At 49.8% G+C, this 70,009-nt stretch overlaps 1 protein-coding gene across 1 annotated transcript; it reads left to right on the top strand.

The window, feature by feature from the left end:
• Window positions 1-10,799: 10,799 nt before the first annotated feature.
• On the top strand, window positions 10,800-65,076 carry CADM1 (cell adhesion molecule 1). Its single transcript, XM_059829547.1, has 13 exons — window positions 10,800-10,830; window positions 11,385-11,531; window positions 12,590-12,742; window positions 16,457-16,594; window positions 18,444-18,599; window positions 29,557-29,656; window positions 32,639-32,811; window positions 36,820-36,891; window positions 48,268-48,300; window positions 54,323-54,376; window positions 56,464-56,544; window positions 63,638-63,769; window positions 64,958-65,076. Exons 1-13 carry the CDS (start codon window positions 10,800-10,802, stop codon window positions 65,074-65,076), a joined length of 1,389 nt encoding a protein of 462 aa, XP_059685530.1.
• Window positions 65,077-70,009: the final 4,933 nt, after the last annotated feature.

The raw sequence follows: 70,009 nt of genomic DNA, 5'->3' as shown, positions 1-70,009 counted from the left end.
GATCGTGCCTCTAATGTCTAAAAAAAAACTAAAGGGAGGGCGGCTTAAAAAAAAACCAGAAAGAGAAGGAAATAGACCCCTAAAGACAGTGCCCCCGCCTCCTCCAGCGGAGTGGGTGCAGATGATGCGCGGGTACTTGGGTGACCTGCCTGGTCCTGCCAGCTGGCTTTCCCCAGCGCTGCACGGCAGCACAATAACTTCAGCAAGGACGTGAAGCGGGAACTTTCTCGGCTCTTTCATGGGAATACACGAGCATTGAGAGCAGGCGAAGGGAACCGGCACTGCTCGAGGATCTTGTTGCCAAGGATCGTTCCCCCTGCGAACGCAAGCGTTGCAGCAGAAAAGCCAAATCTGCACGGGCCTGAGGATTCCTGATGCGCGGGAAGACGCGTGGTTATCAAAATGACTAATTGGAAGCGTCAACTCGCTCTGCCCTTGAACCGCTGGGCGCGGGCTGCCGCTTCGCGTGGCCCTGGGGTGTGCTGGTAGCGCTCTTCATTGGCTCCCTCGGGTTAAGCTCCCGGTGGTCCTTGGACAGGCACATCAGAGGGTGGTTTGGGTTTCCAGAATGAGGTGGAGCGTTTTATAATTGTTGGGTTGACGCTTGGACTTGATGATCTTACAGGTCTTTCCCGACCTTAGTGATTTTGTGATTGTATTTTGCTATTTGCGCTGATGCTCTTTCTATCTTGCCATGGCATTTTCAGTTTCGTTTTACTGAGCCTCGTTATATTTTTGTTTTGGTGAAGCCCCCAGCAACTGGAATCACTAGCCTCCCCTAGAAAGCCAGCTCTCGCTGTAACCGACAGTAGCAGCATTTTTGGCCCTATCATGGGGAAAAAAGGCCTAGAAAAGACTGAACACCTGAATTCTAGAGGCTGGCAGAGCAGGAGGCACGTTGCATCTTAATCTTTAGCGGTACGCTAAGCCCCGAAAGGTTTGGTTTCTGTGCAGCGTGGGCATCGCCCCCTCGCAGACGTAAAGCAAGGCATGCAGACGGCTTGCGCGAGGATGTTGCTCCTTTTGGGTTTGGATGCAGCTCTGCTGCCCAGCGAAGGTTCTCGGAAGGGACGGACCCCCGGCGCTGTGCGGGGCGGGTTTCAGCCGGGGATCTGGCCGAGAGCAGCGGTGCCGTGCACATCCTCGGGCGTGATGGGGGACCGAAAGCCAGGGGCGTGACACGTACGTCTGCGCTCTCATCCGAAAAGGTGAAGAGCGGGCAGATAACGCGTGTGAGCAGAGCGACTCAGAAAGCAGGTATTTCAGCGGGAATCGGGGTCGGCTTTTCTCCCGTGACCGCAAACTGGGAATTAACTTCAAAAGGCAAAATGCAAACTCTGCTTCGTCCGTGGAGGAGAACTCGTCCTGTGCCTGCGGTGTTCGACGGGTTCGTACGCAGAGGGGTAGTTTAGATGTACAGGCTCTCAGTTGCTCGAGCTGGTGAATGTTTTGCCTTCTCCTTTCATGTAACGGTGAGCGCTTTGGATAAAAGTTCTGGGGGTGTTTCATTGAAGGCTCACAAAATAACTTCTGTGTATAATACAGCAAGGAAAGTGTTGTAATTTAAAGCTGACTGCATGCTGTCTTAGCCAGAGAATGGGAATTGGCCAGAACTCCCCAAGAAAAATATTGTATTCCAATTTATTCTCTATTATCCCGTTCGGCTTCAGGACATTTTCTACAGGTTTGCACATCCGTTATTAATTTTGTCATTTACTTCTTGCCTATTGCGGTGGCGGAACTAAAGATTTCAGAATGGCTTTATAGCTTACACGTGCAGGCAGTTAAGGGAGGTCCTTTCTTTAGGAAAGAGATCGGGCTGATGTTGATCAAAATTCATCTTGGGTGCTTTGTGGAAATAAAGATTTCTTGGGTTTAAAAGAGATTATTAAGCTGCGCATTGTGACAGATGCTACTGACAGTAAAAAAGAAAAGGATGTTAAAAAATCTGCAAGAAACGGGTTACAGGTATGGATAGAAGACATATCTGCTCATTAGAGTAAAATGAAACCCATCATCTGCCTTGAAACAGGTTTCCTCTCTATTGGAAAATCCCGTCATTCTGACTAATCCGTATTGGCGTTCTCTGGGGGCTGTGGGCGTTGTGCCTCGAGCGGATGCTGCGGTAGCCCAGAATCGAGTGCCCACCAAAAGGGACTTCAGTAGTAGTGGCACCTTCACAACGGCTTGGCAATCACAAAGAGCATCTTGGAGATGAAGGGCCGGGTGGTTTGTGTCCCTCAAGTGCTCTCCACGGGCGGCTGTGTGCGGGGGATGCCGAGGGAAGGCCCCCCCACCATATCCGCTGCCCAGCCACGGGACCTGATTTATGCCCGTGGTCGCGTAGGTTTGACGGCCGCAGGGAACGGTGGAGAGAGAGCAGATGGGTGAGTTTCCTCCGAAGATGCGCTTGCCACTTCAGTGCGTGACCGGTGCCATGCTAAATCTGAAGCGTGGGGCTGCCGCCAGCCTCTGCAGTACAAAACCAGAGGTGACGGTGCAGGCGACAAACCTGCAGACACGTAAATTCTCTCCTTCCGTGCTCAGGGTTTCGGCAGAGGCTGCCGCGGCTGTAGCCCCCCATGGCAGAGACAGAACGAAGGTAAGGCTGCAGGTGCCGTTAAATAATGTCGTTCTGATCATGTGAATGTACCGAAGGCACTCGTTGTGTGTGAAAACGGACTATCTCATCGATGCTCCCTCCTCTTACCTGCAGCAGCAACCTGCTGCACAGCAGGCTTCAGCTCCTAATGGAACAAGGCACGACAGAGAGGGCAAGTTTTAAACTCCCGATTAATCAAGGTCTCCTTCCTTAGATCTAGGCTGCGTGTGTCCTTCGTAGCGATGTAGCTGGAAGACTAAATGCAGATAAGGAATTCTGTGTTAGGGCGGCATTAATAATAAAGGAGTGTTGATCCTAAGTGAGTATTATTTAAACATACTGAATGGAGGCAGCAGTCTGCTGGGACCATCTCACATTGTCAGACTACTTCTCCCTGGCTGATGCTGCTTCCGAGCAGCGGTAGGGAGACCGCAACGTTGCATTTTAGGTGCCATCCTTGGCAGATGATGGCTTGCAGTGAAGGCCAAGTGTGAGGAGGAACACCGGTGAAAGGTACCCGCCTTGTATTTCTTCTGCGGCTGCGCACAGCTGTGCCCTTCACTGCGCTTTTGCTCACTCCTCCACGCTCTTCCTCGCCTCTCCCTTTCAGCGTCCCCCCGACAGCCCTCTTTCGAGCCCGCAGGCATCCCTCGGTGGGCGACTGCCGCGTCCTGCCTCCCTTTCCCAAACCCTTCCGCCAAAAGGTCTGCTGTGAGCCGCGGCCAAGGATAGTGCTCTGGATAGTGCTCTGATAAACCTCTGACCTCACGAGAGCAAGACAGCCTTTTTGTAAGTGACCTTTTAGTGTCTTGCAATGGACTGTCCACTCCCAGAATAAAAGCAAGGGAATCAGCTGCTTCTGTTTCTGGAAAGCTGTTCTTCTGGACAGTTAGTTGGAACTGTTGGAGCATCCCTACATAGATATATGCATATATGTAAATAAAATGAAAAGCTGTAGCAGCAACATCTTTTATTTAAGAATTGTCAAATGGGTTAAGAAATCAGTTCTAGAACGAGGAAAACGTAGCGCACAGCTTTCCAACTTTGCCATGGCAGCAGAACATGGAAATTGTGCTCTTAGACATCCGAAGCTCCATTGTGGCAAGCATGACTTGCAGGATTCCTCCTTCAAATGGTCCAAAGCCGTTAACTTGAAATATGGTCGTACGCTGAAAGACTAAATTTCTGCCAATTGGTATAAATTGCTTTCTGTCTCAAGATTTGGTTGGAAATGTGGAAGAAGAACCTGAGGCTTGCAGAACAAGAGGCTTTGTTGCAGAAAGCGGTACTGACGCTGTGAGCCGGGGCAAAGTCTTCCCCGCCTGGATCCCAGGAGCCTCGTTTGCCGTGCCCCCCGCCCTGGTCACTGACAGATAAGATCCATATTGATCCTCAGCATCTGCCGACGGTAACCTTTGAGGGACAGGCGATATATGGCTGTGGAATTCTATCTATCGATATCTGGGTAATAGAAAGACAAGCATGACATCTAATCCCAGCACAGGTGACAGATCATAAATCTGCGCCGATGTGGTTACCGGTAGCGGCAGGAACGTGACGGGAGGGGGGTAACGCAGCATTGACGGACACCGGGAAGTCAGGAAACACTCTAGCCTGAAAAACCTTTTGGCCAAAAGCACGTAGGTTTTTATCCTTGAGATCAAAAGAAATATTCCAGCTCGGCCGCAAGACGGGGTGCGGGCTAACCAGTTTGTTCTTGCCAAGCGACGTACCACGCGCACGCGGAGCCCCCGCCAGTGCTCTCCTCTTGGTTAGTGGATTTGGAGGGCTGCGTCTCCGGAGGGGTCCACTGGAAGTGGGGTGCTCCCAGCTCCCGGCAGCCTCCGGAGTCAACAGCGCCGAGCGTTTTCATCATTCGGGGGAGCAAGATTCAGCAGAGGAGCTGCTCTGCCTCGGACTACCCGCCCCTGGCTGGCTGCGCCGCTGTAGCAGCATCGCACCGCGGTTTTCTATCTCTCTACCATTTTGGTTATGAACCAGTAGAAAGAATTCCCCAGTGCCATTTCATCACGCAGCAATTCACAAATGTTTAAAGTAAATACAGCCTCTGGTGTCAGGTCGGAGCCATTGTCATCTTTTATTCGTGCTCCTTAAGCAAGAGAAGCTGTAAAGGTGGCTATATAGCATTTTTTTCTCCACAAATTTAATGGCTGCGCACATACTGCTCAAAGTTGCAGTATATTTTTCTGAAGTGTGTTTCGGAACGTAAACGTGCTCCCCACAATAAGTAATTTTTAGCACGATCTTGCGTGTCCTCTCTGAAACGAGGGGAGTAATTTGGCAGGGAAGTGTGAGCTGTAGCTTGGTGAGAGCTGGGGAGAGGAGTCGGCTGCCTGGCCGGGTGCGTCGCTGCCGAAAGGTGCTGAAAGCGTTCACACGTGCGTGTGCTTGCTAAAATATGTACTGAGAAAGAGGGGAAATAGGTCCCTGCGATTACAGAGGTTGAGTAAAGCATGTGACAAGGAGCTGAACTAGCGGGCACAGAGGATGCTGAGCGGCAGGAGTGGTTTTGTCCCTGCAGACGACGTCAGGGAAACTCGCAGAAATTCGCTGTACAGAGCAGAAGCCTCGTGGGAGCCAGTCCCGGTTACGGGCTCACCGGTAGGGATCCGCTGGGGTTGCGTGGCTGGTCGTCCAAAAACGCGTACGAGCCCTTCACCTTTGGTTGGACGGTTCTGGGGACACGAGGCCAGGTCAGCGTCGATCTCGGCTCTGATGGTAACGGTATGAAGCTGCTTTAATCTGGTGCCTCCACCTCTTCTTCTTTTCCCTCTTCTGAGAAATGATAAACCTTTGCGCAGAATTATTCTCTACGTGGAAAGCAGAAGGCGTTGCACCTCGCCAAGGAGTAGTTCCTCCCTTGGCAAAGCGCTTCATTAATGATAGCTGATACCTGTATTTTTGCCCATCCACAGTACTGACGCTTTGTAATAGTTTTTGTGAATGTTAATTCCACCCACCCTTTTTTTTGTTTCCTTCCCCAAACGGGAACCGATGGTTTTAGCATCATCAGGTGATGCCAAAACTGGTAGCAAGAGAATCAGCAGTGTCCTTTCTCAAAGCAATTCTTCTAAACCTAGCTGTAGCGCTAAAGGAAGAATAACACGCATTAAATTTGGAAGTAAAAAATATTAGCACGAGGCGAGCATTCCAACATCACTTTGCTGTGGTCTCTGCTTGAGAGAGCGAAGTGGAGCTGCGATATACCCTTCCCTCCATGTCATTTCAGTACGGTCCATTCAGTTTGGTTCCGAGGCCGGAGCCCAATGCCTTGCTGGAAAGTCGCTGTGGCTGCTCAGTAAATAGGGGTTTCCCCAGGGCACAGCTTAACAGCGGCGTATTGGGGATGACGGACCGGCACAGCAGAGCAAACCTGAACATGAGATTTTTCGAGAATTCTCTTGGTTTGCCGCTGCTGCTTTTTCTGAAGAGCTTTTTGCCGTGGGACACGGAGTTGCATTTTGGCCACGCCGAGTCGGTGGCTGGCCACGGAGAAGATGTTGAAGAGGGAGTAAGAGCTACTTGAATGCAGGAAAATCTCAGAGATACTTGACTCGGGGTCACAAAACTGGTAATTAGGTTTTACTAGAGGAGAAAGTTGCCGTTTCAAAACGTTAGTTGTAAATCTTGGTGGAAAACAAAGTTTTCCTCCGAGGGTGAGGATCAAATTTAAAGAAGAATTGTTCAGAGCCGGCCACGGTGGCTGCAGACTCCGTGGCCCCGGGGGGTTTCCATTCGGGATTATGCATGGGTGCAAGCAGCAGCAGGCTGCCTTTGCTCCTGCCTTCCCTTCACCCTGAAGTTTTCACAGTAAGCTTTTTTACACAAGTCCCTGTCTCTGTGTACTTCAGATAGACGCTGAGGAATACAGACTGGGTTTTATGGTGTGTGTTTTAAGCATTGCTATCCAGTCCCAATCCTTTTCATCCCTGGTGCAGGACCTCTTCAGCTGCAGCAGCGTTCGCATGGGATGAAAGCCATGTCGTGCGCTCATGTGCGTACGTATATTTTGCAGGCAGCCGGAGCTAAAATTGTTACCATTCTTTCGCCCGTGAAAAGATGTCATGAAATTAACTCCCTAAAAAGCAATTGCCTTTTCTTGCCAACGCAATCACAGTGGATTGTCCATTCTTCTCAAAAGTTCAAGTGTGACGACTGTAGCTTTTTAAAACGGCCTCTCAAGACTCTGAGACCAGATGTGCTGAGCTCCAGCAACTTCTTCCAGCACAGCACTGTCAGTTCTCTTCTCTCTCCTTGAAGCAAACCTGCAGAGAAATGAAATGGCAATTTGATTTCCTTCTTTCTCCTGCTCCATAAGGTTCCCGTATCCGAGCGCCACAAAGTCTCTTTGGTTGCTGCAGTCTTCCCGAAAAGACGGTTCGTGATGCCTGTTTTAAAGGGACGCTGTCTCTGTGGTGCCTGGAGAGAGCATAGAAGCTGCTCAGCCAAGTAACAACAAGGAGACAAAGTTTTTGGAGTAGGTGTTTATAAAACCTGCTCGGTGGTTGTCTCAACTTTGGCTGGTTGTTTAAGCGCCGCGTTCCTTTCAGCTAGCCGAAACTGATAGATGAGTTTTGACATCCAAATCACATTACTTCCGTGGATTGATCATGGTGTTATTTTTTTCCCCGAGCACATGAACAAATAGTTTGTGTGTCTGTGTGGGTTGTTTCACTTGACTCAATTTAGTAAGAGGAATTTTGTTTAAGTTTCTGGGCTTGCATAGTTCAGGTATGGTGAAAACCACTCTCCCTTGGCAAGTATTCGCGTCAGTACCCTCTACACTGAATCAGCAGTGCCGCTGCTCATGATGGAGTACCTGCGGCTCGTGTTTGGTTAGAAATTGAAGAACCGTGCTCACAAGGACGCGTTTTTAATCTTTCCCTCTTTTCTCCCTGGTGCTTCACTCTATCCTGGTGTGCTACCAGTGGAGAAAGAGCTGATTTTAAATGTGACCGCTGCAGATGAGCCAAGGTCCCTGGGCTGTGTCCAGCTATGAGGAGCTTGCCTGAAGCACAATTTACTCGTCTGTGTCTCTCTTGGCAGTCTTAAAAGCCAAGACTGCAGTGGTCTAAGGCAGAAAGACCAGTGCAAAAATTAATTGTATAGGTTCCAGCTGAAGCCGTTCCTCAAGCATTGCATCCCTCCACCTTACTCCCCCTTCCAGTAAGCGTAAAAGACAGTGTCGTTTTTTGCGTTGCACAGAGAGGTGCAGTAAATGAGGCCAGGGACTTGCTTTGGGTAAGAAAGGAAACACGCGTGGCAGGTTTTTTTCCTTCCCCTTGCATTGCAGGTACCTGTTGCAGCTATCACACTTGCTCATTACTGTTGTATCCGTCTGTTGCGTATGTAGGGCAGTTCACCCTGAAGCCCTCCTCAGAGGCTGCCTTCTCTCACCTTCCTGTTTCCCTCCCTCAATAGCAATGCCTTACGCTCGAGACCGAGATGATCCAGGCTCCAAGTCAGGTCTTGGGGTCTCTCTGGTACGCGCATCGAACACCGGGAAGAGGATTTGTACTTTGTGTCGGCCTTACCAACAAGCAACTGTTGTCGAATACAGACAGGGACGATGCACGGGGGCTCTTACAGTCCGTCCACATGTAATGAGTGAAAATCTGTCCCGTATAATTCTGTTGGGTTTTTTCCCATTGGCCCCACTCATCCCCTGCCCCCCCCAGGTATTGCTAATCGGCAGCTGATTGGAAGTTGGTTTTCAGCATCAGCTTTCCTCCGCTTCTCTCGACTTCTGTGATTCTATGCCGGGTTCATAAACTTCATTCCCCCTCCCCCTCGCGCCCATCTTTCCTTTTCTGTTACAACATACTGTCATGCTGTAAACATGTCTACTTTAACGCTCCTCAAAATACTGTTACACTGCCAGTAAATATTTACCAGGAGACTTCCTGAAATGTTGGCATGAAGATGGGTCTGAAGAGTTCTCACTTCACGTTGCATTTCCATTTAATTTAGAGTTTGTAATTGGTGCTGTTCACGGAAATAACTTTCTTGTCTTGGTAAGCGGGAGCAGATATGAAGACAGATACCCGAAAGTGTTAACGTGTAGGGTCTGGTGCTTTCAGGGAGGCAAGCAAACGTAGGTCGGCGGAGCAAGGGGGGCTGTGCAGACAGCAGCCGGATTAGACACCCTCTGAGTCGGAGTAAGTATGCAAAGTCAGCGAGGCTGGAGATGGTGGCTGCTTGGGACCGTGCCTTCAGCGTGTCCTTACGTGCACCCTGCCTGTCGTTAACCCCAGGCCCTCGGGGAGAAGAAACGCCTTCTTGAGAGTGCTCGTCATGCCGGCCTGGACCGAGATGCTGGACTTCTAAAGCCATCAGTCAGCGGGCTTAATGTAGCAGCATCCCGGCATGAAAAGCTTCAGTGGCTTGAACTTCAAATAATTTATTTCTAAATTACTTCTACTGTAATTCTTATTAATTCAGATAGGCTTCTAAGCTGATGTAAAATTCAGTAAATGCAGGGAACAGTTTAATGAATTGAAAATAGGATTGAGTCTTTTAAAGTAAATGTAAAAAAATATGCTAGCAATAATTGCTTAGATGGAAATCGAATCTTAATAGCTTTGTTAATGATTTGTAGTGAATATTGCGTTTATGAGAACATATCAAGCTGATCCTTGTGCAAGAACCTTGTTTTGAATGCGTTTGATAAAATGATTCCCTAGAAGCAGTTAGTAACGTTTAATATTTTTGCTTGCGCTGCTTTTGAGATACTTGAATGTCGTTAACGCTGGAGCCTGACTGTGGCTGTTCGGGATGGGTTCTGCGCTGCTGCGACACGTCTGTGGTTTTTCTTCAGCGGGGCCGGATGCTGCGCAGGCGGTTGGCGCGGCTCTTCCGTGGACAGCCTTTGGGGTCTGCGCGGTCGGGACGTGGGCGATGGGTCTGGGGACCTGTCCCCGAGCGCCGAAGGGCAGATGCGTGCCTGCGGTCCCGGCGCTGCGGGGGACGTTGGGCGAGGCTCAAGCCGCTGGGTCTGGTGCCAAGTAATGGGTACAGCGACATGCAGTAATCTTTTAACGGGTCGTCCTGCCCGCAGTTGTCTTTAATCAGCTTTAAACCCCCTGGACTGGGTGTGAAGTCCTATGCCACAGAGGCAGTAAGCGTGTTTTGGTGAGTAACATGGTTCCGTCCCCTACCTTGGATCAGGTAGGTTCTATTACTTTCCAAACTCGCATATTACAGCGGTTAGAAATGTTCAAGAACGCTGTGTTAAGGGTAGTGATAGTGTGGCGGGATGCCTGGACGCTCACCTCCTGATCTGGGGGACATGAGCGTCATCAGCTTGCAGAAAGTGGAGTAGGAGCCGGGCAGGTGTCCGTGATGGGCTCTTTGCACCTCTTGCAGTGGGCCTGGGGGACTCTTCGCTGCTACAGGTGTTGTTCCGTTTGATAACGGCTTTTCATGTTGCTGCTCAAAGTGCGTCAATCTGCAGAAACGAAGTTTATACCAAGAGGACGGAGAAATGTGCCCAGGCTTTAGCTCAGTGCCGTCAGGCATGGCAAGGTGTCTGACGATGTATCCAGCCCTTTCTTTCCAAACGACGCAAACTGTTTGTCAAACGTTCATTTCCAAGGCGCATCAAATAAAAAATGCAAGTTGGAAAGAAAGAAGGAAAAACGGAGAGAACACAGGGCGAGAGGACTTTTTTCAACTTCCCGTCCCTGGCATTCTGTAACACGTGAAGCAAATTTCTCAGTGTGCGTGTGATGTGCTGATTCGATTCATTAGGAGGAGAGTTCTCGAGGTGATGACCTGTAAATGATTACAAGGCTCCCACAGCATAATTGCATCGAATTCTTTTTTTCCTGCCTCTGGACATTAATAGCGCCTACTGATTACACAGAGTGAGTAAAACCGGGTTCCCTAAAGTCTGCCTGCTCAAGTCAAAGGATAAATGCCTCTTACAGCGAATTGTTCTTTGAAGGTAATTTAACAAAATTCATCTGTTGAGAGGGGAAGCGGATTTCTGCCATTGCCGTGCATGTGGCGCAGAGCTGGCTCCCCTGAGGCCGGTACCAGTATTAAAGCGTGGCGTGGGGTGCGGCGGCCAGTGGGATCTTTCCCTCGTCCTCTGCCTTTGGTCATGCTTTAAAATACAGCAGAGAGAATGCGCCGGGATAAAATGGCCTCTTTGCAATGAAAAGCATGCTCCGCGATGAGGCCCTACGGCGGTCGTTTTACAAATGGTTAGCCATAGCGTCGTCCTTTTTCCTCTGTTCCCATCGTAGGGCTTCCTTCCCATTACTCCTCTTTAATTTAGTGGTGGCCGGTAGAGTCCGGGGGGGGAAGATACGTGTTTGGATTCCCTGGCGTTGCTGGTTTGAGTGTTTGTCGAGCGGGTACTTGTGTCTCGGCAGCGACGTTGGCACCAGCCCCGGCAAACCCCAACCTTGGCTGTGCGAGTTGTGTGCGCTTAGTCGCTGGCGGGGGGGTAAGAGGGTGAGGGTCCCGGCTCCTTCTAACCCCAGCCGGCCGGAGGCCCCGGGGCGAACGGCTGGCCGTCTGGTATCCCTCCATTGCCTGCCCGAGGTTTCCCCTGCAGAAGATACAGCTTCTTCCTTGCTTAGGCTGCTCGGTTAAAAATCCAAGATCGTTTCGGCAGAGTGGCCCGTGGGTTGTGCCGCCGGGCATGTGTTGCGAGAGCGCTGGGCGTGCGGCAGTGGTGGAGCTTGTCGTTTCCGAAGGAGACTCGCTGACGTCCTTTCTGACTTTGCGATTTCATCTTTACTCTCTCTTTAAGGTGATGGTCAGAATTTGGTTACCGAAGACGTGACGGTGGTGGAGGGAGACGTCGCCACCATCAGCTGCCGAGTCAAGAACAGCGACGACTCGGTGATTCAGCTCCTGAATCCCAACAGGCAAACCATTTATTTCAGAGATTTCAGACGTAAGTTTCATCTTCCCTTGTTTGAGAACAACTTTTCCTGCGCCTCGCCTGCACTCGGGAGAAGGCATTTGCGGAGGTCTCTTCTTTTAATGTAATGCCAGACACTTAAAGTTTAGTCAATTCTTTAGAGGGTAGATGAGACAGGCAATCATAATCTTTCTCCTTAATGGAAACCTTGATGGTCCCCTTTAAAAGTCAGACCGTCTTACTTTGCAGTAGGAATTGATTGTAGTAATTCTGGGGGAATTGCAATTGAGTGCCAAATATTTAGCTGACACAAACAAACCGAATAGGGCAACGCCGAGACAGCGCAGTGCTCTCAGAGGTAATCTGTTTGGTTCGAAGACTGAAAATTTCAAGACAATCTAGGCTTCTTTGTAACCAAAACAAAATCTCCCGTCACTGCCGTGTCTGGTGAATGACTCTGGCTTTGTTTCCTGTTGTGACAATGCCGTGGAGCATGGTAGCTGCAGCGCAGTGCTATAAATTGTCTGCATTAATGTCACTGTGGGGACGGGACACAGCGGTACCTTGTCCCCAGCATTGTGGAAGAACGCACGGCGAACCACGTTCTCTTCCGAGGCGTTGTGTGATCTCACGATGTACGCTTGCGGGGGCAATTCCTAAAAGTGTTTCGACAGCCATTACTGGTCAGGAAACAAATTTGGAACTATGCTTTTCCCTAGTCTTCTATCTTCCACGCTGCGCCTAGTCCGCTGACTGCGTACAGTCAGAAACGGGTCCGCGTAGAAGAGGAGTTTCACAATAAGCGATTTACCTATGTGTCCCTAAGCCATTTGATAATGAAACGGTGTCCAAAGATTTGATACTGTGCCCGGTGATTTGCTTGTGTTGACTCTTTGTTAACGATCTGAGAACAGAAGTATTTTGTAGGTCCAGAGGCAGAGGTAAGAAGCAGGATGGAAGCTGCGGTCAGGAACCCACGGGGTGCTTCTCTAGATGCCACGGCCATTTTTCTAGAGCTTTGACTTTGCTGTGTGGTGAGAGGGGACGCTGCACCTCTCATCGCAGTCACTAAGGGTGTGCTTGCTCCACAGCGCTGAAGGACAGCAGGTTCCAGCTGGTGAACTTCTCCAACAGCGAGCTCCGAGTGTCCTTGACAAACGTCTCCATTTCTGACGAAGGAAGGTACTTCTGCCAGCTCTACACTGATCCCCCCCAGGAAATCTATACCACCATTACAGTGCTGGGTAAGGACTGAGAATGTGCTTGCGGTGAGCTTCGTAATCCCTGGACACACGGGGTCAGCGGGATGGGGCTCGGCACGGCATTTGGAGAGCTAGAGCTGCAGCTCTCCGGTGATAAAACACAGCAAGGGCTTGAACGCTGAGTGCTCTCCCACTCCCACTGGAGACCGGCTCGGCTCTTCAATAGCTCAGCGCAGCTTAGGGCTTGAACCTGCAGACACAAGATTTTCAAGTGTCGCCAGCAAATACCAGGCAGGTTGTCCGGTGGCATGTCATAGCCCTCACGTCACCTTGCTGTCTTGCAAGGCGTCCCTGCTTGCACCCTGAACCTCTCTTTGTAGGTTACGTCGTATTCAGTGTGATGCTCGGGTCTTCCCCTTTTGTTCACGGGCTTTTTTTGGCTGCAGAGAATAAGCAGAGCTGTAAGTGGGATGCGCTCTCCACTTCCAAGCCTCTCTTTTACCTGGGCAGGTCACTTGGGAAGGCTGTGAGGTTTTCCTGCCCTTTAGGGAGTGGGGTTTAATACCAGCCTTCGTTTGCAGAGAGTCTGCAGGGATTACTTGCGGGTGCTGTCGCTGCTCTGTAAGAGTGTCTGAGTGAATCGTTTGCTTTTCGGGCACGTCTGGACCGGCCAACGTCCTGGAAGGAGTGTCTGTCCAGCCCAAGGCTCGGCAGAGCGGCAGGCGCTGTGCAAGACTAGCCTGCCTCCATCCCGTATCCGTTTTCTTTAGGGTGAGAGAAGGCGCGTTTCTCAGGAAGAAGGGAAGATAAGTCGCGCTGGTTGCGTCTCATTCGGTGAAGCAAGAAAGAAGTCGGCCAGAAAGTAAAAGCTGTAGAAAATGTATTTCGATAATTATCTGATACGCAGAGGGACAATAAATGAACGCGAATGCTTGGTAGCATGGCAGAGCTGTTCTGTTTATGAATGTTGTGTTTTCAGTAATCAGACTGCTCTGATCACATACTGAATCTTTTCTTCCAAAACTTGGGGATTTGAGAGATTACATTTTAATGACGAATGACAGCATCTTTGCCCATCGATGATATTCCTTAAGGGCAAATATTACTAACAGCATCGCTGGCGAGCCTCCTGCCGTTGTGGAGATGCGGAAGTTTTTGCATGGCTGTCAGTTGACTTACGTGTTCAGCAAAATCGTGAGTTCAGCTAATGGGAAGTGATAGCTTCCTATTAATTTCAGCAAAATTTGTTTCCCATGTAAGAGAGTGTAAGATCTCTCGTTTGACATCCTAAGTTGGCTCGTTTGCGTAGGAACGGCTCTTTGCAGGGCTGGAGTTAATTCTGCCCCCTCGCCTCCGTCCCCCCGACCGAAACAGGCCCAGGCGCAGCCCTGCCAAGCTCTTGCCTCTCCTCCGCTCCCTCGGGCTTTGCGAGGCTGCGGTGCTCATGCAGCCGCGAGACCGATGCGGTTACCAGTAATAGCAGCTCGTGCTATTAGAGCTGTTTCTGGAGATTAGCAGCGCCTTTTAAGGCTATTAATAGCAGAACCTGAATCACAGAGGGCGACTTAATGTAAGATCTCGCTGGCTGATTAGTTTAAATCTTCCTTCTTTTATTTAATGAGATTTGGTTCTTAGGTTTTTATACGTTGTTTAAGTAATGTTTATAAGCAGTTCTACTATAGCTATTACGTTTATCAACATCTTCAAAGTTTTAGTACGCTTTCCAGTGTTCATAGGAATAGGAAGCTCTCTTCCAGCTCTTCTCTGTAATCACACACGTGCAAAAATAGTTCCTTGGATTTCATTTCACTGCTAAGAAGGTGTTTGAAAGAACAGCACTTACTCTATCGCCTGTAAGCCAGCACTGCGTGTCTTTCAAGTGGGAGGCAAAATAAAATGCAGGGGTTTGGCTTTTTTTTTTTAAACGTGAATCGTGCTTCAGAATTCCGGGGAAAATCTGTTTTCTTGCCTTGTACTTCAGTCCTTTTTGAGATGGCTTTGCAGCGTGGCCGGCGTGCGCCTGCTTTTCCCCGACATCCGTAAAGCAGCGGCTGTTTTCTCTTCACCTTCATCGCATACTGGGGCCGAACCGTAGGTCACAGAGCAGGCAGGGAAGGTGGATCTTTATTATCAGAAGACTAAGGAGGGGACTGCTCATCTTAGCTAGCATCTCTACGGAGAGATGGCGTATCCATCGCCAAGGATGACTGGAGGATGACAGGACTGATTTCCTGTCTTCTGTATTATTGACTCTCTAACTACTAGGCAAAATGAGCCAGGGCAGGGGAGTGCTGCTCAGTGTGGGTGCGTGGCTGGTCCTGCTAGGAGTGCATCCCCACCAAAGGTCTCGTGGTTGTCTCTCAGACGTCGATATATCTTAAATTCGATCAAAGAGTAGTTCTGCTGATCTGCTTCCAGTGTTGCTCGCTTGGGAGAGCGGAGCAAAGTTTTGAGGCAGCATTCGGCGAGAACTTCGCGTTTGCTGTGGCAGCGTGCTTCCCCCTGCTCTCCCGTGTACTTTAATGTCTTCTGTGACACGATATGTAGATTTATTCATGCTTAATTGGAGCATGTGAAAATCTCAAATATGTAGCCCGTTCTGTTCTTTCTAGAGAAAAGCCACGAGTGACTAATTAGTCCATTTGATCATCTGGATGGTATTTATACATATTTGTTCTTCATTAGCTCAAAAACATGTTAGTCACATTTGAACTATGCAGTTGCTTAATCACATTGATCAGAGCAAAGTTGGGTTTCCTTTGGACGTTCTGGGTTTTTTCTGAAACTGCAGCTCTGTGCTGTACGAACTCTTGATGTTCATTTTTTTCTGTTTTTTGCCTCACCGGCTCCGGGTGCCTTCATGGGGAAGAGATTCCTTGTTCCCTGTGTCGTCATTTTTAAGCCCATTTGTTGTGTTTCTGGGTTGTGCTGCAGTGATGCTTATCCCCCTGAAGTTCTAGCCTGTTTCTCAATATTACTGGATTATTTTTCATTGAGTATAGTCTTCTGGCTTGGTGTTTTACGAGAGTCGTGACCTATAGAAGATGCGTCTCTGGGGAGAACGGCAAATTACTGTCCTGAAGGAATCGCCATGTGATGCGGGCGTCTGGCGCAGGGTGCGGAGCTGGCTCCCTCCTCCCTCCGGGACGGTTTTCTGTTTGCTTCATGGTGGAGTGATGGGGGGGACAGTGGTGTTCCCAAGGGGATGGCGTTCCGCTCCGGGCTCGTGCTCGGTGGCTTTTTGAGCGTCTTAAACGCGCTTGATGTTTGCTGGCCTGCTTCCACTCCTTACGGCTGAGGCTTGAAGCTGAACAGCAGGAGAGAAAAATTGCCTTGCGAGGTTCGAGGCACGGTAAGTAATGCACTTCCAAATGTCAGCTTTTGTGTTTCCTCTCCTTGTCAGGGAGTCGGAGTCAAGCTGTATTTTTAAATGGCAACATACACAACTCAGTAGCGCAGAAGACTAAAGCTCTTCCCTGGAACAGGGCCCGCCTGGGAGAGAGAACAGAAAGTTACAAATTTGATAAGTAATAATTTGCAAAACTACGATGATTATGGGGCGGAGAGTGAAAGCCTTACTCTGATTAGTGTGAAACCCCCTATCAAAGGGCTGGATCGATGGAAAGATCAAATAAATGCTGGTGGCTAGTCTCCTCTGGTAGATTTTACGGGTTTTCATGAAGGTTTTGTCTTGTGTTAGTGATCAAAAAATGTGTCTTTCATCAAGCGTGTGTTGTGTTGTCTTTTCCATTGTAGTCCCGCCACGCAATTTGGTAATTGATATCCAGAAAGAAATCGCCACTGAGGGAGAAGAGATTGAGCTGAACTGCACTGCCATGGCCAGCAGACCAGCCACCACCATCAGATGGTTCAAAGGAAACAAGGAGCTAACCGGTAGATGTATCCTCTCAGCCACTTGCTTTTCTCAGATAGCTGAAAGCATTTCGGTCATGCTGGATATTTGTGCTCTGTTGCCAGTTTCAGCGGGGGGCGGGGGGGGGAGAAAGAAAACCAAGTAGAGCGAGCTGCTTAAAACGCCAGCTGGGGAACAAAGGAATATGTGGGTCGACAGATTATTCTCTAACACAGAGGGCTGAACTCTACTTGGTCCTCTACCTACCTGCCGGACGCGAGGGCAGGGTTCTGGAGTCTTTCCGTAACAGCCGGTGACCTGGAGGAGCCCCAAAGCTGCGCGCTGCATTTACTCCCACCGCGCTTTATGTAGCTTTCTGCCCTGTTTTGGGTACAGGTAGGATCATCTGCGCTTTGGGCTGTAAAGACTTTCAATTCACCTGCACGTCTAGCTCTCTTGTTGATAGAGCGTTTTCTCTGTGTTCAGCTGAATATTCATACAAGATGGGTTGCTCCGACTCCCTGAAGTCTGGTCGCTCCCGGTATTTGCACACTCGAGTCACTGACTCTGATTGCATGTGACGTGCTGTTAGCTGAAGTCTGCATGTAGATGTGAGCTTGGTTGACAGCACCTTTGTGCTTTACCCGCTCTGAGACACCGAAGGGCTCTCTGCAGAAGTCCAGACTCGTTACCTCAGTCCGCTCCCTACAAGGGCAAGAGAAAACGCTCTCTTTAAGTACAACAGCTAGGAGCATCCAAGTAGGACACATGCTGAGAGCGTGCTGATAAAGGTGGAACGCAGACCTGCTGCCACGCCAAGCAGTGCCCCACGGATTCCCCTCATCGAAGTGGTGTACAGATCTTCCAGCGATCCCTTTCTGGGGTCCCTTCCCCATGCCGGTGGGCAGCAGTGCGATAGTATTTGACCCTTTGTGCTTGACCTGTCCCACTTCTGGGTGGAATTTTCTTGTGTTGGCAATTGAATCCCAGCTTTCCTTTCTCTTTGAAGACTGCTGAGCCGAGTACTAGCTCCTTGCAGTACCAGCTCACCCTGCTGATTCTTTGGGGTTTGTTTTTTACACAGAAGTAGAGAAACCAAAATACTTGGTTGCGGGCTGTGAATAGCAGGAAAGTGGAGCTTCTCTGATCGGAAAGCCTTTCCTCTAAATATCAAGAGGTGTCGCTTTCTGCAGCTACCCTCTGTACCGCTGTAATATATTATACAGAAATATTTTGTGTTTGAAAGATTTCTGCTACAAGAATTACTCCTAACGTTTTGACTGTGAGTTCGTAAATGAAAAGCCCCAGATAAGAGTATCTGAAAACGAAGTGGAGGTGCGTTGTCAGCAGGCGCTTGCTGAGTTGCTGGGAAAATCCTTTTTCTCCCGTCTCGTCTTTTCTTGCTCCTCGTTTCCGTGCCGTGCGTCATGGCATCCTTCAGGCAGCCAGTCCCAAACCGTGCTTTGCTCCAACTGCCGTTGCTGTTCTCTCCTTCCAACGGAGCACTGCTGAAACGCTTCAGCTTATCAATACTACTTCTAATTAAGTTAATCTGTTTAATCACTTTGCTAGCTAATTGTTAATTCAAGAGTGGGAGGGGATTTGTAGCTCATTGATTGAAGAGTTTGGGGATTTGGGGACGGCGTAAGGGGCTTGTTAATCATTGCGGTAACGTAGTGTGGACTTCAGTGGGCGGCAGCCCCACGGAGAGGTGTGTTACTCCGCGCACGCCTGCCCCCCTCCCCTAAAGCCCAGTGGCTGCGGTGGGGGACCCGGGTATCCAAAAGGGGGGCGTCACCCGGGCATGGAAGGGAGGGAGGTGACCTGGGTGCGGTAGGTACTCCCTCCCATGCTCACTCTCCGCTCACTCTCCGCTCCTCTCCCCGGCAGGCAAGTCGGAGGTGGAGCAGTGGTCCGACATGTACACGGTGACCAGTCAGCTGGTGCTGAAGGTGGGACGGGAGGATGACGGGGTCCCTGTCATCTGCTTGGTGGATCACCCTGCTGTCAAAGACTTGCAGACACAGCGTTACCTAGAAGTCATGTGTGAGTAGCAGCACTTTTAATTCTTTTAACGTATTAAATTGCTCACTTAAGAGTTCAGGAACTATTTGCTAGATGAGGTTTATATCCTGTTATTGAAAAACTGAAATAAAAACGTTGGGTACCCCTCCATGGGTTAAGCCACGACTTTTCCTAGCCCGTCTACGATACTATAAATACGTACCTTCCCTCTCGTAAGAAACGACTTTCTGTACGTACAACTTGCAGCGTCCAGGGTTCCTGGCTGGGCTTTATAATTGTCAGAACAGATTAAATCTGAGTATTTTTCTTTTGGCAACCTACTTATCTCTTTGAAAAGTGCTTCTGTTCTAGCACATCAAAGCGACTGGCCACTGCTGGAGTTCGCTGGCAAAAGCTTGGTACTGTGCAAGAGAAACTCAGTATTGTGCGTTGTGAACGTACAGCACCAACTGGTTTTCTAAATCGGAGTAACCCGAGTTACGTGGAATCTGCAGTAGCACCGCTGATTGAGGGCAACCTGTTTTCTGTAATCCTCCCAACACGTTCAGTGTTAATAATGCATTTCACTTTGTTTAGGAACTGCTGTACTGTATATGATGTTAACAGGGTTCATGAGCAGGTACCTGCAAATACCTGGGCTCCCAAATGCAGCCACGCCTGACCGTCAGCTGCTGGAGATAACGGAGCTGCTGCAGACGCACACCTCGACGCAGAAAATGGCTCCCAAAAGCGAAGTCAGACGGTCCTCGCAGCAAGGCTGGGCTGCCTCCGAAAACGGGGTGGTTTTCTGGGGGTGATTCACAGCGCTTGTTTTTGTAGGTTTGCTTCAACTGTGACATTACATTGAAAGGGGAAGAGGAAGTTTTGTGTTAATTTATTTCATCTGCTTCATTATGTAGTTTCATTATGAACGTCTTGGTTACAGTTCTCATATCTCTGAAACTAGCGGGAAGTAATGTTCCTGTAATGAGGAAAACAGAAATGATCAGATACTACCTAAATTGGCAGATACTAGATTTCCTGCAACTGTGCTAATGTGTAATTCATTTATGCAAACTTAATGTCCATTAACATTTCTTGTAGAGCTCCATTAGCTTTAATAATACATTAGCACCTTTGTGAGGCTTGATCAAATACTTAACGGGGAGAAAAAAAATCCCATCTCCCCTATTATGCGGAGGTATTGAAGGCTTGCAGGGTTTCTTCCCCGTAGTGTAAGGGGCATCACATTACCTTTCGGCTTCCTTTCTGAAATCCTGATAGTGTGATGGGATCAGAGAGGGCCACTGTTTCTGCAAAAAAGTTAACATTTTTTCCATTCTTCCTCAGCTAAATCCCATCTTGATCACTTCCGCCTGCAGCCTTTGCGGGGTTCCCCGTGCAACGAGGGCAGAGCACACGTGGACTGCCGTGATTTGGATGTCCTACGGGACGCGTGCAGTCTTCGGCTAATGTGCTGGAGGCTCCTGTTGCAGCCGTTGCACGGGTTTCCGCCCTTAGCACTGACTTTAGCATCCCCTTGGGTTGTTCTGGAGCTGTTTGCCGGAATGGCGCTAGCGCAGAGCCTCCTTGGAAGGGAATGGGGATGAGTAGGAAAAGGACTTTCGGGCTGGTTTGGTTTTATGTTCTGGTCTGAATTAAACTCAGCTTGTTAGAAGTAATTACGTTTATAGATGGGGATTTGACCCATGTTAGTCCAGCGAGTTCTTTCAGCGGGCTGCAGCAGATGGCCTGAGAGAAGAGTACCAGCAGAAGAACACGTCGTGCGTCATAACCTTGCGGCTCCCAGCAATTAGCGGCTTCGGGACTTGATGTGCTGGAGTGTGTCCAGACATCTGCATTTAATACCTGCTGTTGGACCTGAACTTGGGGTAGAAAAGGCAGATAGAGAGCTAACTTGTACCCTTGAGCTTTCCTGCTTCAAGCTGATGACTTGTTGGCCAACGGGGGAGCGCGAGCAGGAGGAAGATCCTCTTGTCTTCACGGGCGGCCATCTCGATCAGAGCTCCTGTGGGCACGGGCTTGGCCTCTTGGGGAACTCAGGCTCCTACAATCAGACCTAATTGATACTTTCTTGATTGCTTTTTAGAGACGGGATTTGCAGTCAGAGCAAGGGACTCCTCCCGACTGCTGTTTGTGCACTGACCACGTTGTTGCCTTGCAGGCACGCCAACTGCTGCATCTCCAAGGCGGCGGCAGTCGGCCTTCGTTGCTCATCCTCTGCTCGCGCGCACGGGCGTTGCTGCTTTTGTTGCAGCCGGAGAGGCGTCGCTCCAGATCGGTTAGCTGCACTCCTTGCTCAAGTCTTTGCTCGTAGTTCTCTCCCCGTAAGTCCTGCCCGTTCCCACCGAGGGCACGGCAGATCCGCCTCTTCGGAACATCAGCAGGGCGCAGGAAAATATTTTTCTCAGCAGATGTATTTCTCTGCACTTAATGTATCCAACTCGAGCATGAAATGCATTGGGGAAGGACAGGAGGATGATGGATGGAGCCTTCTCAGATAATGAGGTATTTTTTGTCTGACTAAGTTTCAGAGCATGGAGAGATTTTTTTCTAAGATGCAACTCAAAAGTTGTGGGTTTCTCAGCAGAAAACAAAAAGCCTGCATGGTTTGCCAAGTGGGGAAGGGAGGGGTGGGACATTTGTCATCCCAGGAAACTGTTCAAAGTGCAACCTGCAAAAGGGAACAGACCCTGAGCCGCGTGCAGTTTGTGCCCTTCAGAGGCGAGCGAGCTCGAAACCAAAACAGGCATTTTCCCAGGTTACTCTCCCACACGGTCCAGCCGTTTTCCAAGAAGAATACACAGCTGCTGTTCCTCACACGCTGCCTCGGCGCTGCGGCGGTGGCTTCTTAATGCCCCCCCGGGAGAGCCGGGGCGCCGGCAGGGCGCAGCTTTGGGCTGGCTGGTGGCGGGGGGGGGGAAGGCATTTCCTCCCCCAGGGTTCCTTTGTTCTCCCTTCAGAACATTTACCGTTTCTCTTTTTAGGGTGAATTTCTGAATGCTAGGTATGTCGAATGTCTTTTGGGAAATGAGGACCCTAAGCGTCATTGACGATCTGGAGCGTTTGTACTTGAGCTTATTTGGAGTGTTGCCCAAAATGGGTATTTATTTCATTGAAATGTTCTCCTCTGCTGAAAAAAGAAAGGAAGGTGCACAAATTTAAGTCTGCAAAGTGACCTACTTCACTCTGCTTTAAAACCAATTCATTTGAACATTTCCTTCTGTGTTGTAGTTCAAAGAAAATTGCAGACTTCGGGGTTTTGGGTTGTTTAAGTTTCTCCGTAGCCTTGGGAAGATATTTCGAAGTGGTTGTTGGCCTCCTCACCCCAGGCTGGGGTTGTTCCAGACTTCCTGCGCCAGGAGGGAGGAAGCAGGCAATGCTCTTGGAGGGGGACAGGCAGAGCAACTGCAGACTCTTCACAGGGCGAAACTGCGGGGTTCTTCATAACGGTGAGGCTTGGCGTACCCTGTGCGCGTGCAGCACCGAACCCTCTGTCGCCTCGGCCAAGATTTAACGTGGCGATCGTTCCCTCTGCTACACCTGATTTGTCTTGCTGCTGCTCTGGTCCCTCCCTGGTTATTGCCAAGCGTCTTCCCGGGTGCTGAGACTGTCGTGGCTCTGGGACATGGTTTTGTGGGCATGGTGGTGTTGGGTTGATGGTTGGACTTGATGATCTTACAGGGCTTTTCCAACCTTAGTGATTCTGTCATCTCTGATGGAGAGGAGGGAGGACTGGGTCTCTTGCTCCTCCTCTTGTGCGTGGGGGCGGCTTCTGCTATGGGAAAATAATCGAAATTCTGCAGTACCTGATAAGCTGTCCTAATGCCTACCCATTACTTGTTACTGTACCCTGAACTCAAAAAATGAAAAGCAAGTTCACAGCGCATGTACCGGGGGGAAAGACTGTTTTGCTGTGGTCAGCAAAACTGCCAGGGAGACTGGGTCGTGCCGAGTATTAACTTGTCCTGCTCAGGGAGTAAGCTACTTGTTGCATATGTAACGTGGCACAACCTGGCCCCTTGTGAAGTTTTGAGGTAAATGCTTCCACGTGAACGTAGGGTATATTATTAAAAAGAAACCTCTGCAAACGAGCACAGTGTAATATGTATGGAACCCCCCCGGTAACGCTTCTCACAAGCAGACAGAGTTTGACAAATGGTGCCACGTGCTCACAGCAACGATAACACTTCCGTGCTCGATTAATAGCCACGCCAGCAAACGCGTAACCCTGTGCAACGGGCGGCCGCAATCTGCCGCGTGGTGGTGGTTTGAAAATGTCCCGTTTCTGGCTGGGGTTACTTTCTTTTTGTGAGTCAGATCCGTCAGCGAGGGCTGGAAGACCAGTGTGTTGAGTGTAATTTCAGAAAGGAAATGAAGCAACAAAATGCATTAAAATACCATTGAGGAATTGAATGGAACCAGATATTCTCGGAGACATTTCAGTTCAGCCTTTCTGGTACTTTTCCTTATCTCATTACGTGATACTGGAAGTGAAAGTGTCCGAGTCTTGATCTGGCGTTTTCTCTGGGTTGGTTTGTTTTTTTGCTTTTCTGAAGTTGTAATTAATTGCACGTTCATTTTTATAATATCTACACGTGTACTTTTAAAATAGGCACCAATGGAATCTGTTATGGCCTCTGCTGTTACGATGGGAGAAATATTTGCATCCAATTATGTTAAAAATTGGCCGTATATGTATGCTGTCGCATCTCCAGTAATCCTTACGTTTCTATTGAGTACAAATATTAATTGCATAGTATGCAGTGAAGTGATTAACATCAATGTAATTTATCATCAGAAGATTTCTAAAAAACGAATAAATGAGTTGTTTTGTTCAGCAAGGTGTTGACCCCTTCAGAAACTTTGATTTAAAGCTTTTTTTTTCCTTTTAGGAAATACGAAAAGCACCACAATCAGCCAAGTGTTCAGTTATTTGATTTTCTGGGGCATTAGCCACTCTTGTTTGTGACATTTCCCAGTTGGGTGCTCGTTTGCAAGCTCATTAAGAAGGTTTTCTCGGAGGAATGTTGTTGGGAGCGAGGAGCACACAGTACGGCATGGACCCTGCCTTTCCCAAGCATGAAGCAGCAGCGTGCACTGAGCTGTTTAACAGGGAGGTGTTTGTACCCACCATCCCTGGCGGGCTCTGGCTTTCCTTTTCCCGCTGCGACCTAAGTGGTTACCTTCCTTTAGTCAAGGACGAATTTTGCAAAGTCCTCTTTGAGGTCGAAAGGCTCTTCCAGACCAGTTCTGAACTGCCAGTCAGACACGTATTCGTTATTTTAAACGCGGGATCTCTTTATTTAATAGAGTAGTCCGGTGAAAATCGGCGAAGCAGACTCTTGTCCTTGCGAGGGTGAGGAGAAGGTGCGGGATTGCCGGGTTGGGGCTGTCTCTGACGCAGACTTCGCTTCCTGATAAGCAAACCCGCTTGGTTTTAGGATGAAGGTGACAGTTGTATTTGTACCTGTGTGTAAGTGTTACCTTCACTGAATTCCTTCAGGATGGAAAAGCGTGGTCCTGCTGCCCCTCCCCTGGCGTGCTGAGGTGGGTGAGGTACAGGAACTGCCAGAAGTCAGGTTTTTTGAGTAGTTTGGGCTACAGAACAAAGCAGAGAGGAGGAGCTGGATGAAATAGCGCCCGCCTGAAGAACCACGTAGGAAGTATCATCTGGGTGATTTTGCGGCTGGAATTGCCGCCAGCGGGCGGGAGCTCTGCTTGGCCCGCCGGATCCTTCTCCTGAGGGTGCCATCTGTCGTCACTCTTGCCAGGAGGTGCACATCAGGAACTAATACAGTGATCATGAAATGGATTTGAAAACTTGGATTCGGTACCTAATTTCACAGTGCAGGCAAGAGCAGTTTCAGCTGCGTCACTGAAAGAACCCATTTTGCATTTTCTCTGTTGGCAAGCAGTCCGGCGTTGCGGAAGACGCCGAGCCACGTGCTGCAGTACCCCCGTCCCAGAACCCAGACCCGCTGCAGGAGCGTGTCTTTGGCTGCTCGCGTCTGCTGGAAAGAAACCGGCCATCTAGAGTCATGGGCCGTTTGCTTAATGCATGTGTTTAGCTGTAATTTAGAGCAGAGAGAGAGACATCCTGTGCTGAAAACGTACCGAGGTCCTGGATAGCCCTCTTGCTGTGTTGAGTGTCTGTGAGCAATTGAGCCACCGAGGAGGACCTCAGCACCGTTGGACGGTGCCCATTCCTGCTCTGTGGTGGAGCTCTGTGAGCCCCAGCCTGCTCTCAATATAGAGCTTGTCTTCTTCCTTTGTGTTTTTGTATGTTGTCCACCCAAAGCAGCGCGTGGGAAGAAGGCGTTCGGCTGCCTTCCAACCTCAGCTGGGAGCGTGGCAGCTGGTAAGGGTTGACTGGTTTGTTGCTGGTGATGGTTGGCGAGGGTTAGGAGTCACCTGGCCTTCGGAAAAGAAGTGGTGTTTTCCAGAATGTTTTTACTGTGTTGTTAATGACCGTTGCCGTGCAGGTTTTGTGTTCAGAGAGGACAGATTGCTGCATTGTAGGAGCCGTATCACTTGCACGGAGATTGCTGGAGGACCAGGAGCTGCTGGGGTGTGATGATTCAACGCTGCTATGATTGGCATGGCCCCAAAGAACACGTATGTCGAGTGCAACACAGGTTTTCTAGAGCGGCTTCTAGTAGCTCTTGTGCACAGTGGCATTACTGGGTACAACCGCGGAGTTCGATTTATTGCGCATAGTTTCCTCGTTATGCACATTCTGGTTGTATTTCAGGGGAGAGGCACGAGGGCGAGAACGTAACCACCTTTCACGTGCCTTCTTGCCTTTCGCAAGAAAACCAGCCTTGCATTGAAGTACGTGGTCATACTCCCAGCTAACAGTCACGCCTGCTGTGTGTTAGCATCCTTGCTGGCTGCAGCGTCTGAGAACTTAGCCAGTGGCTGGGTGGGTGGGTGGAGAAGTGTGTGCAGCGACCACCTTCGGAGCACTTGCCGCGCACCTCCAGCAGCTCCACAGGTTACGGCAGCCGTTTGGAAAGAGGCACTTAGGGGGAGGCTGTCAGTTTGCCCTCGGCTTGGTTTTGGGTGCAGCCCCGTGGAGGAGCGGCGGGGTGGGAAGGGGGTGTGCAGCGGAGGGTCCCGAGGCTGACCCGCCCGGAGCATCGTGGTGCCCTGGGCGCACAAGGAGGTCAGGCTTGCCAAATCCATCCGCTGACGGGCTTTGAGACGGTGAGCTTGCCTGTCTTTGAGGTCGTAGGTTGGCGTGATGAAAGGAGACGGGTAGAAATAACAGGCTTAGGCTTTTGTAAGGCACCGATCTCAGTATAAGGGGATATCATGGCTGATTAATGAGATCTAAGCGTTATCGATGGAGCGCACATTTAAATGGATTAAGAAATCACTAACTGGCAGGTCTCAAAGGGTAGTCATTAGGGAGTAGTCAGCAAGCGGTGGTGTTTTTAGAGTGAACGCACTGGCCTGGGTGCTTGGCCCGATGCTATTCAGCGCTCCCACGAAGCATTTGAAGTTCTTTAAAAGTCTCTGTTAATAATCTTTGCCGATGGCTCAAGAACTGGGCAAGCAGCTAATAAGAGGAAGAACCGGGACAAATGCGGAATAAACTTGTAAGCCATGGAGATTTAAGCCAAGGAGCGGTCAGTGGGTGCAGCCTGGGTGTCCGGTGAGATCCAGAGGGGAGATGCACTCTCCCACCACATCGTCGGCTGGGCTTCCTCTGAGCCGCCGAGCGCCTGCCGCTTCGACACGACCTGTCCGCTGGAGGAGCCTTCCAGGTTGTTCGCCGGGGAGGGGGGGACGGGGCATTTTCCGGCGCGGGGTCGGGCTGGCACGCACCGTAACTGACCAGCGGGGCGTGCTGGCCCCTCCGGGAAGGCTGCGGTCCCCGCGCTTGCAGGCACATAGCGCGCCTGTTGTGAAAGAAATCTCATCAAACGCAGAATGGGTTTGTAATAAGTTTTTCAAATTGGTTGCTGCTACAGCATAACCTTTAGACTGTCAGTATTTAACCTTGTATATCACTCTTAGCTTTTGAATGAATTTAGCTTAATAAAGGTGCCTTATTAAATTACAAGGCTGTTTTTTTAAGCTGCTAGAAATAGGCGTACTAGGAAATAGCTTTGGGTTGTTAGATCTAATTGGCTGCCAGTGGAGTATGTAGTGGCTTAGATGCATAGATGCAAGCGTTTATTTTTGTGTAGTAATCCAGCGGTATGATATTACCAAGTTCCAAGTCAAGGATTTTGGGCTGCTGGAATGCACTTCGTGGTAAAAACTCTGCTGCTGCTTGCCTTAGGCCCTGGTCACCATCCGAGATAGTCATTGGCCCGGATTATACAGCCACAGGCGTTGCCACTAGAACGTGCCCTTGGCAAACTGCTAGTCCAGGTTTTGAAAACATCGCAACTTTACCAGGGTAGGCTACTAAAAGCCACGATCCTGTGGAGGAGCCAAGCTCGGGTTCCCACGGCGCTTGGCGCTTCAGGAAGCTTTGCCAACAGGGTCCATAATCTGAAGAAGATGGATACTGACTTTGTCTGAGCTGGGACGCTTAGCAGTAGAACTAGAACTGAAGATTGTCTACACGCATGTTCTTAAAAAAAAGGAAAAGAGACACCACCCCCCGCTCCCCTCCAGATTCTTGGCTGAAGCAAGTGAAATTTTTTTCGTATTCCGTGAGCCTAATTAAAATGTCGGTTCTCCTGAGTGCCTAGCCATCCTTCCGAATCCTTCAGTCTCATGAAGCGTTTTCATAAGTGCCCACTGTAATTACTGGTGTGCTGGTGAGTCCTGCTTAGGAGAGGCGTTCACTGCGATAACTCTATTGGGAATGCTCTTGTCTTCACGAGTGCGTGCGCGTGTGCTAATAAAGCCCAGATTTCTATCGCAGGTGACATCTCTACGGTGTCCAGATGAAAACGCTACGGGTTCACTTGGCTGCCTTCATCTGTTAATGGAGGCTGTGGGGCGGGTAAGCTGAAATGGAAGGGCTCGCCTCCTGTAGTTCTGGGAGAGCTCGCTTAGTTTGCGGTTCACCCTCAGTACAGCAAGCCTTCAGCGTATTCCTCTTGATTTCCATAAGTAATTGCCAGCTGGTAAACAGCTCATTAGAAATACTAAAATTTAGCTAATGAAAACGGGCTGGGAGCAACAGGAGAGGCAAGCTGCAGAAGTTGTTGCGCAGAGCTTTCTCAGCACAGGGTGCTGTAGTCTTCGTGTTCCCATATAGATCGGGCTGGAAAGGTTTTCTAATCTTTCTACGGCACGGAGTATAATAGCATCCGTGTTTCTGGCATGGGCTCGTAGGTACTGCCGCAAAGCAAATAATAAACAGCGAGCAGATGGCTGGGGGGGTGGGAATCGTGAATGAGAGTGGTGAGCACGGGCACAGCGTTTAAGGCGCTGCTCGTGATTTACTTGCTGCGTAATACTTGGTTTAACTCGTCTTCCCGTGTTTATGCATTGTGTAAGAGCTCGTGGCGCAGACCCGAGCATTGCAGACCGAGCTTAGCACAGCATTTCAGCACCGCTTTTTGCCTTCCCGCGCTTTTCTCGTGGCTGCTTGTGCCATGTCCCTCCCAGGGCTGGCTTGTACCTCCGAGACCTGGACCACCTTGGCCGTACCCGCACCTCGCTGCCACGGGGGAGCCCGGGTACGCCGGGGACAGGTCCCTTCTCCGGGCTCTGGCTCAAGGGCACGCTCAGAGGCTCTTCCGCCCTCCTAGGAAGGACCTGTCTTAGCTCAGCTCGCGCCTGGAACGTACCGGTCTCTTCCACGTCTTTGTTTTGCATGTGCAAAGCGTTAAGCCTCTTCTCAGGCGTGCCAAAGCCGCCCGCGTTTGCAGTGGAATCGGGACTCCACACCTGGGGCGCGTGACACCCCCAAAGCACCGCAGTCCCCGCACGGCTGCCGCCGCCTGCGGCCCCCAGAGATGCCCGAGTTTCATAGCTGCGAGAAGCATCTGTAATGGGGATTAGTTTATAAAATGTTTGTGGTATAGTCATCTCAGGAGAGGATTTACTCGTGTAGCTTATTCCATTACTGAAAATTATGAGAGTTTAAATTGGTTAAATCCTGACACGGAATTTTTTTTTTTCTCATCTCTATTATTCCATAGGAAGCATGTTAATGAGTTAAACACAGTTAATAAAATGCAGCAAGCCAATATTTTTGGTAGCAGTTACTCTCAAAGGAAATAGAAACATTTAAATGGTTTCAACCTTTATGCATACTGATTTTTTTGCCTTCCTTTGTTCCTTACAGTTGAGTAAATTCCTGAAAAATATATCTGGCTTAATGGCATTCGTAGCATTGAATTGATTTCTTGCACAGATAACGTTTTAGCTACAGCTTAGATTGTGTTTTTAATCTGTGTTTCGGTTGTAGGAGGAAATGAATTTTTTAATTGTGGACTCCAGGTTAGTGGCTTGGCTTTTTTTTTTTCTGCAGGGTCTTACTGAAGCGTTTCTGAGCTGGGTCCCCAACGATAACTGCTTTAATTCTCTGTGTTTATTTTAGGATGCAGAAGAGCTTCGTTTGGATGACATAAAACCTTCTGTTGTTTAACCAAAAGCAGCGGTGGCTGCGACTTCTTTTTGCATTTCTCACAAGCATCTCTCGTAAAGCCCGACATACTAAGATGCGTGGACGCCAAGCATAGTCGTACAGTAATATATGAGCCACGATAAAACGTATCAATTCCGAGCACCACAGATATCTCTGGTTTCCCCTCGGCGCGAAGGCAGACGAGTTCCTTTTAGCTTAAGCGAGTTCTGAGATAAACTCCAGCTCGGCAAAACGCATTTCCCGGGGAGGCGCGGCGCTCCGGTCGGAGCGCACAGTGCTGTCTGCTCCACCTTTCCCCGCTGCCGGCCGCTTCGGCGGGGGGCCCGTGCCGAGCTCACCCGCTGGTGCGGCAGACGGCACGGAGGGGGCCGAGGGGAGAGCGGCCGTTCACGAAACGATGTTTTTGTCCTGCAGATAAGCCTCAAGTGCGGGTTTCGCAGAATTACCCGGTGCAAGGCCTCACGAGAGAAGGGGAGCCGCTTGAACTGACGTGCGCAGCTTTTGGAAAGCCACAGTAAGTTGGACACTTCCCCAGGATGGAGCAGGTCGTCCGGTGGTGGGGGGGTCGTGCCGCAGGAGCGGGCGGGTGTTGTTTGGCCTCTGTTGCTATTGCAGACACTCGCTATGCCATCCTCTGCAGCGAAGACGATGTAACAGTGTGAAAGAGAGGGATGCTTTCTGCACCTGAGCATCCGCTACGCAATTAAGAAGTCTGTTTTGATTTGCCTTTATTCCGATGTAACGCATGGCCAAGGGGTTTCCACTCGAAGACCTCCCAGGAGAGCTCTTCGGGGCCGCCGCGCAGCAAGCCCTCGGGTGCAGAAGGGAAAGGTGTCCCAGCAGTACGCCTCTTCCCCCAGGGAATGGCTCGGGTGGCAACCGGTTGCAATTAATCTGCAAAAGTGAGGGCAGGGGCCTGCAGGTCGAATCCCGGTGAGAGGCCAGTAGGCAGAAGTAAGGCTGGCACCAAAGGGCTGAGAACTTGTAAAAGTGGAGTGGATCCCTAAGGTAAGGCAGTCTGTCTTTCTGCTCGTATTGACCATGCGATGATTTTCTTCCCGTTTTGGTGCCCTATGTGGTTGTTACGAAATGCAAGTTGGATTCCTTCTCCTCTTCTTGCCATGCCCTTGAGGCTTTCTCATATAGTCAAAGAAGTTTATGCGTCAGGAAAATCCTGGCAAGGGAGGGTAGATTTCCTTCCGCACTTCCATTGTTGTTCTCATTTAAGTTTTGTTGACCTTTTTTATTTTTTTTTAAATACTTCCTCTTCCACTTGGATTTATGGCTGTCAGGTATTTACTACCCCTTTTTTATTTTCGTCATGTTCATAAGATCTCTGCAAACATCCCTGAAATCTGTCAGCGTCTCCTTGGTAGCGTGCCCAGAGCTGAGGAGTTACTGCAGGTGGAGTCGAACTGGAATCCGTCTGGTTTGACGGTTCTGCTGCTGCGGGCAGCGGTGGGCAGGGTGTCGGCACTCGGCAGCCAGGATGCTTGGGGTACTGTCACCCCCCACGGCAGCGCACCTCCGCTCCCAGAGTATTTTGTTGATTCCTGCTTCCCAGTTCCTTCTGTTCGGCACGAGGCTGATTCCTTCCCGTAGGTTAGAGATTGGCACGTCCCCCGCTGAGATCCATTTTAATATCTAGTCCCTGCTCAGAGGCTGTCAAAGCCCCTTTGCATTCCTCCTCTCATGGGTAACTGCCGTTCCTCCCATTTGCCATCATCTGGGAATTTAATGAATAGGCTTCTTTACCTTTTTTTCCTTCCAGGCTATGAATAAGACATACGCATGTTAAATAAGACAGACCCATCTCCCCGGCAGCATGCCACTTAACGTTACAGTGATGCCGGTAATGTGCTAGGAATTGGCTTATGTAGGTCACTTCACCTGTGTCTCTCAAAGTGTAAGAAAATACACCCTCAAATAATGGGCTCTGTTTAGCTCTACGGTTTTGAGACAAAGAGATTTCATAAAATCCTTTACAGAGGTTTGAGATGTTTCTCCAGTTAAACAAAATCATTTCTCTGCGAAATTTGGCAACATAAACGTCGGGGGAGGGAAGCTCAGAGGAAAACAAAAGACCAGAGAGTAGAGACTTCTATTTTGGTATTAATACAGCTATTTTGTTAGGTTAGACACAACCCCCCCACCCCAGGCTATGACAGAAGTGGGAAGATACTGAAACGGTCGCTTTTAGGACGTCCAGGGTGAGACACGTCTCCGAGAGGGAGGCTGCCGCATAGTGCACGCAGCGTGGGAAACCTTGGGACTCCCGAAGCACGAACCGCCTTTTGAAAACCGTAGCCATCAAAACCCTTTCCACCCAGATTGAGGTCGAACGGCAGTCCTCCGGTCTCGAGAGGTTCCGCTGCCCGTGCCATGGCTCGTGGGCGGACGGCTCGGAAGCAAGGAGGAGAGCGCCCGGCCCTTGTCCAAAAGCAGATGTCGGCTCTGTAGCAGGCAGCCGATACCCAGCTGGTTTCACTCGGTGTTGTGTCCGTCCCACTAGCATGGCTGGGATGTTGAAACCTCGGGAGCTTCGACGTCATGACAGTAGTCAGCCGTTGGGACACTAGGAAAAGCCCGAGCTATGAGATGCCTCCGGCAGCATGAGCTCCCAGCAAAGTCCGACTTGCAACCTTTGGAACTAGAGGGGCCGGAGAACGTTTTACTGCCTAAACCTCCACTTTGAGAGCTCACTGTTGAGTCGCCCTGAGAGACGCTGTCTTTTTTCTTGCTGGGGAAGGCTGTCTCAGGCGTAGCTGACCTGTCCTTACTGCTGCTTAAAGACATTAATAATAACAACAATAACAATAGTAAATAATTTATTAAAAAAGAAGACACCCCCCCCCAAGCCCCGCAGCACTCACTGTCTTTACTAGCTCTAAGACAAGACACTAATTTCCTTCCCTGAATGAGGCAAGCACGACACTCGTTTTGGTTCCGTTAGCAGAGGGGAGCAGGAGAGAGGCTGCCCCTTGGCCGGGCGGGACTGGGGGAGAGGAGAAAGGTGTTCTTCCTCTCTTCTAGCAGCTCTAATGTTCTTAGTGAGCGGCACAGCCACCCCTGAGGCGAACAGGTCCATCGCATCGCTTTGTGGAAGGGTTCAGACTTGACAAAAACGTACTTGTTCTGCCACATGCTGTCCAGATCTGCACCCCGAGCGCCCTGTGGATGCACGTCTGCTCCATAGACTCAAAGATTTCAGGTTCCCTGAATAAGCGAACGATTAACCACTAATGAACTTTCTTCCCGCTTGCATTAGAGTTTTCAGAAAATTTAAGGTCTGGCTACAGTTTCCTGTTGGGTTAAAATAAATGTAAATTGAGGAAGCCCGACAGCATCCGGGCTTGAGTAGTGCAAAAAAGTATGTGTTGTTTCTTTACAGTTTTTCTTGGTTTGGGCTTTCTGTCTGTGGATGAACTATTGAAGATGCCATCTTTACCATAGGAAAATAGTAATGTGATTGTTTCTTTTTCTCCCTCCTCTGTAGGCCTACGGACATGAGGTGGTTAAGAGTAGATGATGAGATGCCTCAACACGTTGTAGTGTCTGGTTCAAACCTTCTCATTAGTAACCTAAACAAAACAGATAATGGTACATACCGCTGTGAGGCTTCAAACGCGGTGGGGAAATCACATGCGGATTACATGCTGTTTGTATACGGTACGTGAGAAAAACCACCGTTCTTCTAGACTCGTTTACACATAATTGCAACATACCGCGCTCTGAAAGCTTTGACAGAAGTTAACGTTTTGCTTAATGCAAGATTTGCAGCTAGCTCCCAACACGTCTGCGTTCTGCCGGGCTGGGGTAGGGGCTGGAACACCATTTCTTTTGCTTCTGTAAGTCTCGGTGTCGTGCATTGGGCGCAGAACCCGTTCCAGCGTCCGGTGAGCTCCTTCCTCTGGAGCCATCCTCGTGGGTTTGCCACAGCACTAGTCTGCTTTCGGGGGAAGCCGAAGGGAAAGCCAGGGCAGGGGCACAGGGAGAACTGTGAAGTCCTCTGGCCTGACAGTTCTCCTAGGACTTCTCCGAGAATGCCTTTTCCTTTTTGTAATACCTTCTCCAGTGTCTTCAGCAATGGTCCGGGAGGGGGGTTCCAAGCCGTTCATTAGCAAGTTAAATTACCGAAGAATCAGCCCGCATCCCCAGATAATTACAAACCAGTAAATAAACTAGAGGAATGAGATGTCTCTAAGCCTATCTGTGGCTGCTGAGCAGACACTAAAATGTATCTCAGCATCTTTTTAACGTGCTATTAAGTACCCACTTTAATTCTTCAGTTCCTCTGCATTGTTTTGCCATTGCTTTAAACCTTGTGCTCCTGTCACGAGGCGCTGCATACAATAAAGACTCAGCAGGCACTTGAAAACTGATCCCCTGGTTTAATTACGAGCACTTCCCTTGGGCTGCATGTTTAAACTATCTGCTACGAGTGGTTATCGTGTAGCTGGGCTGAGCTCGTGGTGGGTATTGCCCGTTATTCGGATGGGACGGTGACTCGCTTTGGTTTGAAGTTCGTTCCGTTAAGCAGCCGCTTGAAGCTCTGCAGTCCAGGTTCTCTTGGACTGGCTCTGATCCAGATAAATAGTTGACGTCGCCTAGCCAAGTGCCGCTTGCACGTGAGCCATTTTAAGCCCGGTCTTAGAAACCTGCCCAAAGATTGAAGATAATACCAAAACTGTAGCGTTGAGCTGCAGCTGAACTCATCTGCCACATCATATGGGTAGTTTTCGAGTGCCTGTAGCTCCAAGAGACTCCAGTTTACACAATGAAGCCAGATATGCCTTTATGATGGAGTAATTTGTATGCTCATGGTATAAAAAAACACCTCGTTTACGTCGGTGTTTAAAGAAACAACTACTGTTGTGGAGAAGCAATAAAGAAGACACAGGCAGTTCCCCGTGAGATCAAAGCTGTGGGGAGCTACTGCCCTAAAGCGGTTGTAGACCGCTTTGAGTGGTGTCATTCCTTCTGTAGTTCGATGTACCTGTTTTGGCCCAAGTGAGTGCTAGCCCAGCCTCAGCAGTGTTAGTCACCTGGGATTTACGGCTCGCAGTAACGCTCGCGCTTGTTAATTACTCTGCATTTTGGAGGTGGGCGAGAACTAGACTGGACGGGACTTCGTCAGCGCTGCTCCCCCCCAGGATTAAATCCACAGGAGGAGACCCCAGAGGGTATTATTTTAAAGGTGATGCAGGTTACCGGGGGTGTGAGCCTGCGGGCTCCAGTCATCTGCCATCGTGGCCTCCCCATGCAGGGGGGTCTTTCCGTGGTCTGTCAGGAGCTTGCAGTCAGATAATGGCTTTACATCCCATCACGTCCAGTTGCACGACTGGGAGTGTCCCGCTAGGATCCGGCACTCTGGCCAGCATAAAGAACCCTTCTAACCCTGGATTTAAAAGGGAGGAATCCAGAGGTGTTGCTGTGGAGGAGGCGGTTGGGCTGTGGCCGTCATCTGAAGCCCTCTGGTACAGAACCTACCTCAGGTTGTCACTGAAGGAAACTTCTGCTGCTTGCGTAGAGCGTGCCGGTCTCGGGCCGCTCGTCAAGGGAAAGCATTTACACCTCCAGCCCTTGGCACCTTTCCCCACTACAAGACAGCAAATGATGTATCAGCGCTGGAATCTGTGTCCTTGCAGGCACGTCTCGGGGGGCATAGCGCGAAGGTCGGCGGGAGGATGTCCCCTCACTGCGTGCCCTCTGCCTCGCCGCAGGGGGGCTGGCTCTCGCCGCTTGTCGGTGCAGAGCTCCCCCGGATCACCTTGACTTGGGAAGGAGGGAATTCTGCACGCGGGCCCTCCCTTCCCAAGGTGTCGCAGAGGAGTAGCGATAGCCGCAGCAGAGCCATGGTCCGGTGCACCTCCAGGAGAGGCAGGGTTGACGTAGCCTCCGTACCAAAGGGATGCATCTCCAGTTAAATGGTTTTACGTGCAAATGGTTTCCAGCAGCCGGGGCGTGCGAAGTAACTGCTGCCGAGCTGTGCTTAACACACCTTCCTCTGCTGCCCACGTGGCATAAGGGTGTCTAACCACATTGACACATACCGAAAACATGTTTATTTTTAAAATTTGTTTCATGCTTTTCCTCCCTGTGGGAGCGGGCAGACGCATTTGCTAGAACCTTCTGGCGCAGTCAGCACAGAGGCGGGGTTTTTTGCTTTTCTCAAGGAAGAGTCTGCCACGCAGCATCGTCCCCGTGCAGTTTGGTGAAGGGCCAGGGCCGCCTTCCCCTGGTTCTGCTGTGCTTCAGCTGGGGCGGCTCCGCTGCTCCTAGGGGGATGTCTGGGTTTACGAGCGAGGAAGAAGCGCCCTGGTGTAAGCGTAGGGACGGGGATGCTTCGGATGTCGGGGAAGGACAATAACTGCTTAGACTAGAACCATCAATAAGCACTCCCCAGCAAAGCGAACTCCGAGGTAAAGTTTCTTAGCTTTCGGGAAGTTGTATGGAATATAATGAAGGTGCAGCATATAATTAAAGTTCAGGTGTATTAATTAGGGAATCTGAGAGAGCTCGCTTGGAGATAAAAGAGCAGCAGATGTGTTAGTGATGAAAAGTTGACATGCTGTAGAGGAAACCTAAAATCAAAAGCCCGTGAAATGTTTCATGCTCTATTATTGCCGAATGAATCCGTAGTTCAAAGTCTTCCCGACTACTTAGCGCATGCAGTTTGATCATCTGGGCATTGATACGTATTTTTTCTTTTACATCTTCTCATATCTACCTTCTCCTGCCCAGTAATTTTGATGGGGACGTGCCCCTGTACGTAACATAAATACCGTGAAGAGTGGCAGTGTTCGAGTCTCAACAGGACAAGTACGTCTGAGAAACGGTTGTCAGTCACCAAGAGAAACGGCCCCGTATCGGTGTTTCTCGTTAACGATGCCCCGGTAGCAAAACCAAGAGCGCTCAGCTGAAATTGTCAGAAAAATACTGACTTTTTTTAATTACAAGATCTTGGTGAAATTCCTCGTACCTTGAAATTGGTATTTGGTGGATGATGTTCTCATTTTTTGTATTTATGACCATCTTTGAAGTAGCCTTTAACATCCTGCTGATGTGCATTCGTAGAGGAAGAACAGCGAAGGTAACGGCCCTGGGAAGAAAGCGGGGTCTGTTCCCGTGCTGTTGGTATTTAGCCTGTTAAGCGCAGCAGGGCCCCTCGCACAAACCTCCCACCCGGATTTTCAAATGCATACCTGGAAAACCAAGAAAGCACCGCTGTGTCTCTCTCTGTACGTGTAAACTGTTCTTTTTGTTGTGGAAAGCGTGCAGTTTATTTTTCTTATGCCTCTCCCATTCCATTTCTCTCTCTCTCATTGACTAATTTATGCTGGGTTTTATTTGTTTGTTTATTTTTTTTTAGCATTGTAGAAGGCAAAAAGGGGGGGGAGAGTTTCGGGGCCAGATTCTCCAGCTGGAGCAAGCCCGCACGCAGCTCCCGAGAGGCGGGTCGAGCTCGAAGCCGTGCCCAGCTGCTGAGGATCTGGCCCGCTGCCCCTAAAGCCAGCTGGGCGGTCACCACCTGGTTTTAGAGGAGGAACGGCGCCCAACAGCCGTGCTGCTTCTTAGCGTCCTTGTTTTTCTCTGATCACGATTGATCGCTGTTGTGTTCTGCTTGTTTTTTCTTGATTTGCTTTTTTATTATTTTCCTTTTTATATTTTATCCAGATCCCCCCACAACTATCCCTCCTCCCACAACAACCACCACCACTACCACCACCATCCCTACCACCATCACAGGTACGGTACCTTCATAACCATTGGAAATGTCCTGAATGTTTATTGTCTTTTATGTATATAAGCAGAGCATGAAGCCTGGGGAAAAACAGCAAACAAATCGCTTGCACTTTTGTATTTTTTTCCCAAACACACCCACTGTACAGCATGAGTCCTGGTCCGGCAGTTCGACGAGTGGACAGTCCTTACTGCAGGTGTTTCTGAAACGCGGGAATTGCCGTGGCGGCAGAAGCTGTGAATTCGGTTACTGGGGGCCAATACTGGGTGCTTGCAAAGGAAGGATGCAAACAGCCTTAGAGCTTGTTGGATACGGGCAGTTGTTTCAGCCTCAGCCCCATCAGCGTCCGTTTCTGAGCAATTTGTACTCAGAAGCAGAAAGTTTGGTCGCTGGTAATTTCACTCGCCTCCTGCGACTCGAGATGCTTTTTCTCACACCTAGGTGTTTGGTCTGTCTCTGTGAGAAGCCCTCTGCCTCACTCTCCTGGAAAAGCGAACTCCACCGGTCATTTGTCGTTGGGTCAAACACCATCTGTAGGGCCCTTTTTGAGGAGCTGGCTTTTAGCGTTTTGAGTTTTTGCCTGTCTTGTGAGAAAAGGTGACTAAAACCAACCAGCCGATCCCGAGACACCTCTCTCTCTTACACGCATCCGTCATGTTTCCTCACTAGACCTGACTCTCTCCACTCATGGGGAAGGCCTTTCTGATTTCTTCGTCATCATTTGCATTGTCATTTTTCTGATCTTTTCTATTTCAACTGCTGCTTTTGCTTTTGCTTGCCTTTTTTTTTTTTTTTTTTTGAGGTAGTAGGGGTGGCAAACCAAAGGTGAGAATGGACCGTTGGATAGCTCATGGCATCGTGTTTATTGTCGCTGTAAACCATCCCCTTTGTACGTGCCTTCACATTTTATTTGCTTGTATGACGTTGCTCAGCTGACTCTAACTGTCCTGCTTGGGCTGTTCTGTGGCTTCTTTCCTTCTGAGGTTTTTGCAACCAAGTCAGACTCCACTGGCGTGGACGAGCAGTCGAAGCCTTTCTCCCAGCGTGCCTTAACGACGCGCAGCGCGTGCGTGCCGGCTGCCATTCGCCATCGTGTCGTCCAGCCCTTGCCACTCTCTGTCTTCCTCCTTCCAGGTGGTTATCGGTAATGCCAAGCTCCAGGCCCCCGAGTTTGGCTGCTTGAGACACTCCACAGCGCACGCTTTCCCGTTTTGCGATTTTGTCGCTTTGTTGACAGTCTGTTTTTAATTTCTTAACTTAACCAGCTTTCGTTTCAGAGTAGGTTTGAAACTTACTTTGAAGTCTCCTTAAGAGCTGTTCGCAGAGAAGCTCGGTCCCGCGTGTCTCGGTGCGAATGGACACGCATCCAGTTTTCTTTTGTTTGATGGTAATTTGCTAACGCTTTCAGTGAATTGTGGAAGGCCAAAAGGAAGATTTTGTCACGGTGCTTGATTGACCCCGTTATGTTTACGTCGGTGCCTGCTAACGTTAATGACAGTCCCTTTCCCGGGAGCTGGATTATTATCAGCCGATCGTAGGGATCGCCCTAGGACTGGCTTCCAGAGCGGGCGCTCTCCTCGCCTGCCGTTTCAGGCGCTGAAGCAGAGGCTGTTCGTAATAGCGGTTTTGTTGTTTGCTTTTCCACTGCAAGTGTTGCAATTTGTTTGTGAACTTTCGGTAGCCAGTAGGTTTCTAGGCTCTCCTCCGCAGCAGTTTTCCAGCTTTTTCCTATTAAAAAGAAGAAGGGGAGGTGGGTGGTTCTTGGAGTCAGAAACAGCTAGCACACGGACTCCAGTCTGAGCTGATTTCAGGGGTAGCCACGGTCTAGCTGCCGCTGGTGTGCGGCCCAGGTTTGGTAGCAGCCCCAGCAGGGTTCCTGCCTCGCTGGTGAGTCGGTGACGCCCGGGAGCGGCTCAGCACCCTCACAGCTGCAGCGGGGGGATGCTTCTTCGGTCCGTGTCTCTAGCTGTGAGAAGTCGCTCTTGAAGTCCTCCTATGGCTTGGCTTTGAGCATGGAGATGAAGGGATGACGGTCTTCCAGGAAGGGAGGACCTTCTGGTGTGATGCTTTCCCAGCCCTTTCTCCTCAGTGACTTCCCAGCGGAGCAAACGGTTGCCCTGAGGATCAGCACTGCCCTTTGTGAGGCTGCTGCTCGGGGCGGGGGGGCACAGCTGCATGGGAAAATGATAAGACGCGCACAAAGGCGCATCGACCGGCAGCTCTTAATTTCCTGCACGAGCAGATTTGCAGGTTGCTTTGTTCTCAGCCTAGCAGAAAGACCTTGGGATCAGGAGCGTGTGGCTGCCCTACGTTTTTCTCGCACCTTTGTTTGCCATGCTGTGGAGGATCTAGAACTTGGAGCTCACTGACATCCTGTTGGCAAAAGCCGGGTGGGTCTCCATCGCCTCCTTGACGCCTTTCTGTATGGGCTTTGAACTGCTGAAGAGGCTAGAAGAAATGTAGTGAAAGTGTAATGTCGTTCACCAGCAGTTACTGCTCACAGTATGTGGGAAGAAGATTGATTAATGCTGATAAGAGAAATCTTTCTGTTCTTACCTGACAGCGATCTAACGCTGAATCTTCTTGACGTGCATCTTCACGTCTTCTGCCCACAAGTTCAGCGTGCTTTTCCCCCAAAGAACAGCTGAGGCTTCGCCTCCCTTCTTTGGGCACGAGCGTGCATGTGGAGGCTTTCCAGCCACCAACCAGGCAGTACGAAGCTGAGGAAACTTCTGCTCTTCAACAGTTAAGAGACTTTGTAGCTGGAAAAAATCAGGTCAAATTAACATAATCTCTAGAATTACATAGCATAGTAGTGTTGAAACACTTTTTAAAGCCTCCAGAGACGATACCTTAATTCCCATCATCGCCACCAAAACGCTGAAATACTCTTCTACTGTGATGTAAGTGCTTTGGTAGCAGACGGGGTGTTTCTTCTCTCCTGGCAGGCTGGGTGCGAGTCGTCTGCCAGCCAGCTGGGTTGAAACCCGTTCCTTAGGATGAGGGGGGCTTGAAACCTATTTTATTTTGCCTTTTTCCCCCTGTTTCTTGTATAATACTGGCCTAGTTCGTGTCCCCTGAAACCACAGAGCAGGTCTGAACAACAGTGGTCTTGCTTTAATGAAAAAAAAGAAGAAAAGGGAGAGGGAGACCTGCAGCGACACGGGTTCTGTGTCCAAAGTTGGGATTGTAGGTATGCCACCATCTCCAGCAGCTGCCCTAGCAAATTACATTCTTGGAAGCAGTTCTTTGGCGTTCTTGGAGATAACTTGTTCCGGACTCATTTTCCCCCACTAAAACTGTCCCACAGAACCACCTGAAAGGGCTGCGTTTGCTGCTCCACGTGCATGGTAAGTTACTCCTTTTGGGTAGGTTGCGATGACAGACCTCTTTTTTACTCGCTTACATACAGTATTTCTATTCTAAACCTGTTCAGACACAACACGGAAATGCAATCCTGTCCCAAAGAGTTTATCTTTGAGTGGTGGTAGACGCCGCTCAGCGAACACGAGCCAGAGCAGTAGGTGCGGCAAATGGGAGAGGCCAGCTAACGCGATGTGCAGGCGTGTGATGGAGCACGGTGCTTACTCCCCACGCTTGCGGGGTGTAGTGTGCTCCCAGCCCCTCCCCAAACCCACCCAAGTCCATGTCCAGAGCGAAGGGTCCCTTTATCGGCCCCTCTTGCTTGGCACGGCCAAATCCTGTGTTGCTGCTGCTGTCGGCTTGACCTCCAAAGGCGTGCTGAGCCGATAAAGCGCTTCTACAGCAGGGCGGTTTTGGGGAAGATCCCTGAAAAGCTACCCTGCCGCTTGTTTCCAGCGGGAGGAAAAGCTGGGCAGTGGCAAAGTTTCCAAAACAGCACGACCTTTCAAGCTTTTCCTCTGTCACTCTTGCCCCCCTTCAGTGTAGGTGCTTGAAAAGATTTCCTGCGTGACAGTTTGATCTTTTTCGTATGTCCTCCGACCGCATTGATATTCCAACCATCCTTTGGCGTTTCAGCTGTTATCGCTGGCAAGCCCTTTTCTATCAGTTCAAATTGTCCTCGTGGCTTTGTTCATTAAGATGTACAATACGATACAGCAGAGCAAACTGCATAATTTGAATTACCCCTAGAGCCGTTCCTTGAAATGCTGGTTTTGGACAGCTGTTGTTTCCTGGGAGATAAAGGTTCTTAATAATCGCAAAGCCCTCATCTTTGGGCTCAGTGCAGAGTGGAGCCTGTTAGCCTGCCTTCTCAAGCATCGTTTTGCTGCCTTCTGGTCTTGCTTAGCACATACACCTCCGCACCCCGGGATCGACAGTAGTATTTGTACGTGCAAATTTGCATTTATCGCACTTTCTCTGCAGATGGATCACGCAGGTGTCTTGGCAACAGTTCCGGTGGAGACCTGGGGGTGCGACGCGCATGCACGTTACCGGTATTTCAAGCCTTGCAGTGGATGCTGCCACTTCTGCAAAGCCCCCGCTCTGTCCATTTTGCAACAGTATTGACAGCAAGCTGGCAGATTCCACTGTGGCCTCTCTTTAATGCCGTTTCAGACCGTATTTTAAACCCCACTGACCCCTTAGAGTCTACGGTAGCAGGCGTGTGTGCGTGTTCAGGGGGCTGAGACTTTGCAGGCAGTGGTTTTAGCGGGAGAATTCCCAGGGGTGCTCGAGCCTCCCCGAGGAGCTCGGTCGGAAAGCCCTGAGCCTGTGCTGTGAAGCGCTCTGTATTCCTTCTTGAGACTGGGGGTGTTTCGAAGGAGGAGCAAGCAAGCTCTGTTTGACTTGAAGGCGTTCGCAAGTCGGCGAGCTCCAAAGCAGGAGCTGTTAATGGGTGCCGGCTCTGAATATCGCATCGCGAGCAGGGTCGTGGGGTAGCTGAGCTCTCTCCGCCCTAGGGCCGCGGGCTGCCGCGCTGGCAGAGGGCTTTCTGTCCGCTTGGCAAAGGCTGGCCGGGTGCCAGCTCTGGGCGCTCCGTGAAAACCCACGGGTTTGTGTCACCTGAGCTGCCTAAGCAATAATATCGGGTGGAAGTCTGAAGTCTTGGAGAAGAAAGTGTAGCAGGTTCTCAACGCAGGAATTCGCATGCCAGAAAACTTGCTCAAAATGAGGAAAATGTCGATTTTCTCCTCAGTAGAAGTTTGTTCTTTTCTGATTACAGCTGGTTGTGTGAAAACCTCCCGTTGCACAGGGTTGATTCCAACAGTAAGCCGAAACGGTGGTGGGCGGGAAGAACGCCATGAAAGTCATTCTTTGCTCAAATTACCTTGCAGTAGGTTTGTGGGAGGTGAAGAGGCAGCGTGGGGATTACTGAAGCACATACGCACCCGCAGAATCGCAAGCTTTGCGTCTGATCAGGTAGGGATGCTTGTGTGCGTCACCGCTGGTGGTGGTGTTCGCGCGGCATTGAAGCACGAATGGGAGAGGCGTTTGTTCCCCAGGCCAGTCGAACGGGGACGGCGGTGCTCAGCTCCAGCCCGGCTGCCTGGGCTCGTTCCTCGCTTTCTCTCCCCGCGTTTCCGAGCGGCCCTTTGCAGGTGCCCGCGCAGCAAACAGGGAGCGAGGCAGGTCGGCAAGAGCCGCCGGGCGCTCCTGCTGCGCTGCCAGCTCGCAGCGTGTCCGGGTGCTTGGTGCCACCGTGCAGGGACTTGGCCCAGGGATTTGTTCCCCCACATTATTTATTATTTAACTTCTGCTTTCCGTTGAAGCTTCTGCATGTCCCTGGTAAAATGTCAAGTTAATTTAAAGGTGATACTGCACTCTTCTGACATTTTCATCTGGGATGTGACCGCATTAAAGGGAATAAAGGAAGAGAGAGTAGCTGACAGGCCTGTTACAGAAAATAAAATGAAATAAAATTCAGTCTTTTAGTACCACATCCAGTCAGTAGCAGGTACGCAGTACTGTCACGTCTGGTGGTAGTGGTGGTGATGCAGCCTAAGCGGTGCAGAAACCATCACTTTGCTGGGCGGAAAATGGCGTGTTTAGGAGAGCGAGGGCAGAGGGAGCTGGACAGAGGACCTGTCCCCTCTCGGGCAGCTCGGGCTGGCCGCGGGTGGAGCACCAGAGAGGTCAGGGCTTGCACGGGGTTGTATGCGATGCCTGGCAGCGCGTGAACCCAAGCTCTTCTCCGTTTCAGCAGAGTGGTGGGAGCCAACGCCCCTGCCTGCACAGCGCATGGTCGGCTTCTGCGTGAAACGGGGGGCAGGTAGGGTGCTCCCAAGGTTGGGATTTGGAGAAGAACCGCATCCTCGCAGATCTTTACGGAGAAACATGAAAAGGCGTAGCCGGAGCTGCAGCGCTACTTTTGGAATATTTTTGTTCTTGTGGGCACAGCTGCCATGCAGATTGTGATTATTTTTGTGAAACATCTGCTCCGCAAATCAAACCATCTCTGGGGTGCGCTGCAACGCGCCCATACACAGTGCGTACTTTCAGCACGAGCTGGAGTCGCTTGACGGAGGATCATCCTAGAGTACCGTAACGTGAAGTACGCTTTCCTCCATCCTTCTGAGGAGCATTTAGCGAGGGAGAGGATTGCTGTGCTTTTGCGCTCTGCGGGGTTTTCGAGCTCCTTTGCCCCTCGGACCGCTCTCTCGCAATGTTACTGAAATGTAATGTCTCTGCCAGTGTCCAAGCGGTGTTTGTTCAGTGGGAATGAACAGGGGCTTTTGCGGGGCTTTTTGCCAGCCTTAAGGACCTGAAAGAAGGCAGAAATCCGGTTTGTAACGCTGCACGCTGGTCCCTGAGGCTGCTAGGAAAACAGCAACGTGAAGGAATTTGTGCTCGCCCTCGTCAGTGAACGTGAAGTAGTCTGGAAAATCAGGAAGAATAAGAGCTCCACAAGTCAGTGATGAGATGAATGGCTTTCGTTTCCAGTTCAGAAAGCAATTTAAAAAGCCATGTATTGAATGGATATCTGTACTTACTAATACCTCCTTAAATTTAAAAAAAAAGAAGTGTAGTTTGCCGTTAGTTTGATGACGTGCTGTTGTAATTCTCATTACAATAGCTGTGTGTTTTTAAGCTCCAGTGTATCGTGTGCTTCTGTAAGGCTGCAGCACTGCAGCTCAAGCATTCAAGTTGGTGGATTTAATTTTGCTGCGGGGGTTTTAATATTCCTCCATCGTGCTTGTTCTGTTTGAGGCTGTGGACTAATTATGGACGAGTTTAAAGGGCCCAGTCTGTCACACTCCGCAAACAGTTTGAAGTTGAAGAGAATCCATTTGAAAAAATGAGGAGGCTTAGTGATGGAGCTCGTAACTCAAGTAAATGTTGCCCAGATGCCTTCATGCAGTAATTTTATAAATATGTGTATATATATGTGCGTGTGCACGCTTGTGTAGCTACCTAATGAAGTGGTGAGTGCCTGAAACTTGGGTGTCGTCCGAGTTTTCTTAGCTGGCAGATAACGCCGTCTGTATTGCGAGACCATGTGTGTTAGCATCTTCATTCGAGTGCTGGCCATGCTGAACTCTGTTCTTGCCACTAATGCTAAAAAGAAATCATGATTAAGTGAAACGTGCAGCTTTATAGAGGCTGACGTTCCTTTCTTGGATACCTTCTTTAATAATAAACCAGTCCTCTGGTGAATTTATGTACACGTAGATCTTGAAAGACCGTTGCATTGTTTTACTTCTCCCCATGCAGCAGATTTTGTCATCTTGCCGATTAGAATCGGGAAGAGAAGCCTTTATCTAAAGATGGAAAGTGCCACGTTGAGCCTCTTTGTTTAGGGGCTTTCTACATCCTCTGCTTTGCCGCATCGTGTAAAACAGCCCTTTTTTCAGCACCAACTTATAATTTTAAATGATAGGCATCAGCTTTGTGCGATTGCGTGACTGCTCTTCACACCTGTGGCTCAGGACCAGAATGGTGCGTTTTGGTGATGGCAGAGCCTTTTGTTGGCTTCGTTCAACCTTAGTTAAGTCCGAAACCTATTAGGGACTTTCTCCTTGGACCATATTTGAGGCGAAGAGATGATTTTTCTTCTAGGATGTGGGGCAGAAGCCTAGTCTCTGGGGTGCTGTATGTCTGGTCTGGCATGTAGACAGGGCTGTTCTTGAAAGTGAAGTAGGAGTCAATGGCACGGACCTGAAATTCTGGAAAGCACGTTTAAAGTTAGCCAATCCGTCTGAAAATTATATGTTGCCTCAGCAGCAGCACTGCGGGGCCGGGCACGTTCCCTCCTACGTAAGGCAGAACAGCGGTGGAGTTTGGAATACGCACAGTTTTACATGCATTCATTAATTTCATACCAAAGCGACAGTGACAATTTTTCTCTCCTTTGCTGCGCAACCGCTGTAATAGTGTGCCTGTGTCGGGCGGCATTCTTTGCTTCACTTTAACGTGAGATTATTCCTCTTCGGAGCACTGTGTGTATATAATCCTTCTTCTCAAAGAAGACTCTGGGATTGAAAAGGACTTCCAGAAAACTCATTCTAAACCGTAACTGGTCTGTGTTTCCTATTGCAACCATCCAAACCATTTGCTAATCATAACTTTGTCATTCCAGCTGCAGCCAACATGTTGTTTGACTTGGATAATTATTCGCACTTACAACCGCTTGAGAACTTTATTTTTTGTAACCTGTTGGTCTCTGTCCCCAGACGGGGAAGCGAGATGCACTGTCCAGTTTGCACTGTTTCTTGACTAATATCTCTTCCAGCACGTGAATACAAGTTTGCTTTCAGCAGATTCTCTATTTAGGGTAAAAGCTGACGTAACTTTTTTTATTTCAGGAAGACAGTAAATTGAGACTATTTATAGATGCCAAGATGCTATCTCAGGAATTAATACTCAGTTTTGCAATCCTCTCTAAACAACAACTTTCCCCCCACCTTCACCGCCATTTTCCCCTTCACCATTTGCTTGGTTAAAACGAGGCATCGTTTGGGGATTGCTACCCTAAAACAAAAAGAAAAGCCCCGCTCTTGTTCTCCTTTTTGCTTTGGAAGGCTTCCTTTGCAGCCTCCACCCGAGCTCCCAGCAGGAGAACGAGTGCTAGCGTCTAAGCGTGCGTTAGATTTGATTGCCGAGATGAGAACAGTATATGCTGGCAGTGGAAACAGGCTAATGACGGCTTGATAATCTGTTATGCAAATTTTGGTGCCGTTTGTTAAATTGTGCAGGGTTTATTTGTTTTGCTTTCATAATTAAAGCATGTAGACCTCGTATCTGTAAGTATTGTGTATTCCTTGTATGACTCCTGTCTTCACTGGTGCTTCAGAAATTCAGACCTGGGCTGTCCTCAGCTAAATTGCAAAGGAACAGGTCCTCCTTTTTCCACTGCTGCCTCTGAATGTGCAGGAGGACTGCCTGTCCCAGGGTTCTCTGGACAGCATGCTCAGGAGGGGAGACACCAATGTGAATTGTCTGTTGTTGCTACAAAACTCAAGCTCCGGGCTGCTTTGCAGAAATACGCAGTAGAGCGCTTCTCTACACTTAGTCATAGGATTTTATTCATTTAAACATTGCCTGCATCGAACCGAGGAGAGTTGTGTGAAACCCTGTCTTTGCTGCGAACGCCCGCACCTAGGCTTTGCTGTCGGCTCCAGAGCATCCCTAGGGATTGGCAGAGTTACTGTTAGGAGAATGGATTGAGAGCAGCCCTGAGGAGAAGGGCTTGGCGGTGTTGGTTGACGAGAAGCTCAACATGAGCCGGCAGTACACGCTTGCAGCCCAGAGAGCCAACCGTATCCTGGGCCGCATCAAAAGAAGCGTGACCAGCAGGTCAAGGGAGGGGATTCTCCCCCTCTACTTCGCTCTGGTGACCCCACCTGGATTACGGCGTCCAGCTCTGGGGCCCCCAAAACAAGAAGGACACGGACCTGCTGGAGCGAGTCCAGAGGAGGGCAACAAAGACGATCAGAGGGCTGGAGCAGCTCTCCTGTGAAGACAGGCTGAGAGAGTTGGGGTTGTTCAGCCTGGCGAAGAGGAGGCTCCGGGGAGACCTTAGAGCAGTCTTCCAGTGCCTGAAGGGGCTTCCAAGAAAGCTGGAGAGGGACTTTTTACAAGGGCATGTAGTGATAGGGTAAGGGGCGATGGTTTTAAGCTGAAAGAGGGTCAATTTAGATGAGATAGAAGGAAGAAATTCTTCACCGGGAGGGTGGTGAGGCACCGGCACAGGTTGCCCAGAGAAGTCGTGGATGCCCCAACAGCCCTGGAAGTGTTCAGGGACAGGTTGGATGGGGCTTTGAGCAACCCGGTCTAGCGGAAGGTGTCCCTGCCCGTGGCAGGGGGGCTGGAACTAGGTGATCTTTAAGGTCCCTTCCAACCCAAACCGTTCTATGATTCTGTGATTATGTTGTGAGGAGCCAGCCCACTAAAGCAAGCAGCCAGCGTCGCAGGAACAAGGGGAGGATGTGTAGAGCCAGGTGAAAAGTAAATGAGTTTCAGTAACTGAAGAAGCCAGTACTGTGGATAATGTGAATAAATATGATTTAGACCTATTGGTGTAGAGGAAGGAACATAGGACGCTGTCAGGAAAAGCCTTCAGATTTGGTTCAGTCCTTAAAATTGCCCATTCCGAACACCCGTGAAGAGATGAAACATCTTGCCGTTGGCAAGGCAGCAACTCCCAATGGATTTCCCGTGGCAGGTAATGCATATGGAGTAAAGTCAGCTTCAGACTGAGGACCAAAAAAACTCCAACGTATTTTAATTACCCATAACTGTTAACCAGTTAACTGTTGCAGCAGAGGGACTGGTAATGTCTACCTGCATTTGCCCGTTACAGAACAGTGTTTTTTACACTGAACAGATCGTGCATCTTACAGGTGCGTGGTTCGGTGTAGCCGAGGCAGAGGGCCACTCACGCCTTCAGAACTGGATGCGTGATTTCTAGGAGTCTCTTCATTTCTAGCATTTGCTTGCCACCTCTGGGTTCAGAGGCTGCGCCGGGTGCTGAGGTGCTTGGAGGTTCCCTGCATTGGACGAAGGAGGAGAAGAGGTGGGAGTGGATCAGGCCCTGGACCCTGCAGCTTCGGTGAAGGCAATGTTTGAATGCGTAAAACCTCTTTTCCAAGTGTCGGCTCTGTGACCTTGTCCTGAGCTTCTGTTTTGGTCCTTGCCAACTGAAGCGTTGGTGTTGGTGTTCTCCCCCGTCTCCTGTTCCCCTGACTTTGCAATCGCCAGTGATTGTTCTGGCAAGGTCCTGGAAAAAGAAAAATTTACTGTTTTCCTCAGGCTCATAGCTTTTGAACTGGAGGCATGTCTTCTAAACAGTGCAACTCACTTCAAATGCTTTTTGCCTTTCATTTTATTATTGCTTGTCACGCAATGTTCTTTGAAAGCTTGCTCATATATTATCTGTTCCATTTTTTCCATTTTCCCTTTTTTTGCATGCTGTTCCTCCTGTTTCTTCCCTTCCTCCAATCCTCTGTTCCCGTGTGTAGACACAACGGCGACGACAGAACCGGCAGTTCACGGTTGGTATCACATTCCTGTTTATCTTATTTCTCAGCGCTGCTGAGTGGCAAGACAAGCCTGGGAAGGGGAAGCACAAAAGGGAAACGTAGTCTTCAAGGGAAAACCGGGTCTCAGGTGGACTGAGCTCATAAATATGACATAGTTTTTAAGGCTGGAAAGTCTGTCTGGTCTTGTCATTTCTGTTGTGAGCCTCGCAGCCAGTTGTTCCAGTGCCAGGCAAGCACCGAGCCCCCAAGCCCCGTGGAAATGGCGTGCGTTTACGAGCAGGGCCGAGGCAGCGAGTGGTTCTCCGCTCACCTTGATTACTGGGGTAATTGCTTCACGCGTGAAAAAGAAATCCGGCTTTTGAAAATAGGAATCCAAATTCCATTTTTTTTAAGAGGCACTTGAAATCTTGCACATTTTTCTTTCATTTTGAGTAGATAAGATGGCGCGTCCGGCGGGTCCGCCGGCACGGGATGACGCTTGGCATTCTGGGGACGCTGCGCAGAGGAGCGCTCGCCTCAGAGGTCAGCAGTGGAGCTGGCGTTATTACGCTGCAGAAGGAGGTTTGGAAAACAAATAGCAACACTTTCCTGCCAGCATAGCAGTCTAGCAAACTAACCCTTCTCATCTGCTGGAGGCTGTCTAGCTAACAGCTTGACAGCTTCCTTAGCTTCTTCCTACATTCTCAAAGCGAGCCTAAATAGTCACTTCAGACGGGAAGTTGAACGTACCATTTTTTGGCACAAGCTCGCTTTTCAGCTGAAGAACCCAAACCTCTGACAATTTTAATTAAGGCTAATCCATATTTTGAGTTTGCTAGTTCAGTTTCTTTCAACTCTGATGAATCGACTGGTTCTGTTACTGACAGAAATCCATAATGCAGAGCAACCTCTTTCCTGCCTACTCCCAACAAGGCGTATCTTGGGCAGTGATGGAGGGAGGACGGAGTAAAGTGATGGTTAAGTAGTGATACCCCGTATCAAGTGGAGGGACATGCAGTTCTCATCCCAAATAACTTACCTACTTGGCTGCATTTTCCCACTTGACGTAAAAATTGGCAGCCTTCAGGCATCCTTCTGTTTTCTATCCATTGCCAATCTCACTATGTAGGTTTAATGTCAAGATTCAGCATGGGTAATTTCGTAGCTGCTGCACTGGAAGTCATGGCAGGGTAATAAAAGCCCAAGTGATGTCTTGTCCCGCCCTGCGTTAGCACTCGTGGAAGTCGGATGAAGGCAACGTGTTAATTGCCCGATCGTTAAGCCGTGGGGGAAGCCTTGAAGAGCTGATTCTGAAGATGGTAGCACAGGGTAATTACCTGCAGGTCTGCTCGGTTGCAGTTGCTCAGGTGGTAAGGGTCCGACTGCTCCTTTGAAGTACCAGCCTGGCGCTTCGCTTTCTTCGAAGTGTCTGCAAGCAGTCGGGAAGTCGGGAGAGACCCGGGGCTCAGCCTGAAAGGAAGCCAGACTCCGTCCCCCTTTTACTCTCTAGCCCTGTGATTCTGGTCGTAGCCAGGGCTTTGTACCGTGCAGCTGTGGCTGCGAGCTATCCTGCTTCAGCAGCACACCGAGGCAGAGTATAATAGGGAGGGTGCTCAGTACAGAGCCTTCGGTGCTACTCCAGTTTGCCCAGGGTGCTCTGCCTTTAGTGTTAGAATTTGCTGAGAAAAGGTGGATGCGTTCAGGCAAAAGAACCGTGGTCTGCAGTAGCAGAAAACAGTACAATTTTTTTCTTTTTTCTCAGGCAACCCTAGAAATGCGCAGTTGTCCCTAAATTTGGGAAAGATCAGGCAGCCTGGACGGTAGCGTGACTTCCAACGTCATTTCTAGGCATCTCGGCGAGCTTTTGCTGACACGCAACTTGCATTCATCTCTGGCGTGAAAGCAAGCCGGGAAGGCTGAGCGTGGTCGCCGACGGCAGAGCTGCGAGGCTGCGGCGCCAGGTGGGCGCTGCAGAAGGGGATGGGCAGCCTGGCAGCCCTCGCCCCTTTCTTTGATGCAGCTCCCGCTGGCTTTCATCAGTTTTGCTTGCGTCGGGGAAAGCCCCGAAAAGCATGGCTTTAACTCCAGGAGGACCTCTGGGTATTCCCACCTCTGGGGTGAGGACTGCTGCTGCGAGGAGATGGCCAGCTGAAATGACAAGCCAGCCCAGTCACACGAGCTGCCGCAAACTTTCCTGCCTTAAAAGCCAGCCGGTTTGTGCCGAGCTCCCCTGCGCTTGCCCTCGGGGGGTGCTTTTCCCGTGAAGACTCCGGGATTTCTTTCCAAGCTTGTGTTGCTGGAGTGTGTATGGAGTATACCAGGTGTTTCTGTATGTTGGCCATTTGTTCTTACCAATGTCCAATGGGAGTGAGCATGTCTGTGAATGACTAGAAATGCATGGGCATGAACTACAGCCAAATGGATTTTCTCCAAAAACGATTTTAAATGAATTGGGGAAGAAAAAAATAAACCAAACACAAAAGAAAACCGAACGCAAAAAAAAAGATTGCTAGCAAAGAAAACGAAACGTAAGGCTAGTGTGGAACCAGTGCAATACTTCAATCTGGGAAAGGATTTTTGAGTAATGTAATTTTTTGGAGCGTATCCTAGAGGACTGGGGGGGAAAGGAGTCCTGTATGTGTGTGCATGTAAAAGCCGTAGCAAAGCCCCTGCCATTCCTGTTTCCTTCTGGAATGGAGTTGACGGCAGCGATGCATGAGTGACTTAAAGCACGAACATTGTTAACTCTTTTGTTGAAAAATGAGAGCTTAACTGTCAATTTTCTGATGCACTTTCTCCTTTCTCTGCACTGTTCATTGCCAGAACTCCAATAACAGCATGGTCATGGCCGGCAGGAAGGCTTGTGCTTCTGCTGCACCGCACTAAGCCGGGTTTTCTGAGCTTAAGCCCTCCTCCCCTCTCATTTTGCCCTTCCTGGTGTCAGGGTGCCAGGGGGCTGAAGCGGCAGTTCCCCGCCTGCGTGCAGCCGAAATAAGGGCAGACCTTGGCGGAGCCAGGAGAGTAACGTCTCTGGGGGTCTGCCACCGCTGAGTCGGGAAAGGCGGCCCTTTTTCGGCCGTGCCCTTCCTTGTCTTCTCTCCTGCCCCTCTCCCCCTCAAAATGGGTGTGCAAGTTTTTGATTTCTCAGCCGCTGTTTCACCTCGGCCGGCCGGGGAGCTCAGCCTTTGCAGGGCTGCTGCCCTCGGAGGAGCCCTTCGGGGAGATGCCCGGCGCAGGTTTTGCCCCCTGCACAAGCAGGGCATGTATAAGCAGCTGTGACCTTATACATGACAGCCTTTTGCTACAGCAAAAGCGATGACTTAATGTCACCACTTTTTCCCAAATTTTGACCCCGCCCTGTTGTCAGCAAAGAGCTGAAAGAGCTCCTGCAGGATTTTTCAAGACCACGGGCAGCGCCCGGCACAAGGAGTTACGCTTGCTGCGTAGCTGTCTTCGGGCAGCCCCGCACGTACGTGCGCGCGCGTGCTCGGCGGCGGGGCGGCTCGGAGCTGCGTTTCGGCTCCCCCGCCCGCCGAGGCAGAGAGAAGGTGCTGCCGCCTCGGCACAGGCAGGATTTCTGCTCATCCTCATGAAAAGGTAGGGTGAAAAAAATCTCTTCTGAAGCTGGCAAAGCAGGAAGTCTGGAGCCAAGGTTAAAATAACAAGAACGTCCCAGTCGTGAATGAAGAGTGACGAGAAAATACCTTGCCCATAATATAGCAGGTAAATTATTTTATAAGCTGGAAATACTTCCCCGAAGGCCCATACGAATTTTTAATTCCGGCCTTAGCAGGGTTTTGTCCAGGAACGTTTAACACTACCGTGTTAAGCTCCTGTTGCTTTTTCCGATAGCGCTCAGTCTCTGAAAATGAGCCTTGCTTGTCTGAAGCCAAAAGCTCGGCCGTGCCAGAGCGCCGGTCGGCTTGCAGATCTCACCAAATGCAACAGCATACAAGGAGAAAAGGCACGGTTCTTTCTGCATTAACATTATCAAGTGGCTCTGCCTGGCCAGCTGCCTTTTTTCCTTTTGAAAACGCCCTACTTAAAAGTGCAACTAACAGTAAATATATTCCTAAATGTATTTTACAGATCCAGTCCTTGGGGCCATTGAATAAAACATCACAAAGCTCTGCACATGTTAAGATTTCTGTGCAGTGCCGTGGAAGACGCAGCATAAAACAGAATCCCTAACCGGTTATTTACAGCTTGATACAAACGAGGAATTGTCTTTCCCTAAAAAGTTGGAGGTAGCCGAGGAAGCAGCGCGACACACTGCTCTGTCGGTAGAAACCTGTAAATACCCGGTGTGCTCGTGTAGTTCTTTAAACACCTGGATCAGGCCGCAGGAGACGCGGCTCGCCTTGTCGGGCGCACCTCTGCAGATTTGGTGTTTGACAGGGAAGTGGTAGCCGGGCGAAAAGTTGCCTTTCATTTATTCAACAGGAGTTGCGGCAGACTTTGAATCCGTTCTGATCAGAAGTGAAAAGAAGGGGCTTTAATAGCCGCCATGAAAGTTTAATGAGAAAAATCAAGAAGTAATTTCTCCCATATTTAAAATGCCTCACAACGGGTTTTAATACTGTTCGGTGGCATTTTTAAGTATACCAGGTGCAGGTAGAAACTGAATTGTTGAACTGTTAAATTTTCTTTTGAAAAAGACTTTTTTGGCTTCATAAAAAATGCAGCGTTGCCCTTTTTCATTATTGAGGGAACGTAGTTCCTTTTAAGTGAAAGGGAAGACTCTACAGAAGCAATTTTGGAGAGATAGAAGTTGAATGGCTCCTCTTCCGAGCCTGGGTTTGCATGTCCAACACTTCTGTGAGTCAACTGTCATTGTCTTACAGTAAAAAAGGGGGGCTCCCTGAAATCCAGGAGCGGCCCACAAACCAAATTCTTGCTATTAATCTAAACGGCTTCCCACTTTAGAAGATCATTCCGACTGTAGCTTGCAGGTGACTGGATGTATTTTAAACACCGTCACTGGAAAGGAGTTCTATTTTTAATGAGCTATGTAGAGATAGATACTGCTCACTGCTTTCCGATGGGGGACAGTCTGCACACCCACCAGACTGCATTAACACCTTGGCTATTTAAAAGAAAGTCGGTATTTTTGGCAGTCGGCAGGCTGACGGCGCCAGCTTTCCCAGTGGCCGGTGATGGTGGTGTCTCTTCGTGGGAAATGCTTAATTTTTTTCTTCGATAAAGCATTTGCCGTTGGAGCTTTAGCAGCCAGCGGCAGGAGAGAGTTATCACAGGGACCGGCCTTCATTAGTAACGCTGTGCTGTCCCGCATTTAAGTGGATCTCCCTGACCTCCCGGCACTGCTTTGCCCTCCAGCCTGGGCTGAGAAGTTCACTGAGGTTCAGTGGACCCTCAAATCTTTAAACAAACAAGAAAGTAACGGTTTGACAGACAGCGCTAGCCACCTTTTGTGCTCATGGGAGCGTGTCTCGCCTAACTGCTTTATCAGCTTTGAGGACAGATACTTTTTCCATGAAGGCATCAAATTTGGGAAATTAAAAACCAGGTTTTGTCAGATTTTTCTGCAGAAGGTACAGCCTGCAGTCTGCATGTACGGATGCCTTACAGTTTTGAAATGTGATCCACAGTATTCGCTAATTGAGAAATTGCCAGGCTTGTCAACATTTACCAGCAAAAGATTGAATTTTTTGGAAAATTGGAAGAAAATTTTACATTTTTGTATGTATACAGAACCAAAATCGAACAGGACTAAATTGGGCAATTGCCCCCCTGATGACTAAAAGACAGAGTTTGGGGGTCTTTGCATGCTGTTATGGATGAGTGACTTTGATTCCATGTTTCGTGTGCCAACAGTGTAGACTGAGGAATGTTTCTGTCTGTAATAAAGGAAATTACTGCAATGCTGTCATACGAGTTACTCTGCCCAAACCGGCAGAAGGTGGCAAGTGATTGACGCTTTATTCCCCTCCTTCCCCCCCGCCCCCCCCCAAGAAATTCGTCCTCAGTTCTTAAGTGTGTTGTTTTTTGTCACTCGAGAAACGCAGAGAAAAATGAGTTTGTTTTTACTTGTAAGGCTTTACTCAGTTGCCCAATTCGGCAGAGGAGCTGGACTATGGGGATCTCTCAGGTAAGGGCTAGTACGTAGGTAAACCGCTGCTCTTCTACGCTAGATACTGGTTCCACTCCGATTTCTGCGTCTTGGCCATGTTGCATTGTATAGTCGCTGTGGTGTAGCCATTCCTCCAACGCGTGCTCTCACAGCTTGGAGGTGCGTTGCTTTCTGTTGGGATTTTCCTCCCTTTTTTTGATTTTTGGCACCCATTTCTGTGCGGCACCCTTGAAAACGGGGCGGGAGGCGTGCCGAGCGGTGAGACTTACCGTTTTGGGTTCCCTCCCGGCTGCTGGGCCGTAATTTTTTGAATGCTAATTTCGAGATGGGTTGAGCTGAAACTTTATATTTGTAAAACGCTCGACTCTGCTGAATTGCGTGAAACCGTCTTTAAGAAGTGCAGCCGGCGCTGTCTCGGCTGCTTGGTGGTTTCTCATAATACGAGTATCAGATTGGGGATAAAGAGGAGGTAATTGCTTTATCAGTGGAGGCAAAGCCAAGTAAATGGTTTGAACCTCTTTTTATCCACGCTGGACTGAAAGTTACATAAATACATCTGCATAGTTGGTCCTTGCGAAGTAGCGCTAATCCAGATCAAGAAATAAAAGCATCTTCAGTGGATGCACTTGGTGTGTTCCAAAGAGGGATCGTACCAGCGGTGCAAACATAGTCCAAGGCCTCTGATCTTCACATTTTGCCAGAGTCGTCTTATGCATTTTTAGAAGTATACCCCCCCCTTTTTTTTTGCTCCCACTTCCCGGAGCGTCTCGCCAGGCTGGTTTTACCCGCGGCCCTCCTGCGGGCAGGCTCCGAGGCCGGGAGCGGCCGGCCGCACCGCAGGGTAAAGAAGCCCAGAGCGGGCGGCGGGGCTGGGGCCCGGCCGTAAGGCAGGACCGCAGCCCTCTGCCTCCGCCTGGCGAGAGCCCTGCCCGGGAGGGTTGTGCTCCAGCACTGTTCCCTTCGAACACGGAGCGAGAACCAACGCCAAAAAAGCAAACCCCCGAGTCCTCAGCTCGGTCTGTGAAGTGCTTTCCTTTTTTCCGACCAAATCGGCAGCATCTCTTCCTGTAAGCCACTATAGGTATGCTTTGGCCAAGAGGTTAGAAATGATTGATTAATTCAGAATGTGTGCTAACACCTGAGCGATACTAATAATTATTGTTGCAGGCCTGGGCCAGATCTCATAGGTAAGAAGCACTAGGTGTCTGTTAAATATCGCTGTGTGGATGGGAAATAACTGTTTTTCTCCGATAAGCTTCATTATTTTTTTAATTTGTGTTTTTTGAAGAAAGATACACCTTTTGGTGAATTGCCGAGAAGAACAGGAAACAATTCCGCAACGGAATTCCTCAAAATGGGTGTCTGCTAGCTGCCCTGCCTTTCCCTTGAGTGCCTCTGGCGCTGCGCGGTGCCAGCAGCGTAGCCACGTGCCTCACGCCGCGGAGAAGCTGTGGCTCCGCTGGACGGCTGGCACGTTTTCCCCAGAACATAGCTCAACATTTCCATTTTTCTGAATCTTAGACATAAGTCAAAATTCCCCCAGAACATTACAGAAAGCCGTGCGAGCACAGCTGCTGGCGACAGCGAGCAGATGAGCAAGCACCCTTCGTGCACTACCATACACCCATTTTGGAGCATCCGCTTGGACTACGGATTTTTTTTTTCCCTAAGAATTTCCAAATTTTGCTTGTTTTGCTCTCAGTTATTTATGTACCCCGAAGGGTAATTGTACCAAGCCAAATGTGCCGGTGTTGCTAGAGAAACAGCCCCAGGCCATTCTCTCCTACGCACAGAACCCTGCCCCCCATCCCATCACCCATGCCCAGGCTCCTGGGAGACTGAAATACGGTCCCATTTGCGGACTGGGGTCAGCACATTTGGGCTGTCAGACAGGTGGTCCAGGTGAGTGCTGGAGCTGAGCTCTCCGTCGGGAACGCTGCCCTCCGCTCCGGCGGGGCCGGGTGCTGGGAGCCCTCGGGACCGGCTGGTGAGCACGCCGGCATGCGGGGGTGCGTGCCCGCGCCCTGCCTCGCCCCGGGCGGATCGTGGTGTGCTGAAGGCGTTGGTGCTGCTGCGGTGTTTGCTCAGTGTGCTGTTCCTTCCAGGTACTCCTGTCCTGCTAAGCGCTTCAACGGAGGCTCTGCCAACTGTGCGATTAAGTAATGCATCCCTTGCCTTCCGTCCAGGTAGCTAGTTTCCAGAGCTGTGCTCGCTTTTCCTGGTCGAGCTGTGTGTGTCCGTGCCACTCGCAAACCTCCTCTCGCTCCTAACGCAGAAAAAGCCGTAGGCTACGGAAAGGGTTGGCCTCGCGCGCCCGCAGCGTGGGGGGCTTGCTCTGCTGCAGCAGTTGGTCAGCCCGGCGCGCTCTTGCGGATAGGATTCCTGCAGGGCTGGGAATCACAGGGGCAAACCGCTATGCGTTTGTACGTGCGCATAGGTATGTATATGCATGCACGCACGCTGCCGCGTGCTCCGATTGTAAGAACCCAGTTAGCCTCATTCGGCACGCCCGGATCCCAGTCCCCTCAGCGCCTGGCGGCCTTTCTGCTCTGCTGGAGAGGGTTGATACAGCTCTTGTAAAACAGGGAACAATCGAGAAGGAGCGGTGTAGCCCTCGCATCGGGTTTGATTAACTCATCAAAACCTGATTAGCACCTTTGTTCAAGGGGGATGCTGATGAATCAATTGCCATTGATTGTGAGTGGGGCTCCATTTTCGAGCAGAGAGGAGTCTGAAGAAACAACCGATAAACATTGAGCACCTGTCATAGTGATTAGATTTATTTAAACAAAGCGCATTATTTTTTATGAAGCGATCTCAAAATGGGTCACTGAAGGGGAGCTTATTGATTGGGGAAGGATGAACTCCTCGAGTTTCTCTGGCTTAAATTAGACCAAATTCAATTACAGTACGACAAACAGGTTAACGCTCCTCCTTAACAGTCCATCGATAAATTAGAGTAGGGGTAGCACGCTTAATGCTACGCTATAGTAATGAATAACGTTATTGCTCATCCTGTCGTATACAGGCAGCGATGTCTGTCCTTCCACAGCGCGGATAAGTGTTTTGTATAATAACGGCAGCCTGTTCCTCCCCCAGCCCTGCCCACCAGCACCCCCCGCCAACCCCAACTTCTGGTGCTGCTCCATCGTTTTGAAAACGTGATTCCACAAAAGGACTAACCGCAACCTCTGTGGGGAAACATTAGGGTGAGCTTTAAGCTTCCTGCCTCGTAGCAAAGAGGAGTGGTTGGCTTACCAGTTTTTCAGAAGCACACAGGTGACTTGAGGCCATTAGCACCTACGTCGTGACCAGCAGTGACACGTGGGAGCTTAAGTCACGGTGGTGTGTGAACTACTTAATAAACTAAACTCTAACGAGAGTTCAAGTTAGGAATTCTTCAAAGAAAGCAAGCTAGGTTTTCTTTTCCCTACCGCGATGCGGATGTTACATTAACATCTGGGAAGCACGGTAGCTGTCGATGGAGCTAGTGTGTGTAAACTTACGTATGCACACACACAAATTCCGCCCACGTTGTCCTATGTCAACAGCTGGAAACAAATTTTCACCCAGAAGTAGAAGATGAGTTTTTGTGGGAGTGCAGCAATAAATCCAAATGCACCAAAAGAAAATTAACTTCTCTACTGTGTTTTCACAAAAATTTCCATCGGTTTTCTGCTTTTACAGCACAGATGTGCATAGAGCAAGCTCGGGGCTGCTCAGAGATACCCCAGAAATGTTGCAAAGCGTTGGCCTGCAAAACGTGAGGCAGGAGGGAAGGTGAGGAGCAAGGACAGGAGACGGGAGCTCCCACGCAGCAGGCGTTTGATGCAGGAGCTCGCCGGCAAGGAGCCACCACCGTCAGGCGCTCCAGTGTGCTTGTGCGTGCAGAGGGCTCCCTCCACAAAGGTGGCCCCAAACCGGGCTTTTCTGGAGCCTTACGGGGCCCGGGTCTGAAAACTCGGCGAGGGCTGAAGGTAAAAATGAAGTGGGTTATTCCTAATAGGTCTGAGCGGGTGTAACGGAGATTTAAAATACTAGCTAGCGCAGTCAGCCGGGTCCAGCCTAGTCTTTCTCTTCATGTTGAGATGCTGCCACGTAGGAAAAGAGTGGAATCTAGAATGTACACAGATAGATACACATATATCTGTATTTTAAAGCCTCATCAAAACAGAATTGAGTGGAACCTTTTTGTTGAGCAGTTGGGAGGAGTAAAGTCTTCCGTCTGCGAAACCTTGCTGTAAGCGTTGACCCACATTGTTAGGATGTTGCTATTAAGATCCGCCAGCATTTTTCATGCTCTTGAGGCGGTGCGCAGAAAGCTATTTTCAAACAAGTACATCTACAAAAATGTTAGAAAGCTCATGATCATGAATACATTTATTTTTTCCAAAGTGCCTCCCCTGCCAAAAAAAGGATGACTAAGAACCTGCAGGTTTAAAAAGTGGCTGTCAGTTGACGGTGCTTGGGTGGCAGATGAGCAGCTCAACGTCTGCTGCGTCTTGCCCTCAGAACAAGTTCCGTCAGTACGGTGTTAGCATGGCGATGAGTAGTAACCAGCCAAAAATGCCTTTCTTTTCTGTCCACGGACTGTTTCACGAGCGGCACTCTTTGTTTAAAGGAAAACTTCAGGGGTCATGTTCAAGTGGTATCATCTATTTTTTGTTGATTTCATGAGCAGCTAGTGAAAATAATAACCAAAACTCCTGTAAAGCTACCGAAGTCTTTTATTGGCCACCCCTTGAAATGGGACTACAGTGCTCTCTGCTGCTCTATATCGATCTGCATCTTGTGCAGGCAAGTTCAGCGCTGCATCAGGTAAAATTATGGCGTCCCTCCCATGCAGGGCACAACCGTGCTGTTCTTCCGGGGGAGGCATCACGGCAGTTTAAAAGAAAAATGGATTTTTTTTTTTCTGTGTATATTTGGTTATTCCAAGTGGATTGTACCGTTGTCGCTGCAGTTTTCCTTTAAGGTGCTTTGCTTGATACCAAAGCACCACCCCACAAAATTCGGTCCAGCTGAGGTGCAAAGTAGCTGCAGAGTAGCCACGTAGGCATGCATGTTGTTGACAACATGCAGCGATGTCTGCACCTTTCCTTGCTTTTCCCTCCCTCCTTTCGCTCCCACCCGCAGAAGCCCCCCAAGCAAACCAGAAACAGTAGAAGGAGAAAAATTCTGACTACTCGATTTAAAGGCCGGCACGCTCCAATATATATTAACATCTTAATGGGAAAGCTCTGCATGTATACATTTACTACTCTCTGACAAGAGGGAATTAAATGTCAGAAGGATTTGTAGCATCTATAATTGAATTGGTGCTGAGAAAAGCAAATCTTAAGGAAGAATAACATATTAGGATTAGCAAATAATGTGGCATTTTGTCAGTTCCTGCCATCTCATCTGTTCCCTCTTCAGTAATAAAGTTGTGATTTCTTTTTTAATCATAGATAGGAAGCGGGAATAGCTTTTGTGAATTGGAGACAGCATTTGAAAGCAGATTCCGGTTTTTAAGGTCAAGTCTCTCTTTCTTGGCACAAATTTGGGGAATTGTTCCTCGCTCCATAGACCCGACCCTTTTTTTTTTAATTACCAAAGAAATAACGAGTGACAGAAAATGAAATAGCTGCCCTCGTGCTGGTGGTGTACAAATTGATTTGCCTGGAGCGGTGTCCGAAATTGCTGAAGACGACAGGGTCTGTCAGCCGTTGGCTTTGCCTTGCCACCACGCTGGCAGGCAGAGCTGGCTTGACGTTGGGTAACCGCGTTGGAGCGTGTGGAGTTTGATGGGCCCCTGAGGATGAGGTGGAGAGGAGACGTGGCAGGAGGAATATCTAGCCAAGGGAATGGCGTCGCGCTGGGGTAGCTTGTGTAGGGAGGATCCATCGCTGGAGACTTTTATCTAAGAGTGGGAGTAGGAAAGCAGGTTAGCAGTGCTGTAGGCATCACTGACGCTGCCATGGGGATCGCGGTCCCTGGCCTCTCAAGCCATCTTCGTTTTACTTTCCCCTTTAAAAAGAAGAAAAAATACACGAGAGGCCTAAAAAGCTTTCAAAAACTTGAATTGTTCTTAAAAACTGCAAGTAGTTTATCTTTGGCGAGCAAATCGGTGCAACATGGAAAAGATACAAGGCGGATTTTATGTCGGTAAGTGTTAAGTGCTGTAACGCTTCTGAATGCGGCATGTTTATCTTAAGACAGACCTTCCGCCCGTTCTGCCTGCGGCGAGAGGTCCGCACGTGTGCCGCAGCGTCGCCCCGGCCCACGGAGTAGCCCTTAGGTCAAAGGTTTTTACGAGCGAGAGTCGGCGCATGAATCTGTTTTGTTGTTGGGTAGCGCTGCTGTCTTTGACTGCTGCACGTGGCACCTCTGGGGAGGCGGCGTCCCGCGCATCTGCGGAAGAGCCATTCCTTTCACGTGCCAATCTAAAATAAATACAAATAGGTGACCTTTTAAGTTAAGGGTACGCTGTCAGCTGCCTCACAGATTCGAGACAAGATGGTTTGCACCCACTAGACATCCTCAGAAGAAGTTACCTGATTTTTACTTGGTAGGTAAGCTTGAAGATGAACGATTTAGCCACGCACATAATAAAATAAACTTGCGGCTGGCACTTTGCAGAGGTCTTTAAGAGGAATAATTAAGAAAAACGGCCCTGCGTGTCCCAGGGGACAAAGTCATACTTAATAAACTGTTCTGGCCAGAACTGTTTGCCACGTTCTGTACAAAAGTCCCTTCTCAGGGAAGCCCTGTCTGCCGGCTCGCCGCTTGGTTGCAAGCCGAAGGGAAGCCACGACAGGCGTGTCGGGCGCGAGGCTTTGGCGCGGCTTGGAGTAACCCGGGCCTGGCGCTGCAGCTGCAGGTCGGTGCGACGGCACGGAGGCGGCTGCTGCCAGGATGAGCGCACCAAGGGTTCGTCTTTTCAGAGCTTTAATTTATGGTGATTAAGAAGAAATGCCTCTTGATGCAAAATCGCGCTCGAAGCATATTCTAGAGCCGTAACTCAGTGTGTTTATTCCCCTCAGCTGTTCCAGATGTCAATAAGACATTCATCCTCCCGGTCTGGGCTGCTGCTGTCTCCTCCATAGCACAGCCGAGCGGAACTGGGTGCTAAGTTTCTAAAAAAAAAAATTAAAAAAAAAAAGGGAGTGGAACTTGTCTAAAGCAGCTGCTCCAGCGGATGAGCCGGGTTTGGGTGCTTCACGGAGAGCACGTCCTTCAAGGCCCGGCGTAGGCGAGCTGAAAGCCGCAGGGAGAAGGCTGTGGTGGAGCGGTAGCGACCCGGAGGGCCCGGGGTTGCTGAGTGTTCCCCCACTGCTTCCCTGGGCCTCTTTCCCATCGGCAAGCAGGGATGTTCTGCCGCTTGCCACAGCAGCGAACACTGGGAAGTGTTCATGGTACGGGCCGTTCCTGCCCGAGACGATACAAAAAGGTCCCCCCTTTACCAGGCGCTCCGATTTCTCGGGCGCACTCTTGCCGCAGCAGAATGACTCGGATGTAGATGGTGCGGCAGCAAACGCTTTTAATTTGCAAGGGAATCTTTTTGGGCCACGGTCTTTAGCTTATCAGAGCAGCTGCTGAAAGGGATCCTCTGGCTGCAGTGCTCAGAGGCTGCTCTCTGCTTAGTCCCTTCACGTCCACCTCGCCCTGTCCCGGTTCAGCCCAGGCATCCCGCTGCCTACGCCAGAGCTCCTGCTTTTAGAAGTTACTCGAAGGAACACTTGAAGGGGTTTTTTTTCTCAAATTGTTTTAATTAAAGGCGCTTTATGGCACTCTCAGTCACGAGTTATTTACTCGGGTCCCGCGGTCCTTCATCTTGGAGCAGAATTGGAAATATCGATAGAAAGCGTAAATCCCAGGCTGCTGCTCGAAAGCTTTGTATCAGGTTTCAGCTCAAGAGAGCACCATTACCTTTAGCTGTCACGGATCTGTACGCTTGATCGATAAACTTCAAATATTATTAGAGGTGGAGGCTTCAGAGATTTGCTCTGTTCTTTGGAGGGAGACGGAGATAAATCTTTCTTAAAAATTGACTTGCATTTGCACTCTCAGTCTTCCTGGTAAAATGCATTTCTCTTAGGTGCCTGGGCAACTGCATGCAGGACAGATTTATAGGCCATGTGCTGCTTGTAGTGAAAGATTTAAATGGTAAATCCTTCACATATGACTTCACAAATCATGTAAAGTTAAAAGATTTTTACCGTTTCTGTTGCTGCTGTGCTTAAATTGTAAGGTATGGCCAGTAAATCATTTTAATGGAGGTGTCGCGCTTGACTCAATGAAAAAAAGAGACAATGGTTTAGCTTCTATTCCAAAATGTTAATGTATTAATCAACGGGAGAATAATTGTTTTTTACTACGTTATAAATCTCGGTTGCCATTAGGATTGCAGTGAGGGTTGATGTAGCTGCGTTCTTAAATTAAAATTGTTTACACTGCTATACATTCACTTTACATGGCCATAGCTCATTCCGGGTTCATTTCGGAGTTGTTCCTCCGCCAAATAAGTCATTCCTCTCCCGGGTGACGGCGTCCTGAGGGAGAGACGCTTATAAAAGAAAACTAATTGCGTGGTGAGGAGTGAAGTAAATGAAATAAAGCAGGCGGAGGCAATGTACAATTATTGCTCGCTATCTGCTTTTGAAGAGGTTTTTGTAGTTTGGGTAGGAGGTTTTGCGTCTTCGGACGTCGTGAGCTGCGTTGAACAGCAAAGGTTGTGGTTGGTGATGTCATCTGGAGTCCTTGGGTTGGGGAAGAGGATGGTTGTAAACACATTCAGGGTGCTGGGCTGCTTGTTCTTTGGTCATGGAGTTTTTTGGGCTGGAGTTGAAAAGTTTTCAGCAGGGTGCTTGTTAATGATCTTTCTCCAGAGTCGACGACTAGTATTTCCATATTGTGCCATATTCCATGTTCCCTGTGCCCCCATCCCCTGGGGAGGTCGAAATCTGGGGAGCGTTCTAGGGAAATTTCCCAAAACACGTACCCACCGCTGATTCCATCTCTCCTCTCCTCTCCCTCTTCCAGCTGTCTTCCACGTGCGTAGTCGTAGTGCTGCTGCTTGTAGCGGAAAACACCTTGCAAGTCGAGCCGTCAGATCAGTTCGGCTTTGGGCCAAGCTCCTCTGCCCGAACTCATCTGTCTAGATCGCTCCGTGCTTTACCCCTTTTCCTTCGGAGAGCACGAGGGTGGCTTTCCCAGTCCTGAGAGCAGCTGCAGCCAGACCCTTCAGAGTGCATCGTAATAAGTCCCGAATTCTTATTCCTCTTCTGATCTCAACAGATTCTCGTGCAGGTGAGGAAGGGGCAATACGGAGCGTGGACCACGCGGTGGTTGGTGGCGTCGTGGCCGTGGTCGTGTTCGCGATGCTTTGCCTGCTCATCATTTTAGGGCGATATTTTGCCAGACATAAAGGTAAGCAAAGGCCGAAACCGGAAAGTGAGAGGACGTGGCCCCTGTTTCCCCTTGCTCGTGACGTTGTCCTGTCTGATGCGAGAGACCCCTTTGTTGCTCTGGAAGGATGTCTCCTGAATGGCCTTTTGAAACGGAAGGAGGAGGAAGGCTGGAGTCGCCCATCGATGTGCTGTGCACCAGGGGCTTAGGGCAGGGGGACAGTGGCTTACCCCCGACGCAGACCTTAGCTGACACGCCGGCGCTGAGGCGTGCGGGTGTTGGTGCCAGTGGAGGCACCGTCCCGTCCAAGGCATCTTAGCGGCAGGATACCTGAGAAACGAGGCGTGTTCTCTTTCGGGAGCAGCATTTCGGGTCCTGGGGCACGCTGAGCTCCTCTCAAAGAGCTCTATCGCCCACAGAACTTCCTGTTGCAGTCCCAGCTATTGGAGATAATCACCGTGTATAACGATGCACAGAGCTACACCAGCTCAGCTCGTCCCCGAAGCTTGCCGCCAGCACGTCGGCACGCAGCTCAAAACTGAAATTTGGAGGTCCCTCTACAAAAAAACCCGATTGATCTGAGCTGATACGTATGTGCCACGTTGTCTTGGTTTTGTGTAAAACACTCCGTTTTGGGAACTTGTGACAACTTCCAGAGCAAATCTAAACCCACGCACAGAATTGTGACCGTTCCCCTGCGTATATGTTTGTACAAAAGGATTTAATGTTAACTGCGGTTTATTTAGTATATGTGGAAAAGCTGAGAGAGGATGAGAGGCTGGTTACAACCACAACCAGGATGAGTGAATAATGTTGAGAAGAGAGGAGAAAGGGAAAAAAAAACCCTAAAGCACATTAGGGGAGAGAGAAAGCGGAGATGAAAGATTTGTCTCCTTTAAGTAAAGCGTATAAAACACAATTTTACCGATACTTGTGTGCTTCTAAAAGGGGGAAATAGCCGTGACCTTATTTCTTTTCCGAGTAAGACACTACAGAGAGTGGCACGCCATGGCGTTGCAGAGCAGGGCCGGCGGTGCCCAGCGCGTGGTCGTCCCTGGGACTGGCACTGGCTTTTCACGCCCCAGCCTGGCATTGTCATGGTTTACGCGGGGTTTTTTTCCCTTTCTGCTCGCGGCTTCGTCGCTCACTCTCTTCTAGTACTTTGCGGAGACCTCCAACGAATCACGCAACCTCCCGCTTCTCTTTCAGGTACATACTTCACTCACGAAGCCAAAGGAGCAGATGATGCGGCCGACGCAGACACAGCCATCATCAATGCAGAAGGAGGACAAAACAACTCCGAAGAAAAGAAAGAGTACTTCATCTAGAGCAGCCTTGGTTTCTATGAGGTGTCCAACCGTGGACGGTTACTACTGGCCCTATTTAAACGCTAAAGAGACAGTGATATTGGAAGTTGCAACCAGCTTGTGTCTTTTTTTTAAAGGAAAAAAAAAAAGCAAAGGGTGGAGAGTCGTGAGGCTGGGAGGGTCCAGGATTCGCTGTGTAAAAATATTCCTCGTAAAGTACACTCTGCTGTTCGACACCTCAGTTTGTTTGGGTTTTCTTTTTTTGGCCAAGTCCAGCTTGGATTTAGTTTAGTGAAGTCATTTGCAGAAGATTCTGTGCCTTGTTTAATTTCTGTTCCTTCGGGTCGGGGGGAGGCTGGGAAGAAGAGGGGCTTCTGCGCGTTAGTTCCCTTCGGGTTTCTGTGGCTCTTCGTTTCCCCTTTCCTCTTCTGTTTCTGGAGTTGCCTGCTGGGACCCCTTGGAGTAGGTGGCTTTCTTTGAAGGTGTTTCTTTTTCTCTTCACCGTTTTCCGTTCAGAACTCGAGCTCATCGGAGGAGAACCAGCACATTTTAGATTTCGTAGTTTGCAGTTCGGTGTGCCCGTGTCCCATCCCCTCTATCGTCGTAAAGGCTTGGAGAAACAAACGACGAGAACCCGTTTGTGGCTGCCCGTCTTTCAGGTGCTTTCGATGGTGGCGACTAGGAAATAGGCTGGTGCTCGGCAAAGGCGCTGTTGGGCCGCGGGGAAGCGGGATCCGTGGGTTGTCCTCCCGGGAGGGACGCTGAGCCTGCCTGTCATGCCGTGCCTGGGGACTGCTCCCCGCCGGGCTGGGGAGGGACTTCTGCTCTGGCTTTTGCCGCGCACGCCGCGCCGTCCCGCTCTCCTGGCTGGGCCGAGCTCTCCCCCGGTTGCCAGAGAAGGTGCAGCCCTCCTCCAGGGGTGCGGGAGGCTGCAGGCGCCCGACGGCGGTCCTCCCCTCCCCTCCTCTTGCGGCCGCGGGTGAGAGGCCTCCCCCCAGCACGGGCTAGAGCCGCGAGCCGGCGGGCGCCGGACAAGCAGAACTGCCTTTTTTTCTGCCCGCTAAGTGAAACGTGGGAGTTGTCATTACAATGACAGTGCTAACTGACTTACAAAGCCATAGGTGAACAGGAGAATCTAGGTCAATTAGAATCGTACGCGACAGGTAGGAGACCACAATGAGAAGACGGTATTAAAATTATATATGCTGAATTTTTGGGGGTGAGTAATCTTGGATTTCGAGCGATACTTTTTTTTACCGTGTTTATGTGGAAAACGCATGCTGATTTATTTAAGGGAGGCGTTAATCTTGGCGTCAGGTTTGGTGGGGTTTTTTAGGGGTTTCGGGGGGAGCGTTTTCGTGCGTTTTGGGGTTTTGGTTTTTTTCAGTTGTTGTTTTTGGCAGAACCGTTACAATGCGGGAGTCCTTTGGGGACTGGCCTGACGGCAGAGAGCGAGTCCATCCTCCGGCAGCGTTCTGTCTTGCCCCTTTTCACGAGAAGAACCTCGCAGAAATACCCTTTTTTCCGAGCAGATTTTGTCGAGCGCAGCTCTTTTCTGAGCCTTCAGCACCGTTGCCAAACCACATCCTGGTGAGAAGCAGTCAGCATGTTGGAGTTCGGGGGGGGCTTTTTTACCCGTGGTCGGTCGCGGGATTGGCATCCTGGTTTTGAGCAGCCCATCTTTGTTTTGGAAGTGTGCAGTAGTGCAGTGTTACCGATGTAACTTTGACTTACGATGTTGACATGTCTCAGGTTCATGTGTTTGATTGGTGTTTTCCGTCTCAGGTAGATTGCAAAATTTCGGCCCCACGCATTGGAAACAAAAAGTAAATAAAACCAGGATACAAACCAGGAAATTACGAATTTTAGTTGTATATCGGCTTATGTATTTTTTCTTCAGTATACAGTGCACTGTTTGAAATGTATTGTTGAGTATTACTTTGTACAGCTTTAGATCATTAGGATTTTGAAGCGTGAAGAAAGAACAACCTTGTTTAAAGGAGTATTACAAATGAAGGACGCGGAACTGATGATAAACAACCTTGTTCTTTATTCACCCGGCCTTTTTATTTCTTCCCCTTAGGCCAGTTCTGTTTTAAGGTGTCCATGGAAGATGTTACAATGTAAGAAAATTCATATCCATCTGTTCCCATTCACATTTTGTATTGGTTCATGTATACCATTTTTACAAAGGAAAAGAAGTACTATAAAATATCTGTCTTCTTAATAAAAAAAAATTAATGTTACAAAACTACAGCTCATGTTGCGCTCTTTGTCCCCTGCTGTTACGGAGACTGCAGTTGGAGCGACCTTCGCCCTCAGCTCGCCCGCCGGCACGGTGCCCGGAGAAGGCGAAGGTGCTGAGCAGGTGATGCCCCGGCGCTGCCTGTCTCCCCTGCCCGCTCTGCCGGGCAACCCGGGGCAGCGGATGCTCTGCCCCAGCCCTGTGGCCGGGACCCGGCAGGTACGGGAAGAGCCTTGCTCCTCGCCAGAGTCAGGCAAGGACGATGACGATGACGATCCAAGCAAAAGAGCACCTGACGATGAGACGGTCAGTGCTGGCAAGCTGCCTGCCTTGGGCGATTTTCTGGTGCGTTAGGTAAAGCTCATTTTCACCCTCTCAACAGGTTTCCATCCGTGGCCGAGGAGGATGCTGTGGGGTGCGGAGGGGCTGCCTCGTGCGGGGCGGTCCCCCCACCGCAGTAGCTCTGCCAGGCGGCCCCACCGGCCACCCGCAGCGCGTCCCACGCGGCAGCGAGCTCTGCTGCAGGTTGCGGGTCTTCTCTTAGAGCGGCGAAAGGCCGGCGCCACTTCCCATTCCCCCGCGTTCCCAGCGCCAGAGCCTTAAATCTCCCATAAGGGACATCGTCTCCAGTTAATTAATCTCCAGGCTTAACCTCGCTGTGAGCAGCTGGAAGTCCGGCCTGAAGTCGGCAATGCTCCCATTGCATCTTCTATTGCTCTTCGTCCTGCGTTGCTGTTCACTTAACTGATACTTCAATCTTCCCGAGCTGCGGGGGGGGCAGGCCCGTGCACAAGCTTTTAATAGCAGACAAATACCGAAATCCTGTAACGGCAGGGAAGTGTTGAACTGTGTGACCCCCTTCATCCCATTCCTGTCTCCAGTTCAGTTCTGGTTGTTGTCAGATTTTTTTGCGTCTCCCTTGAAAACGCTCGGGATTTCCGAATTGTAGTATGCGATGTCTATTTGCCTCAAAACACCAAATTCAAATGAAAAGTACTGCCACGAACAATCCGTTCCGCCACTGCTCAGACTCAGCGTAGCTACTGAGCCCGGTGTTCGTTCCTCCTCCTCTATTTCCCTTAACCTGGTTTCAGGAGATGCAGCTATGAGGCAGCTGCAGCGCTGAAATTGGAAGCATCAATCTTCTACATTTTGGACAAAGGAGGAGGAGAAAAACAATTGCTTTCCGCTGAGGAGATACTACCGAGAGATACGCTGCTGTAATGACCGTACATAAACAAACTGTGCTACGCTGCGAGGAGCTGTATGTGTCTGGGCTCGCGTGCCGAAGGCTGTAGCAGCTGATGCTCGAAGGCCGGCGTTCAGCTGTCTCGAGCGCTTGGTGCTTTTAATGCAGATGTTTGAGAAACAAAGTTTCTCCTGGAGAAATTATGACGCCGAGGAAAAAACTGTAGGGCAAACCAGAAAAAGCAGCTTTTCTTTTTCTTACGTGAGATGGGTAGGAGCGTGTGTTCTGGCCCTGTTAAGATGGCTATTTTTTTATTATTTGAATTCACGAGAGATTTTAAACCACAGGTCCCTGATGCTGGCCCGTGATGCTTTTTTCCTCTTCGAGCCAGAGCTAATAGCGTCACACACTCATGGCGTCAACAGCAAGGTTACGGTGTTAGATATGCAGTTGAATTGCTTTCCCTCCTGGCCCTTGTTCCCCTTTCCCTGAAGCCTTTCTGGGTGTGATAATTCGGGTGGTGGCATTTCCGTGTGGCACGGCTCAAATAGCATTATTGTTTAGGTGATTGTTTAGCCACGTTCACTAACGATGTCTGATGTATTTTGCCTGAATAACAACAGTGGGGGGACAGGGGTGGCATCGTGAGCCGCGCGCTGTCCCTCATAGGTGGCAGATGTGCAGGTCCCGGGCTGGGGCTGCCCAGGCGTTCTTGCTCGGTGGAGGGATGAGGTGGCTGAGACGTTAGCGTCGCAGCCTTAAATCTCTCTGGGACCTCACGGATTTGGAGCCGCGTTGTGAGGAAAGGCTGGTCCCCACCGCTTGTCACCGCAGAGCGTGCCGAGCCTCTCCAGGCTGTGGTAGGTACAGCTGGCTCGCACCTCTTCTCTAGGCGACGCACATACAGATGTTGCAGCGGGTGAGTACTCTGTGAATACCACAACCTGATTCATTCTGCCGATTTGTCACGAGATGCCTTGAGTATCCGTCTCTGTACGTTGCAATGGGGAGAGGTTCTTCCTAATTCCTGATTTGACGTGTTGCTCGAGTCGGCGCTCCTCCCCGGGGGCTTTGAGCCAGGATTAGTGCTGTGGTCTCTCCCTAAACACAATCCTGCTGCTGCTCGGTTGCAGTAATTTTCAATAATTTAGTATGCTCAGAGGCGATCTGCCCAGCACTGTGGCAAAGCCAAGCCTGCAAGAGCAGAGCGCGGCTGGGGCAGGAGCTGCGGGGAGGACAGGGAGCCTTTGGTTACGGCCGCTTCTCGGTTTCCAGAGTAAAACCAGTAGAAGTGTGATTGAGCATTAACAGCCTATTAAGAATCCAGTTGTGAACATCGCGCGGTGAAACTGCTGCCAGCCGCAGCTTTTGCGAGAACAAATCGGCCACATGTCGGAGGGTTCATGATTTATTTATGCCATGTGCGGCTCGCTCATCCCATCCCTGCATCGGGCCGTGCCTCGGTATCGGCGGGTTTGCCAGCGCCTCTGCTGCGAAGGCAGCGCGGGTGCTTTGCTCTC

The sequence above is a fragment of the Gavia stellata genome, chromosome 26 (genome assembly GCF_030936135.1).
Source record: "Gavia stellata isolate bGavSte3 chromosome 26, bGavSte3.hap2, whole genome shotgun sequence".
NCBI lineage: Eukaryota > Metazoa > Chordata > Aves > Gaviiformes > Gaviidae > Gavia > Gavia stellata.
This window is presented reverse-complemented; position numbering and strand designations above follow the sequence as displayed.

Excerpts from the sequence above, each read along its gene's own strand:
- CADM1 (XM_059829547.1), top strand. The coding sequence starts at position 10,800 with ATGAGGCCCTACGGCGGTCGTTTTACAAATG. Across the intron at positions 10,831-11,384 it reads CGGCGGTCGTTTTACAAATG|GTGATGGTCAGAATTTGGTT; the intron begins GTTAGCCATAGC and ends TCTCTCTTTAAG. Across the intron at positions 12,743-16,456 it reads TACCACCATTACAGTGCTGG|TCCCGCCACGCAATTTGGTA; the intron begins GTAAGGACTGAG and ends TTTCCATTGTAG.